The following is a 63,879-nucleotide window of genomic DNA, read 5'->3' as shown; positions in this document are numbered from 1 at the left end:
GTCCCAGAAGACTGGAAGAAGGCTAATGTCACGCCCATCTACAAGAAGCACTTAAAGGAGAATCCAGGAAATTGTAGGCCCATTAGTCTTACTTCAGTCCCTGGGGAAGTTATGGAACGAATCCTCCTGGGTCCTATCACAAGTCAAATGAAGCACCTGATTGGGAAAAGCCAGCATGGATTCACCAAGGGCAAATCGTGCTTGACAAACCTGATCACCTTCTATGACAAAGTAACCTGCTCGGTTGATGTGGGGCAAATGGTGGACATTGTCTACCTGGATTTCTCCAAGGCTTTTGATACGGTTTCTCATAGCCTTCTCCTAGAGAAACTGATGGCTTACAGTCTAGACAAGTGGTCTGTGCAGTGGATGGGGAACTTGCTGACAGGCTCTACCCAGAGGGTGGTGGTAAATAGCTCCTTTCCAAACTGGCAACCTGTCACAAGTGAGGTTCCCCAGGGATCAACATTGGGCCCAACGCTGTTTAATATCTTCATAAGCAATCTGGATGATGGGATCAAGTGTACCCTGATGAAGTTTGCTGATGATTCCAAACTGTGGTGTGGGGAAGTGGACACTTAGGAAGGGAGAGCCACCCTGCAGGAAGACCTGAATAGGCTGGAAGAGTGGGCTAACAAGAACCTTATGAAGGTCAACAAAGACAAATGTAAAGTCTTGCACCTGGGAAAACATAATCCAGCAGTGCAGCACAGGCTGGGATCTACCTGGCTGGGGAGCAGCTCTGTGGAAAGGGACCTGGAGGTCCTGGTGGACACCAAGGTCAATATGAGTGAATAGTGTGCTGCTGCGGCGGCAAAGAAAGCTAACGGGATGCTGGGTTGCATCAACAAGGGCATCACCAGCAGAGATAAAGAAGTCATTATCCCACTCTACTCAGCGCTTGTCAGGCCACACCTGGAATGCTGTGTTGAGTTTTGGTCCCCCCTATACAAAAAAGATGTGGACAGGCTGGAGAGGGTCCAGAGAAGGGCCACAAAGATGATCAAAGGACTGGGAAGCCTGCCATGTGAGGAAAGGCTGAGAGAACTGGGTTTGTTCAGCCTTGAGAAAAGAAGGCTTAGGGGAGACCTTATCACCATGTTCCAGTATTTAAACGGTGGCTACAAAGAAGATGGAGACTTCTTTTTTACAAGGAGTCACATGGAAAAGACAAGGGGTAACGGGTACAAGTTAATCCTGGGGAGGTTCTGATTGGACGTAAAAGGAAAAGTTTTCACAATGAGAACAATCAGCCGTTGGAATAATCTCCCCAGGGAGTGGTGGATTCCCCAACATTGGACACTTTTAAGATGCAGCTGGACAGGGTGCTGGGCCATCTTGTCTAGACTGTGCTTTTGCCAAGAAATTGCCAAGAAAGGTTGGACCAGATGATCCTTGAGGTCCCTTCCAACCTGGTATTTATGATTCTATGACAAACATATATATAATTGATAGAACATGAAGGATTTGTCAGTTTATAAAGCGGTTTTAATCAATCTCTTCATAAAGCGATTGATCTTCTTGTGCATTCAGGTTTCAGTTATGGGTTCCTCAAACAGGTGAGGAGGGAGCAGAGAGAGGAGGAAGAGCGTTCCTTTCACACTTGGTTTGGCCTCCATGGGTTTCCAATGCTCTAGTAGAGCACCCCACCTGGCAAGTATGATGCTATAGTAAAGCCGCTGGATCTGAACCAAGTCCACTCTCTGAATGTAATTCTTGTTCTTGGCAATGTTCGTGGTGGTTAGACTCCTTTATCTTGGGATGCGAGATGCTAATACAGGTGCCATAGGCATGGGTGAACCTCCAGACTGCCCTACTTGTCTCTGTCTACTCCACCTTCATTGGCTTGTAGCAAGAGTGTCTTGAGGGACGTGCAGATTTGGAAGAAATACCAGAAAGTGTTTATTTTGAGCAGAAGAATTATGGATCTAAATAACTCAGCAAACACTTGCATGTAATCTCCCCCTGTGCTTGTCATGTAGGAGTCTGCTTCAAAGTCCACTTGTGTACTGATAAGGTAGACATTTCCTGGGCCACCTTACATCAGTGCAATTTCCACTGCTGTCGGTGGGTGGTTTTTCCCTACCCAGAGACCCCATTTCTTATAAATATAGCCTGGCCTCGCAGGAATCTCTTCCTTGCTCAGGTTGTCTTAACAAACCCGGTACAACTGTTGCTGAGGAAGTGAATTAATTAATGGAGTCACTGGCAAATCATTACTGTTTGGGCAACATCTCTATCACCTTTCATGTTACTGCGAACACTGTTTCCACAGTGTTGCCCACAGCCCCATCTCTTCGTGTTAAATGTCATGAGCAGGACATTTAAACGGTCTTGACAGAAGGTGCTGAATATGGTTCGATAAAAAAATGGGAGCCTGACAACCTATTCCAATCTGAGCCCATAATTTAGAAGTGTGTCAATGTTTGCAATTTTAAGTTGGCTACAGATGATAGTAGGTAAGTAGTACAGCACAGCAAACAGGAGCTAAAACCCCTGAGCTCATCACAAGAGCCAATACTTCTAGTATTTTTGCTACTGGATTTCTGTTCTTAACTTGGAAGAGAAGGTGATATATAAATGGTCCTTGTGCATACCTTTAGCCTGCGTTTTATCGCAGTGCCTGACTCATAGAGGTGGCTAAGAAGCAGCAGTTCCTTAAACCACAACGAAGGCGTCAAAGTTTTATTTGGGACTATGTGAGGTCTATAACTATCATATAAGCTAAGAATTAGCACCACCCCTTCAATCTTGGACTTGGAAATATCTAAAAGCAAGACCAATGCCATGGTAAGAGTCGTTTGCAGAATTTCATACCTTTTTCAGTTGTTACTGGGAGGTTGCACAGAAGAGGTGGCTTCATAGCGTCCAAATCCCTCCTGCTTCCTGAGGTACGTAGGGGTTTGGATACCTAGAAGCTACTTTGTCTACAGTTTTGTGAAGGTCTATGTATGATGATCATTAGAGTAGTTAGGGTTCTGTAATGAGTAAAGCTCTCTCTGTCTCTCAGGGAAATCTTGAAGAGGGCGCTGAGGAAACAGCCATCTCGTATTAGACCAGCTGCGATTTTTTTATGCTTCTAGTTGATACTTAACAATTCACTGGGACTATTGTCTGGAAAGAGACCAACCTCTCACAGACTTCTAGGAGACTTCCCAGCTAGAACGCAATCTGGCCGCTGTCGTTAGAGACAACAAAAAATGTTTTTACAAATATATTAATGGCAAAAAGAGAGCCAAGGAGAATCTCCATCCTTTATTGGATGTGGGGGGGAACATTGTCACTGAGGATGAGGAAAAAGCACAGGTACTTAATGCCTTCTTTGCCTCAGTCTTTAACAGTCAGACCAGTTATCCTCAGGGTATTCAGCCCCCTGAGCTGGAAGACTGGGACGGCGAGCAGGATAAACCACCACGGCAACGAAGCTGGTGAAGGGTCTGGAGAACAAGTCTTATGAGGAGCGGCTGAGGGAACTGGGGTTGTTTAGCCTGGAGAAAAGGAGGCTGAGGGGAGACCTCATCGCTCTCTACAACTACCTGAAAGCATGGTGGTGTTGGGTCGACGGTTGGACTCGATGATCTTAGAGGTCTTTTCCAACCTTAATGATTCTATGATTCTGTGAGTCCCTGGAGTCAATCTTACCTTGCTATGCAACAGCTCTCTATTCCTATACTGCGTGATCTCACTCTGGATTTTCCCTGATAAACTCAGCATATCTATTTAATGCTCTTCACCTGTATGCGAAATAAATATTTTCATTTGGGGTATACTTATGCATATATTTATAGTAATTTGGTTTTCAATATGAATAATTAACTGTTCTGTCTGCAAACCTAAGGAAACTTCAACCTTTGTGGGATATATGTGTGTACGTTTATGCATGATTGTGCATATGTTTACCCAAGATTGCTAAAGGATCTCCAAGAGGTCTGGATGAAGATGGTAGTTGTCACATCTTCTCCTTTGGCATAATGGAGATGAAGCCCCTGTGTGGCATACAGAGGTTTTCTCAGTCCAGGGAAGTGTGAGGTTACACAACAAACAGAAACTAAGGATCTTAAGGAAACCCTACTTCTCCCACTTAAATGTGTGTAGGTTTAAAAAAAAAAATAAAATTCTGTACCCTCCCTCCTCTGCGAAACAGCCTCTGCTGTTCACATTCCCCCCTCACGTTTGAGTATGAGAGAACAAACAGCACAACAAATCTTAGGTATGATGTTTATTACATAGCTAGAAGGTGCTCAGATTACTGTACTGCTGAGAACAGTATAATCATCTGTAGAGGGCAATTCTGCAGATTTCTGCAAGTGCAGTATTTACAGTTCTGTGGATTGAGCAGAGTAGAGAGGTGATGGAAGTATAGTGAAGAGTAAAATTATGAAGCTTGAAGCTTCTGGTTTTAAATATTGCCTGTGCCCTTCAATTGCATTTATGTGTATTTTGTTCACTTTCCTATAGAAATATAAACATTTTATTTAAATGTTGATTATTTCAGGTAACAAAAGAAGAGGAAGAACTTACAGCAGAGGAAAGAAGGAAACTGGAAAGAAAATTAAAAAAAGAGCGCAAGAAGAAAGAAAAACAGCTGATGAGGGAAGCTGGAATCTCTACTAAAAAGGTGGAGGCCAAAAAGCAGTCGGGATCTGAGCTGGCTCTGGCCTATTTAACCAGGTAAGAATACTAAAACCATTGCAGGTGCTCCCTACAGAATTAAGCTGTAAACTGTGCCAGAAATCCAGAACAAGCTGAACCAAGTAATAACACGTTAAAGGAAATTGCTGTAGTTAAGTACTAAGTTAATGTTTCATCTCAGTTGACACCCTATCATACAGTTGATCACCCTATTGTATTTATATCACAGGAACAACTGAAGGATGTTAAATATGGTGGAAACATTTTATAGAAAGACAGCTCCTGTCCTGAAGATCTTATTGTTGATACATAAATATCACTGGGTTAGCTGCACTTACAAAGATGAAAGGCACATTGCAGAAAAGATTGCATGGAGGAAATTAGTTTTATTTCTTAAGTGCACTCTTTTAAGCAGAGGAGTTTCAGTTATTCTCTTTATATAAGCAAACTGCATGAAGAGGTTAAGCATGGAGTCTGAATTTAACTGACTGCATGATATTTGGATTTTTGTAAATTAAGATGGGATTATGCCATTATTTTAAAGTTAATAGTGTACAATGCCTTATTTTTGCATACCAAAGTATATAGCAAGTATAGTGGCTGATTTCAGATTGGAAGCAATTACTTCATCTAGTTAGTGTACTTTTTTAGAATACTTAAAATTCCACCATAAAGCAAAGTCTGTGGTTGAAATAAAGGACTACAACAAAGCATTCATAGTACCCTACAGACAGTAAGAGGTCATGTATAAACAGGACGATAGTGTTTATTTTTTTCCAAACTGCAAAATATACCCTGTCTGTAAGACCTCCAGAAGACTGGTGTGTTACAAATAGCGGGTTACCACATGGAATAATTCCAGGGTTACATCTCTGGCCATGCTCAAAACTGAAGCATCCAGACTGTCTGAACTGTTACTTATCACTCTCAGTGGGGAGGGAGGAAATTAATTGCATTCCAGGCAGAGGGACTTGTGCATTTTTGTTACGTAACCCTCAGCACGCAGCGATAGCAAAATGACAATAATATTTTTGATCTGGAAAACAGCTGGAGTAGTTCAACACTGTTTTGAACTGCAAACGGATTGACAGCTTTGAACCATCTGCTCAGACTATACGCTGGTATGTGTGCTAGTAAGTGGTGGATCTAGAGATAATGGTTTTCAGGTTTGGAAAGCAAAGGAACAAGCCGTGGGTTTTTGTTTGATATTCCACTGTTATCTGTATGGATTTTTGCATTGTTAGGTGCAAGAATATGAAACTATATTTGAACTAATATTTGAACCAATTTTACTCTAGAGTTTCACTCAACCTGTACCAAATTACCTTGAAATAGTAAACCTGCTATGTTATTTGGCCTTGTCATACACAGAGTCCAAGGGCTATACACACAACAATAGGTTGTGTGGAATTACTTAAGCAACAGACAATTTGAATTTTCTAGACTTAACAGGGATAGTCATAAGATGCTGAACTGCCAAGCAAACAACCATAGACAGTGTTCAAGACCCAAATGTCCCAGAACCATCTTGCACCATTGTAAATTACAGAAAAACAGCTTAATCCTTTTACACCTCAGATGTTTTTTCAACCCAGCAAGATTGGAAGAAGAAACAACTGGATTTAAAGTAATCAGAGAAGTAATATATTAGCTGGGGAAGGGAAACTAAAATCTGAGCTCTGGAAGTCCATGGTAAAACCCCCAGCAACTTCAGTGGGTCAAGGATTTCAGTTTATGTGTTTTTGTAGGGCTACAGGTGAGAATAATATGTGGGAGGATAAGTTAATCTTAGAGATGCAAGAGATTAATATAATTGGAAGTAAACAGAAGGGTGCTGTGGATTTATGTTTTGCCCCACCTACAATAAAAAGTCTTACATGACATAAGGGTTGCTAAGTGAAGTGGCATCTTAATTCCCTGATGACGTGAATCTCCTGTAGCACAGGTGGAACTTGAAGTACCATATGATAACTAAAACTGTCATTTTTATTTACTAAGAGACTATTTGCAGCATGAGAGCACGAGCATATGAAGCTTTAGCCTATGGCAGGAAAATACTGAATTTGTTTTAGTGAAATTTTGTTTGATAACTTTAAAAGAAAAATGCTAGAAAGCATTCAGTGAAAGATTTTTGTTACACATCTAGACTCTTGACATGCAAGGGAAAATTCAACTTATTTTGTACGTCATATGTATTTTAAGAGGTAGTAGTTCCCTCAGAACGCAGAATCATCTTTTCTGGTATGTGGGATTCTTCCCAGGAGAATAAATTTCCGTTTCAAGGAGTAAGGTCAGGGAGAAGTAGCAAAATTTTACTTGGAGGAAATAAAACATAGTTAATAACAGTTACTGTTTTGTGGGGGGGTCCTGTGCTTAGAAAGCCCTACTTCTGCGATAGCTTTGTATGTTCCATTTAAAAAATAAAATGGAAGTAGCAGGCAGCCCACAGGCAGCACTCCTCTCTTTGCTGAGGCAGAGGTGACTTTCACAAAGACGTGCCTCATCCTTTTAGTCGAGATGAGTTAATGAAGAGAGCATTGATGAGAGGGAGTAAGGCATGCAGCGTGCGGGGGGCAGGACCGCTAATTGCATACTGCCCTTCCTGATGGCTTTGAGACCAGCACTGCAGCAACGGAGCTAGATTCAGGGCGATGTTTCACACGAAGAGCAATGCTAGACCAAGGCACGTGGCCGTCCGTGACAGCACTGCCGCTGTGTGCGCCCGCTGCTGGGGACTGCTGGGGGTCTTCGTAAACCTCTGTACTGCTGGGTACAGTGTGCTACAAGCTGACCAGTTCTTCCAGTTTTCCAGGTTTGTTAGAGTCTAAAAACAAATAGTCCTTGATGCTTTGCCAGCCTCCAGAGAGGTCAAATTATCATTTTATTGGAGGACCATCCTAGCAATTGAGAGGCTTTTTTCCCCCATGCATATGGGATGGCCTCATGCAACAGCAGCTGATGCCAACTAGCAAACTGCAGTCCCTAGCTAGACCTGAGGGTGAGCTGGGTGACATTGATAGCTCAGGCTTTTCAGCTGCTTTCTCATTTGAATGAGAGCAGGATGGGCATCCACCAGGTTTTGCACTCCTAATAGAGGAGAAGCAGCCAAATGGTTCCTGGTTTTTTCCTCTCTCACTTTGTGTTGGCCTGTGGGAAAAGGAAAGGAGGAGAAAAAAATGTCTTTGCTTCACCATTTTTTATCTCACCTTTCCCCTCAATGAGATAAGCTCATCTGTCTGATGCAGCAATCACAGCATGCCTGTGGAAATGGAAGAAAGTCACCACTGTCAGATTCTCCAGCTTGCTGGGGCAGCAGAGAGGGAGATCTGAAGATATATAGAGGATTAAAAATAGGGAGCTAAAGTGAAAAGGGAAGCAGAAAGGTTATAAAACTATGAGCAGGAAAAAAGAAAATGCGAAATAATGAAAAAAAAACCAGAGTGGTACTGAACAGAAGAGAAAAAAACCTGTAAAACTACTGCAGAGGAATAGGGAAGAGCAGGAGTGAGGGAGTATTAGTGGTTGAATAAACTGCACAAATCTCTTCCTTTTAATGATGATAGGCCTTTTTTCTTTATGATGGTAAGTGATGATGCAGGTTTAAAGCCAAGATTAGAATGTCTCATTACTTTGATTCTTGGAAAATATAAAATAAAAATCCATCCTTTTCTGAGCATTAAGCGCCTTCAAGTGAAAAGATGTTGCAATTCATGAGAATGGTAATTAGACTTAATTATAACCTAACTGACCTTCTGTGGTGTTAAAGTGTTGGCAGAATTTGTTTGTCTTGGCAAGCCACTCTCTCCTAGAAACATTTCTGGTTTTGTGTTTGGCTTAGAAAGTTAATTGCTGTATGGATCTGCCCATATGGTTTTCTCCATCACCCATCAAAGGAATAGACAGAGATCTGAAAAGATGTCACTAGAAGTATGTGGAATTACAAGATTGATATCATCTGAAGTAGAAGTAATAGATACTATCGTTAGCTGGATATTGCTGTGAATTATCTAAGCCTTGCAATATTATTTATCACGTTAAAATTTCAAAAATAAGCTGCTGGAGTACATTTATTTTCTCTCTGTAGTGATTTATGTTATACTAGTAATATGTGTCACCAGAATGTTTCCCAAAGCATTGTCTTTTCAGTTTCCTTTATAGAACTTACTTTTCTCATCCCTAACAAATTTGGGTGAGATTCAGAGAATGTCAGAGACTTCTTCAGGGGGAAAAAAAAAAGATGCTTATAAGAATAATACAAAGCAAGGACACGTTACAGAAACACAAAAGTGAGACACAGAATTTCCCATCGAGTGGGGAAATAATCTGACTCTGCAGAACACAAGGTGGTTTTTGCTGAGTGCAGTGGCAATACTGCTGAAAGCAGTGTACAAACCAGGGCGGTTGTTTATCTGCTGTGTTTGCAGAATGGAAACAGATCCCAGTCCTCAGCCAAACATTATTAGAAACAGTGCCAAGCATGGGAGATTTTAAAGCTGAAATGTTGCTCTTCCTTTCAGAGAACATAGATGTCCTGGTTTCGGCAGGGATAGAGTTAATTTCCTTTCTAGTAGCTGGAACTTACTTTTCTCATCCCTAACAAATTTGGGTGAGATTCAGAGAATGTCAGAGACTTCTTCAGGGGGAAAAAAAAAAGATGCTTATAAGAATAATACAAAGCAAGGACACGTTACAGAAACACAAAAGTGAGACACAGAATTTCCCATCGAGTGGGGAAATAATCTGACTCTGCAGAACACAAGGTGGTTTTTGCTGAGTGCAGTGGCAATACTGCTGAAAGCAGTGTACAAACCAGGGCGGTTGTTTATCTGCTGTGTTTGCAGAATGGAAACAGATCCCAGTCCTCAGCCAAACATTATTAGAAACAGTGCCAAGCATGGGAGATTTTAAAGCTGAAATGTTGCTCTTCCTTTCAGAGAACATAGAAATCTGAGGGGCATTGCTGTAAGCATTTATATATATATATATTTATTTGTTTGTATATATTTTATGTATAAAGTATATAAAGTTGATGCTTACTCCTGCTGGAGCAGAGGCCATCTGGAGAAGGGAATTAATAGGTAGCTTAGTGTTCATTCAGTGTTAGCATCTAGGAAGTTTCTGATTTTTGAAGGAACCAGTGGAAGCTTGTCCTGGGCTGTAAAGAAGGCAGCAACATTTGAGATTTGTGGCCGAACAGCTGAGATGAAGGTGGCCCTTCAGGAAATCACAAAACCATTCATCCTACCACATTTGGGACCAGGTGACTATATTGAGAGAGCTTCTGCACAAATACAACCACATTCATTAATGTTGAAAAATAGTTTTTAAATTTACATCGAGTGGGCTTGTGTCAGGTTTAGTTTGCTTCGTTGATCCATAACATTTTGAAGCTGATTTTCCTCTCACTCTTAAGTACTTTTTTTTAGCTGCGGTCAGTGATGACTTTTGATGTTTGATTCTGAACTTATTTAAGTCATTCTCATTGCTGGTGGCCTTAATCTTTATTAATTTCAAACTTGGCACTGGTGTTGATGTTTCACCATCAATGGCTTAAGCTTTTAGATATTAAGAGTAACCGATACACTAGAAATCTAAACATACAGATTTTTTTTCTTCCTCCAGAGACTGAGGCTTTAGGTTTGATAGCAACTAACATTAGCATTTAGTGTCATTTCTCCTTCCTCCACCCTCCAGGATGGAGAATGAGTTTCCTTCCTGATAGGTAGGTGCAGCATATGTAAAAGCTCATCCATTATCTTGAATTTCATAAACTATTGGAGAACTGCTCAAGTGATGACTCTCAATTAGCCAGTAGCAAAAATAGGATATGAACTTAAGAGAAGCTATTGTAACTAGACACAGCAATGTTGCTGAATTCCCTTCAACAACTGTCTTGAAAGAGCAGCTTTTCTTCAAAGATGAGGGGAATAGTGATGGAGGCTAGTTTTGCTTTAATAATCATAGGGCTATTTTTTAAAGGTTCTGGGGCAAGCATTAACTATGGATGTAATTATTCCATGCATACATGCTTCTAGTCATTTTGTCACATTCATTAGTTCCGTAAGAAGCCTCATGAATCCAGAGAGTCAGATACAGGATAAATTTCCATTTGGTGTTGTTCTGTGGCCGTGTTTTACGTGAACTTGGGCAGGCACTTGCTACTATCTGATTTCAAAGGCTTGCACTTTTCCTAATACTCTAGAGATCAGTGAATTTGTTTTAGCACTTCTCCAACTTTCTATATTGCTTGACTTTTAATTTCTACCAGGGCCTGACCTGCCTCTAAGTGGGATTCCTCTCCTTGACCTAAATCAGCATGTCTGTAAAACTGAGTGTTTTCCAATTGATACTAATAGTTGGACAGATCTTCCTCATTTTAAAGGAAGCCACTGTCTCTGTTCATGGCAGAGAAAAGTAGTCTCATCTTATTAAGAGTGAATTACCTTATCATTATCCTACACTCCCTTGTGTAACTTCAGTACCCCATGGCATCTGATGAAGCCACGTCAGTTTGTTTGCAGTTCCCTAGCAGCCCCGGCATTACTCAGAAACTCTCCAAAGCGCTCTGTTGCAATGCCCACACCTTTCCTATTTTTAGGGTGCTGGTATGCTGGTAGTTATTCTTGTGGGGGTAGGTGGAGAGGGCATATTCACTCTACAGATTTGGTGCTGCTTAGGGCTAGTCTATAAACGTACTCAAGCATGTTATCTTCTGCAGAAGGCAAAGCTTGCTGATAGGGTATATGAAGCAGAAAAATTATTCTGCTATGTTGGACCTGTTATTGAGCAAGGCTTTCTAAATCATTGTCTTGCCCCACATTTTGTAAATAACTTCTCCCCTTCCTGGTGTTTACATCCCTCACGTGGCAGTATTGGTTTTCTCAACCTCACTGCCCCTTCGGTGAAGTGGTACATCCGTAATCCTTCATCTGTTGCTAGTCCTTCTAGACACTGATGTCCTCTATTGCTCTTCTTTGAACTTCTGTGTCTGTGATCGTTCTGGAAACGCGAGACCTGGAACCAAACACGCTGTTTTACTGGAGTCACCTTCCAGCTTCATGCAGAAGGGACGGACAGTCTGCGATTCCTTCCTGCTCCCTGTCACTCTGCTTTGGATTATGGGCAACAATGTTGGATTCATCTTTGAGCCATAGCACATTGAGATTTCACATTTAATTTGGTGCACACTGAAAACCTTTGATTTTTTTCTCTTCCCAAACTATTACTCGGTTTTGTGTTAATGACAGTGTTGGCACAAAGATGCCAGCTATAGCCATAATAGATTTTTCACTGACTGTAAAAGGGACAGTGCTTCTCATCCTATTTCAGCCTGGCTGCAGCAAGTCAGATACCCTACTGTTTCAGAGTTGGCTTTATGATACACATTTCCAGATGTTAGTATTCTCATTATCATCTGATTATTCAAACTACGCATTTAGGATTCTGTGAATGTCACGTTACACTCTCGGTAATAGCACCATACAGCTTTTGCCTGTTTAATCAAGATGTCTGATGGCAGCCCGACTTGATGATTTTCAGTCCCTGTGATACACTCATTGACTTCTGGATTCACTTTTCTGTATCTTGGTGGCAAGTGATACGCAGAACTGTGTTGGAGCCATGCCAGTGTTTTTCTAACCCCCGCATGACATCCACAGGATGTCATATTGTGCAGGAATTGCTTTTAAACTGTTATTAACTTCTTGGTGGGTTAGCTGCTTTTTATGGTTCTAATACAACAATTTGCTGCTTTGCAAGAAGCACATTAACATCTTTTAATTTACTGTTCCTTACGTATATCTCGTCTCTTTTTCCATCTATAAATAGTAGAGCTATCCAGACTGAGCGAGATCCAGGCTTTGCCTGAAGAAAGCTCATCAAAAAAAGGAAGGCAACAATTCTGGTCCACAGCTCTTCCACAAGAGTCCAACTTTGCAATGCAGGTGGTTAAAGAGATGCCTGCGCTGGCGCTGAACAGAGGAAGGTTCCTGCTTGACACGATGCTGTGCAGAAATACTGACTCGGGTCTGGAAGCTGAATAACCAGATTAACACCCAAATGAGCCTGAATTAAGAAGTCGTGGCTCTTGGCAAATGAGCTCAGGCACTGCACGGAGCTGATTTATAAGTTATACTGCTTCCAGTGCCAGAGCGGGCACTGAGGCTTCTTTAGCTGTTACTGAAGATAAACTTGTTGTCAGTTAAAGCTAATGCTGACAAATAATAGTATTATTTACTACATAATTCTAAAAACAGCAACCAAAAGTAAGAATAAAAAACAACTTTAAGTAACTTCAAGCTCAGAGCCAATCTCAGCTATTTTTACCAAGAATTTCTGGAAAGAAAATGAACCATAGGAATACATTCTGGGTATCTGTAATACTATCCTGGAAATGTTCCAGATGGAAATTTCTGGAAAGAAAATGAACCATAGGAATACATTCTGGGTATCTGTAATACTGTCCTGGAAATGTTCCAGATGGACAGAATTACTTTTTTTTTTATAATTTCAGTCATTTCTAGGAAGTCCTCTCCATACTGGTGTATCAAGTTTTGAAGAACCTAGGTACTTACAAATATTTTTGGATGTATTTTGCCATTTCTAGCTTGCTGGGTAAGGAACTCTGGTTTCTAGAGAGAAAACAGGTGATTGCTTTGAAGATTCTGAAATGTCATGTTTTAAGACTTTTAAGCTTAGTTATACGTGGAAGTTCTCAGATGTTGCAGATATTTCTGTGGTATTTTCAACTCATTCAGAACTAGGAAGTTTCAGAAAGATAAACGATTGCATGATTTTCCAGCAAAATTAGTAAATGCTTATGATGCAACTCATTCAATTGAGCTTTGGAAAAGCAACTGGACTAACAGTACTTTCCCTGAACCAAACCTCTTATGGTTTAGCTATTAATATTATTCTGGGTAAACTCCTTTCTATAGGGAATGGTTTTGGAGTAGCTTTCTTACCCCTTTGCTTAGCACTAATGTATGGCTTAAGAAGAGAAGGAAAGGGAAGCTCATGTCCCTGCTAAATTTGTCTTGGTCAGAGTCAGTAGCTGTTCTATCTTCCTAAATCTGCTCATTGTCCTATTTAGTTTATGGCAGAGGAAAGAGATTTCTTCTTGTAATTTCCATAACCATAAATGGTCACTAAATTTAACAAAAAGGGAGAAATAGATTAGGAAACTCTAATCCTGCTTTACGGCTCCAAATCAAATAATTCGTCTTTCTAAATCTTTGAATTAATTTTATGGAAGGTCACAAGTACACATCTCAAAGCATATTTCAGTAAAAGCTGCAAGAGTGATTTACTTTGAAACCTTCTGTCTCTTTGCGCTTCTACCATTTTTTCAGTGTGAAACAAAGCTGTCAAAATATTTACTTGGGCATTTGGTTCAAACATTCTCATAGGGAAATACTGTATTTAATAGCATCTTTAAGATGAATTCACAAATCCTTTCATCTGACATCTGTCATTTACAGGATCAGCTGAAAAATACGTTATCGACTAACCATCCCCATCTTTAAAGGGATTTTTATTTTTGTTTTTAAAAAAATATTTTCTCTATCTTTTCCCCATCATAGTAATGGTAATTTGCTTTTCCATAATACCTTTCCTGATAGCATATCATGACTGTATTTTGACAAAATAAATGAAAAATATTTTGATACTAATTTATTCACTCTTGTTATGACAGCTTTTGTGAAGTTGTTATATAACCCCATTTTTCAGATGGATAAATTAAACAGTGATGAAGTTTGTGACTCACCAAAGTCCTTGTGCTATCGAAAGGTCTCCTTTCAAGCAAGTGACACGAGGGAAACTAGACATAACTTTCTTCTCATCTGAACACAGGCTCTGTTTTCTTTGGCCCTATACCAATGTCTGGTCCCAACAGACCTGTAGGATTTTTCTCAATTCCTTATTTTGGAAGAGGAGTTTGCATGGATTTTTTTCTGTAGTGGCGCCCCAAGACATTCCTAAAGGCCACTAGCATCTATACTAATCTCTGGGTGGGCATGCAATGTATGGATTAATATTCCAAATCCTCCTAGCTACTTTGGGAGAGGTTTCTGTTCTTCCATGGTTGGGGTCTCCTTTGCAGTATTGCTGCAGCTGACCAGAGCAGCTTTATTCCACTTTATTGCTGCTGATAAAACTAGGAACAAAAATTCCCGAATTAGCCGGCTGGAGGTTACAGACAGCATTTTTATCCTCAGTCACATATACAAGATTTTTCTCCTGCATATGATCTTGTATCAGATGAGGTTGGTGGCTCTTAAGATGACTCGTTCTCATGTACCTGAGGAGGCTTCCCATGCATTCTTGGTGAACTGATTTTTTTCAAAGTTTAGTTTGCTTTTATTTATTTATAATTTTTTTCAGTAGGATTTTTAAGATTCCTCATAAATTGTCACATATATATTTTTGCAGCTATAAATTGTATTAGCAGTAATTAACCGTCGTGCTGTAAAGAGCTTCCTCAGATAGGGAAAACTAGATTACGCGTGTTAAATCCATAAATATTGGGGTAAAAATAGTTAAGATTTCTTTGCCTGATTCTGTTTCCTGTAAAACAACGTTTTTATTTCCAAACCTAGTTAAGAAAATTTAATGCATCCTTTCTTAATGACTCATTTCCAGTAAAATAAAATTTAGTATAAATGAATTTTCTTAACAGTTTATTAAATGTAGTCATTAGATATTTGTCGGTGAGATCCAGCTTTCATCTGTCCATAGTATTATACAAAAAAGGTTGCATCTAATTGAATAATTAAGCAGCTTTAATGTATTATTTCATCTGAAATGACTTTTAGAAACCTTGTAAGATATATTAGGAAGATTCAGAAGTAGAAGCCTGTAATAACAGGCCAGTCTGCTTCCAGACCGTATCCTGACAGTAACTAGATGCCTTCGTTGCCCACTGAAGTTGCGAGTGCTCAGCGCTTCACACAATTACTTTGACCTTTTCCATTTGCCTTGAGGAAAACCTGTGCACTATTCAGGTCAAATAAAAGCAGAATAATTAAAATTACCCACTTCACATATAAGTATTACAACAAATTACCTCTTGATATTTTTAAACTAAAAGCAGATTGCAGGGATTATTTACTTTATTTGAATAAAATACCATTTGCAGTGACTGTTTGTTCAAGGAGTATGAAGCATAGCTCTTTCCTCCCAGCCTCTGAAGTCTGCTCTCCCCTGGCTCTCCAAACCCCTTGCCTAGCGCCTGGCTCCGAGCCCAGGCGTCCCATCCTTAGCCCGTCTTCTGGATTCGGGGAAAGGCATTTTCTACTCTCCCATCTTCTTCCATTCAGACTACGTTCTTGACATGGCAGAAACGCAAAAGGAAGGTTTTATGTTTTCTCTGTGTCATAAAATTTAGATCTAGGAGAATTAACACTGCTGCTCACTTCCTCAAACACATTTAAACTATTCATCCAATGCCCAAATACTCAAAATAGTGGAGAGTAGTTTCATAGCTCTAGGGGATCGTTTAGTCTAGTCAGCCAAAGCCAAAATTAAAATTTAAAAGGCAGTTGGCAATGATTATTAATCAATTAGCTCCAGGGAGCTGTCAAGGCTTCCTAGCCAGAGTTAGAATAACAAGCAATATTTTTTAAAGAATAAAACTAGATCCTTAATAAAACTCGTCTCCTGCTCCACACATTTATTAATATGATGATGCCCAAAAAGGTATCAGTAATTACTTTTATACGAATGAAATGTAATTGGAATGAGAGCCATCTGCAGGAAGCAGTAATTGGCAGATTAGTTTATCTAAGTGTAGATTACTTAAAATCTTGTAGTGCAATGCACATCACAGGGTATTAGAAGAGGAGAATCTGATACTGTCCTGAGTACTGTAGTGCAGCGGCAGACTTTATTATGCAGTGAGCGATACCTGAACATACCAGCTAAATCAACAAAATGCGAGTGGGCTGTCAACTGCTGTACACTTTTAGGTTGATCTTGATATTTTCATTGGCTTGTCCCCTTTTAGAACTCTTCTGCAAAAAGAAGAGTAAATCATTCTGTAAGGTTACAACTTAGGAGATTCAAATGGCCAGGGGTCTGCAACACTCTGCCTCTGCCATACTTCCTAATGAATGCTGCCATGGGATGTCCAAATTGGGATGTAAAAAATGACAAAGATGGTTGATGGGTCATTTTTTTTTTTAAAGCGCTTATATATGTTCTTGCTGTTGATCCAGAATAACCCCAAATGTGGTATCCTCTCAGATGCACTGTAAAAGCCATCTGTGTGATGGGTTATTTGAAGAGGGCTTCTTGTAACAAAGATGAGCTATGTCTAATTAGCCAGCAATAAAAATACTTGGATTTCATTTTAAAAAAAAGCCTGCAAATGTAATTTCTGCAACAGTGCATCTAGGCCTGGCATCCAAATGAATAATTTCTGTTCTTTTAATAAAAAAAAGCCTGCAAATGTAATTTCTGCAACAGTGCATCTAGGCCTGGCATCCAAATTAATAATTATCTGTTCTTTAATACTGTCCTAAGAGAACTCCGTTAAGTAAAGGGGCTAGGTAAGAATTTGACAATCCAGGATGTCTTCTATATGCCTACAGAATATCATCACCAGAACGGGCCAGCACTGTAGAAAAGGTAAGGGCCCAGTCCTACAGCAAAGGCTCAAGGTTCAGCTTCCCTTTGAGGGAGGGCTTTCTCCTTTCCTGGAGGCTTCAGCTAGAGCCCCTGCACATCACAATGGATGGGACTGGTTTGAGGCCAGCTATTTGTCAGTGTGAGTATCTCTGCTTGTCAAGCAAGGAGAGGACACAGGAGCTACTTCTTCACAGATACTGCTGGCACCCAGCCTGCCTGGTCATCCTCCAGATTGCAGAGGGTGGGTCGCACCCCTTGCACCCCTCAAGTTCACTGAGGCCACACTCCACGGTCTAAGCAGCTCCTGTTCCTCGAGGATGTGAGGAAGCCCTGGTGGGAAGTCTGCAGGAACAGGATTTGAATCTCGTGGAGAGGAAAGGAGGCCAGTCGGGCTCCCTGCAACTGGGGCTAGATGTCCTGGATGCTGAGAATCAGAAAGGAAGAATGTGCATGGTGCTGGGACGTAGCGCAGGTAGGCATTTGGCACACGGGCATCTCGTTAGCATAACAAGAGAGCATTTCTTTTTCATATTATAGTTGAATGTTAGTCTGGAGTTTGGAACTGCAGAAGAGCACTTCTGATCTTGTTGGCTATGGAAGTCCATTAGGTCTTTGCAAAGGTAGAAACAGCACAGAAACACCCAACCTGAAGTTAAAGACATCTGGTTACAAAAAAGCAATGCATTTTCAGCAATGTTGCTGATCAGAGGCCCAGATGATTAGACACCTTCATAAGGTGCCAGCCTCGCTTTGTAGCTTCAGGGCTTCTTGAAATAGCCCGTGCGTAATAACTAAATAACACAAACTTTCAACTCCATATACTGAGCAATAATTTGGCACTTTGGCATCCTGGCTGCTTCAAAGCAAAATTGATCAGCCAACATCTTCAGTATTCAAATCCTTCTCCAAGTAGTCATTTCTTCATCCCTTCTCAAAAACTTTCACTGATAAATTTTCCCATGAAGTCGGTTTCTCTTCCAGCGTTTTCTTGCAGCATCACTATATGGAAAACCACGACACTTTCATACATTTCTGGTGTTTTCTTATTAAAAGCCCGAAGTACTTTTTTTTATCATTGCTAGCTTTAAGATAGACCTTAAAAATTATACAGACTTCTTTTATTACATTAGTAAATATTTGACTTCTCATAGCAGCTTTTTGTAGCTTGTCTAATTCTTCTTTCATTAACACTGTAATATTCTAAGTATAACTAGTATAGGTATGACCCAGCACTGCTGAAACTATAGAATTTTTTTGTGTTGACACCCAGAGCAAGATTAGGGTATATTAATGCTCCACTAGCTGTATGCCCATGACTAGGTGTTACTGTTGTAGTTTTGTGGCACTGAACAATAGAATTGAATCTTCTAGATCTATCTTGAAAGGACTTGCATTGTTTATCCTGGTGAGCAGTAAAATCCAGTCACTATTTGGTCTAGCTGAGAACCACCCCAGAACCTAGTCTTCTCCCAGCAACGTGGAATTATGAAGTCAGAAGCAGTGATTTCAGCCTGATTTCAATCTACATGCTCTTCACACCCTCCTTTGAAATGCAACAATTAGTTTAAGATTAAGATATTATTTTTTTCATTTGTTCTTAATTGTTTAATCTCTTCTATTATTCTTCTTTGAGATGCTAGGAGGGAGAATTTTTAAAAGTTATAAAAGCTGATTTAAAATAAAAATGCAATGAAAATGAGCTACTGGTTGCAGCTAAGCTTGAATCCGTGCCTTGGCAGGAGTGTTCTGTACCACAGTTGGACGTTATGTGGTGTAATGGTAAGAGAGAAGAGAAGTGACTGTATGTTTTTCCTGGGTCTGGTAGCATATCCCTCATCTGATCATCAGAAAGCATTTATATAAATGGATTGTTGCCAATTTTTGAAAACGATTTTACTTGCAGCTGGTTTCTTACATGATTTTCATACAGACTATGGGGCCCTCTTTATCTCCTTGTACCCCCCAGGATGTTCTTCATGGGAGGGAGGCATAATAGTTGTTTTCATTTTTCCTTTCTCTTATTTCTGGTCTGGGCATCAGTGTGACCAGAATTAAGTGCAAGAAAAGATGACATCTGGAGAGGAGATGGGACTTCAGCACAGCATTGGGATAACACTTAGTTGTATATTCCTTGCAGGAGCAGAACAGATTGGCTGTGAAGGGCTCAGATTCTGTTTTTTATTCTTCTTCTGTGATAATTCAACTCCTGCTTTGTCTTCTTTTTATGAATGTATGTAAAATAAAAAACATTTAGCTTAGTAATATAGTAATATTTTCTGTCGTCTTTCAAGCCTACTGCTGACCTTTTTGTTATTACTGAAAACAACAGAAAGTTCTCAGCATATTATTACTGCTATATATATTTTCAGATCAAAATGCAATTTTGCTGCAGGCAAGCTAATACAGATATGCAACTAAATAACTGTACTAGAAAAAGAATTAAAAAAAAAAAAAAATTTGACAAGGCAACTAAATAACTGTACTAGAAAAAGAATTTAAAAAAAAAAAATTGACAAGTTTTTTTCCCAGAGGAATGCTGGTGGCATTTGCAGGTAGGTTGGTGTATATGAAAAGTTGACAAGTTGAATCACAGTAAGATACCCTACATGTATTGTGCCATATATGAGAGATATGAGCTCTACTGATGACCTGCTGTATGATTTTGAGGCATTGTTACAACTTTCTGGGTCAACTTTCCTTTCCACTTATCATCTGTCTCATCTGTCTCATCTGTTTATACTCGAAGCTCTTCAAGGGAATGTCTTATGTTCCGTTTGAACAGTGCCTATAGTGGGGGAGGAAGGGGATTTCTAGCTTGGCTGAAGTTTCAAGATGCAAACATAATATAAAATGTTACAAACAATGGCAAGTGATAAAAGTGCATATAATAAAAGATATGCTGTGATAAACATTTTATGTAGATTTAATCAAAGTTTTGTTTTAAGGCACAAAGGCCCTTTCCTTTTGCTTTATAAATACTTTCTAAGAAAATTCTGTGACCTGTGTAGTTTTCTGTACAGATACAATCAGATACAATCTGTCCTGATATTGGACATCAGGACAAAAATGGGACACTAAGAAGCACGTTTATTTCTTCCTGCATGTGTGATTCCTAAATTAAAAAAGAAAAAAAGCTTCCTTCTCTCGCCTTTTCACAAGTCCTTAGTCATTATGCTGCGTCTAAACCAGATGGAAGAATATATTAAAAATTGTTTTTAAACCACAGATTGAGAAATGGTGCCAGGATTTCCAACCAAAAATGTGAAATGGGACACTAAGAAGCACGTTTATTTCTTCCTGCATGTGTGATTCCTAAATTAAAAAAGAAAAAAAGCTTCCTTCTCTCGCCTTTTCACAAGTCCTTAGTCATTATGCTGCGTCTAAACCAGATGGAAGAATATATTAAAAATTGTTTTTAAACCACAGATTGAGAAATGGTGCCAGGATTTCCAACCAAAAATGTGGCACTGATTCTAAAATCTGTTTTCAATTTTAGAAAGTTTTCTTCTGGCAAAAGAGGTCCATTAGTGTCTCTTCTTCTCTTCCAGGAAAATAAGGAAAACCTTTATCTGAGTCATAGTTTAATTAGCTTCCAACTGAGTCATAGTTTAATTAGCTTCGAAACTGGATTTGAGAATATCAGTATAAATATATTAACTTTCTCCAGGAATTGGAGTTGGGAGATAAACAGTCTCATCCATAAGTGAGAAAAACACAGTTAAAAATAAAGGCTATGACTCTCTCTTACGTCTATATCTTGAGTTCCTGCCACAGATTAGTGTGTCTAAGATTTTAACTACAGCCATTCCAGTCAAGTCTTTGAAATTCTATTTAGAATTTAAATTTTGGATATTTTTTCCAAATGAGGAAAATCAGCATCACACGCACTTGAAATGAGATTTCCTCTTATCTTGCATTGAGCACTGAAGCACACCGCAAGGCGGCTTTCTGGGCATGCAGGTGTTGACAAAGACAGACATTCAAAAACTATCTTTTTAAAAGTAAATTCGTTTTAAATGCCCCTGAGAGAAATAGAAGAAATTCTGAATGCCCCCAATAAAAATAAACACTTTTACATTTCCCTTTAAATAATTGTATGTGTTACGACTGGACAAAAAATTATTATTCCTACTTCACTATGTACACTATAGGGCATATATAAAACTTCCATCCACATCCATATATTTTTTATATATCCATATAAAACCTCCATCCATAAAATGGCTCTTCTCCCACAAGAATGAGCTTATGCCAAATTTCTGCTCCCTCCTTGCTGCTTCCAGTGGTTCCAGGGAGCCTCTTTGAGGTGCCGGGTTCCCGTGCTCACCTGTTGGCCATATGTAGCGTTACACTCACCATTGAACTTGATAACAGTGTTCAGAGTTTCCAAATTCGGGCCTTATAAGGGCAGCGAGCTTGCCTTAAACATAAGCGCATGGTATTTTAAAGTCGCTGCTATTGTATGTATCGCATTGTGAAATATTACAGCAAATCACTTGAGTGCCAAGTGTTTCAGCAAGGCTTTAAATATCTTTAAGGGAATTTTTTAGAGTATGGTTGTTCTTTATTGAGGAAGCACCTGTTATCCACATTTTACGGATAGGGCAGTGAGTGCCGAAATGACACCTTTTGCACTGTTTGCAGAGCGCTTGGGGAATAAAGTGCTTAACTTGATTCCTGCAAGCCTTAATCATGTGCCGTAACTTCTGTTCAGCCTTCCGTGTGGGGCATGTAGAAGAACATCAGTGATCCTTAAAGACAGGTGCCAGGGTGATTAATAACCGAGTGTATCAAAGCAGGAAAGTGCCCAGATAAATGGGGTGAGAAGAATGTGACAATTTCTGTATAGTGTTGGCAGTACACTACTTTTAATGTTTTCAATAGATCTTTTCAGTGTAGCCTTGAATATGGTGTAATCAACCAGGTCTGTTGATCTGTCCCTCCTTTGAGATTCACTGAAGCCTGAGAGAGTAAGACATAAGGGGCCTCATGGGTAAATCACAGGAGAGCGAGAGGAGACTCCACGTTGACCTGGTCCTCAGGGCTGGAGAAACCTTTCAAATTAATTCCCTGGTGCTAAGCCAGGGCTGTATGCTGGAGAAATCGAAATTTGGTGACAGTCTGCTTTACCGTGGATAGATATCCAGGCTGGAAGGTGTATCACAGGTGGGCTGGGCAGTCAATGACCCAAAATTATGTGCAGATGCCCTTGCATTTCACATGCAGCTATGCTCTCCTGTCTTCTGGAAGGTTATCAGCAGCCACATGTCTTTATTTCTTCCTGGTTTCTGAAGACTTGTCTCCTACCCAATAATCTTTTCAGTTGAACGAGTAAAATGGTTGGTTCTCAGCGTAGTGCTTTTCTACACATACGAGATTATTTAGTCATTGTGACAGCTTCGTAGTGTTTTGTCCTGGCCAGTAGTCTAAGCAGATGCATTGTGTTGCCTTCCTGAATCCAATTTGTAACAATAATGTTTTTCTCTTACTGTGTTTCTGGAAGCAATTTGACTACTTTCCCTTCCCCTTCTCTTTCTGCTAGGACATCCCAGAGAGTGCTCTGCCCTGCATGCTACCGCTTGTCTTCTGTTTGCCTGCTTATGCTGCTCATACTCAGAAAATGTCCTATTTTCTGTCACAGTGTTGAGAAGGGACGTAGTTAAGCATTTTAAAGGCAAATCACATCTGTGATGAGCAGCTGGGAAGGTACAACTCAGCCATGTTTTGGGAACAGATTTGTGTGAGATTACTTGAATGTAGAGACTAAAAGTCATTTATGAGATAGACCAGTGAGAATCTTGGGCAGCTTTTCTACATGAGACTCTCATGCTAAAAACCAAAAGCCCAAATGTAAAACTCCCTAAGCCGCTTGATTAATTTGATTCATTTCCTCTGTATCTTCAATTTCAAAGCCATTTAGGAAGATCATTTGCACAAACATAAAAGTTCTCTTTAACTAAACTCAACCAATGTGTTTTTTCAATGAGCTAGAGCTCATAAGAAAGATTCAAACATTAACTGTGTAAAGAAGGCAATTAGTGTTTGTACAATATATTGAAAATTAGCCCTAGGCATACTGGAAAAATACATGGTTTATACATGTATATTTTTCATCCAATTCCATAGTTTATATTAGATCTGGACATAGATACTCCTAAAGGCTACCAAATTAATTCAAACTGTGAAAGAGGTTGTGATTGTCTATAAAAAGTTTTTTTTAAACTATAATGTAGTTGGTCTTACTCTGTATATTTAATCACTCAAAGGAAAAGCCTTTTCTACTGCTGTAGTACGTCAAGGAAGCTTATCTGCATATAAACAGCAAAATGAGACCTCTTGTGTTACAAAGCTTTAACTTTTGTAGTTTAAAAGTTGAGCATTTCTAAAAATGTACTAATTATGTCATTCTGATAAAAGGAGATACCCCTCTCACTTTGTCATGGAGCGATACTTTCCATAGGTTTTAAAGCTGTCATAGGAGTAGGAAAAAAGCCATCATAGGAATCAGTGGAAAAGTTTTATTTTAATAACTGTTGGGGGGGTCCAATTACAGGGAGCAACTGCCACGTTATCCGTCTTAAAGATTGCGCATCCATTATCATGAGTGTTTTGCCCAGTTTGATAGGAATTAAGGTCAAGAGAAGGACCATTTTCCTGAAGGGGGAGAAACAGGGATTGATGCAACCATGGATAGAGTGCCAGTTAAAAACTTGGGAGCATTTTCTGAAAATATGAGTACACCCATAGTCTATTAAGGAAAATACTACTTTTTTTACCATACTCATTTAGCATTTGATTCTAATAGGACAGAGTGCAAACCAAAAGAAACGGTTTGTGAGGCTCTGGTGCTATAATGGGCACAAACATACTTTCTGCGGTTGATTATGTTAAAGTATTTGTTGTTTATATGAATTATTATGGTGTATATAGAGTGAAACCTTTCAGGAAGACTAGCTGAAACTTTTGTTTGTTTCTACAAGAGAATTCACTAGAGTGAGTCAATGTGGGATCTTAGATGCAGGAGTATAATGGCTTGCCTTAACGTGTAGAAGAGAGCATATGGTTTTGGTAATAGGCTAATAAGAGCAATTAACCTTATAGTTCACTCATTTGTTGGTCTCAGTTGTTTATAAACTAGGTAATAAAGATATTTTAACATCCTATAGCTTTATAGGAGATTAGTGAAATCAGGCTGTATTTTTCACGTTAATGCCTAACAGTACTCAGGTGATAGTGTGAGTGGCAGAAACATAAAATTAGCACAGAATAAAATATTCAGAGTACTATGTGGTGTGTCTAACCAACGAATAAAATTGCAAATGTATAAATACATAGTATAGTTTAAAGAAATAAAAACATGTGTTAAAGGTTTTCATTAGAAGAGGGACTGTTTTCACAGGATGCGGTCACAGATCTGTCATTCAGCTTGTTCTTGTCACCTTGCAAAGATTATAATGTAAACTGTTTCCAGGCTTATTTAATGTAAACAAGATTTTTAAACTTACCTCCTTCTTCATGCTGTGCAAATACACAGCATTTCCTATAACATCTTCTATCTAATTGTTCAGAAGGATGAATATCATAAAAGAATGGGTTTCTTTTAACAGCAAGCACCGTTATTGTCTTCTTTTTTTCAGAGGACTAATAGAAGTTAAGTCACTTCCCACAGAAGTTCCAGTTTCTCAGTTAAGAGCTACTGTGTTTGTCTGGCAAACAGAGAAATTGGGTACAAATGAGCAAGTAGCTTGCCCCACAAACTACACCCACAAGAAAAGCCTTTTTTACTTATTCTCTGTTGGCTCCTTGCATCGCAGGTGTTGTAGTTCTGACAGTCATCGTCCTGTTGAGCACCTTGCTGTGAAGGCAAGTGACATCAAGGGTTGAATGCTCTTTATATGGCAAGTACTTTGGTTTCTAGGTTGGTGATGATGGGAGAAGGATGGTTTCCCCATAATAATATTTTTTAATTTGATTCTATGACTTTTGGCAGTCAGCTTTTGGGCTCCTGCTCTTGTACATTATTTGTTCTGCAAATGTTTGTCTATTTATTGACAGTGTCCCAGAAGAGACCTCTAAATCAGTTCATTTGTGGATTTAATTTTGAGCATGTAAAATATGATTGTGGTTATTAGTGTTATTAGTGTTTTGTCTGTCCTTCCTGGTTTACTGTTATTTGTCTGATTTTTACCTTCTGTGTTGGTTACAGACATTTTCATTGAATTTAGCTAGTGATAACCCTAATGAGTTGTTGCTGCTTTTTCTTTATCCTGAATTTGAAAGTCAAGACAATAATTTTTTTCTTTCGGTTTTTCTGCAGAAGCTTCCATGAAACCCTCCTGTACAAATTTGTGGTCTTGTTTTTTTCTATTGCATTGAATTGACTGAACAATGTATTTGCTGGTGCAGCATTCACCGAATATGAGGACTCTTTTGCTTTATTAGACTTGACAGTGTTTAAACAATACTAATTCTCATACCCAGCTGGCTTTTCAATTGATTTCTGTGCTCTCTGTTGCTGTGTAAAGCAAGCCGGAACATTAAAGACATCTTGCATGCTACCCTCTGGAGACTTGTTTTTCTTTAGAGAAAAATCAAATAAGTGTAAAATTTTCTGTTTTTTCTCCTCATATATTTTCTCCTGGATCTTTAAATGATATTTCAGTGTACTGACAATTTTTGTACATGTTAAGATGCTAATTTTCAAGCACATACTTTTAAAAAGCAGTCTTCATTTTATAGTGAGATTCGCTAGTTTGCTTATTTGTTTATAGAGATAAATGTCTCTTTCTTCATCTAAAACAGAGTATACCAGCTTTAAAATCACGTTCAAGATGTACATAAATGTGCCATTTTAACCCAGCTAAAATTTTGCATATTTAAAATGTGTTTGCTAAACAGTCAAAGAATATTTGCAGATGTTAATAATTTGTTTTACCCACTCACTTTTAACAGTATTGAAGCAGCCTGAAGTTTTGAGCTAAATATTGGAGTCAGAATTCCTGGGGAAAGCAAGACATAAAAAGCGTTTTTCTATCCTGTAAACGTCAATATTTAAGTCACGCCTTTAGACAAATCCAAACCTTAAAACATATGCTCCTGAAAAATGAATTTTCTCAGCTCTCTAACAGTCATCTGTGATGGGCTTCAGCCATTGTTGAGGTGGCCGTTGCAGCATGAGTCTCTCCTTCCAGTCCTGTAGAGACTGCTTAATTTCATATGAATTTCAGTTTATTGTGAAATATGAGCTTTCTGAAACCCAAACTTGATTCCTCATCCGCTCCACCTCCCCAAATACTCAGGTAGCCCTGCAGCTGGGGTAAGGATTTGGGGTGCTCAGTTGTCGTGGGTCAAATGAGGGCAATGACCTTTCATAGAGGACTGGTCAAAACTGAGGAGTGGGACTTGATTTTAAACTTCAAGGAATCAGTGCTTTCTGATGAAAAGTCATAACATTCTTGGCCATAGTGTCTTCCTATAATCTTTTCACTTTTTGCACGGAAGGCAGGTAGCCGTCCCTTGTGTTCTTTTTTGCCACTCGTACAAAATGTGTGCTAGTATGTGTTTCACACAGTGTCATGAAGCTCCCATGTCGTGCATACAAAGTCACTTGGAGGCAGTGTAGGAAATATTTTATGAATAATGAATGTTTTGATTACACAGTATTTCATTTAAGCAATTTTTTTTTTTTTTAATTTACTACAGCTGGTCTGAAAACCCAGAAGAATGGAAGTTTCAAAAGACAAGACAAACCTGGCTTCTCTTGCACATGTATGATAAAGAGAAGGTTTGTATTAATGCTGCTTTTTCTCAGAACAAATATGATATAAAGTTTTATACATTAGTTACAGCTATTCTTTATTAACCAAAAGTTGCTAGTACTAGCCATACACTTTTCTAATAATTTTTTAATAATTTATAAATCAATTACTTTGTTTTTAACCAAAATGCTAAATCATTTTAATTGCTTGTAATTAATCTTTTTATTTTGTTGGTGATCACTCTCCTGTGTGTGCTAGATTTTTATGCTTGATATATGTCAAGCATAAATAGAGCAGATTCATGTTTTATATAAATTTGGAGCTTACTGAGAATTTGAGTCATATCCTTCATTTGAATTTCAGAATGTGGAACCCAATACTGTAAACCACAATTCTCATATTGCTTCAGATATCTCTGGCTCCATATAAGATGTACAGCCATATTGCCAAGATGTTAAAATAGCTTTCTCATTAAAATATAAGTGAAACCTGATGTTGATTGTAAAAAGCATAAAGTATAACCAGAAGCTAGGCTCGCATCATTACTGAAATTCATTCATTTCATAACTTAAGAAACAACAGAGATTGAATTTCCAATCAGCATCTGACCATCGTGGTATTGAATGGAGGGTTTCAGGTCATTCATTTTGTTGCGTAATAGAACAAGCATCTAGCCATTTGCACAGTGCCTTACTTACTGATTCATTTAGTTGACATTCAGTTAGTTTTTGCTGATTTTCTGTGTGCACGTAAACATTGAAGCATACCAATCTTCCTGACCCAAATTACTCAGCAGCTCTTAAGCCAGTCACCTGATGTAGGGTGTTACCTTTATGATTAAAAATACTTTTAGAGAACCAGATAATTAAAAGCAGAGTTTCATGAAGGCAAAAATGTTCACACAGTGTAATACTTTAAAAAGATTAGTCGCAGAATACAAATTTGATTGTAGGTATCTAGGTTGTTTGCACTGTCTTCTATTTTTAAGTTTCTCCTTTGAAAGCCTTTATCAACCTTTCAAAATCAAGGTATGCTCTTTAAAGCTACCTAGAAATTGTTTCACAGGCAGAATGATGTTTTTAGTTTTTTACCTGTTTACTTTGGATTTTGTGTTGAAATATACTGGGAAATAATTAACCGTAAGTAGTGTTTGTTTTATGTCAAAACACAGCTTAACTCCTTATTTCTCAACATTGAAATGAAACTTCCTTTCTATTTTTTTTAAACCTGATGAAAGTGCGATGATTTATTTAAATTCACGTATTTTGTACTGTTTAATAATCAGAGATGCATTGAATATGAGCTTTAGATAATGATTAACATCTGCCTCCAGATTCAGTAAAGTTAGAACTGCTCAAGTGCTTACAATTAAGCATGTGATTAAGTCTTTTTCTTCATCAGGACTGTAGGGAGGGCAGACCAGCTTCTTTCGCATATTTTTTTATACCCAAATCCGGCTTCCTGTCCATTACAGAATAAAGTCTGTTGGATATCCAAGCATGACTACAATACAAAAGGAGACATGAGTTTCTTTCCTTCCTAAGCCACATCTTTGATCTCATGGTGTCGCTTGGATGCCTACTGAAAAGCCATGCAAAGGAGTGAATTGGTTTCCTGTACTGATAGGTCTCTTTCTGTAAGAAATAAGCTGAGGTTTTAAAGTCTTTTGCAACATGAGGTTTCTTCAAGTCCCTTTAAAATCCATCTGGTGGTTGGCTGACAGCTTCCAACCCAAGCCTGTATACCTACGTTGTATATGCTTCTTCAGGATCCAGTATAAAATAAACACTAGATCATTTGTTGATCTTTGTCATCTGGCACAGCATTTTTGGAAAGTAACTGTATCAGCTGTCTTCAGTTTCTGGACTGCAAGGTCCGGAGGGGTTTTTGAAGCTTCCTCAGAAGGTAACTACAAAAAGCAAGCTTGGCGGCAGTAAGCTAAAGTTCACTTTGCAGATACCTGTATTTGCTTTGTAAATTTGTGGGCATCTGCAAGGCTAAAAAGTCTGGAAACTCTTGCGTTACATAGTATAATTTAAAAGTGATAACTGTTCTTTTCCTGCTACTAATTTGTAGTGTTTCCCCCCTTTTCCCGATGACGGTAATTATTTAACTTTGTGATATTTCCATATTAGTCAGCTCCAGTGCATATTAGCTAGTTAGAACAGAGGCAAGGTCAGCATGTGAGAGAGAAAAAGAAACAAGAAAAAGGTCAAAACAGTTTAAGAAAAGAATAATAATAAAATCCCATAAGCATCACTTCCACTTGCCAGAGCCGTGGTGGGAGATCTTGATATCCAATTTCAAGCCTGACCAAAAGCTGGTCTTAGGGAAGGATTGTGTTCCTTCTTGTAAAACCTTGCCAAGAATCTCTGAAATTTCAGCTCTCGTACTACTGTATTTTAAGAATTAAAATTTGGATTTCATTAACTTTTTGCTGGCACTTTCTACGTTCTGTTGTCCAGTCGTTGCTATGGCTCTATTGTATGTGTAAGTTAGGAGGAAAAAATAGGATATTATCTTGCCTACATGGTACTGTATTGTAAGCTCTTGCTGAAATAAACCTAATAGCTGTGTTAAAGAAAAAAATCAGACTTTTTGCACACTCAAGCACTTATCCTTAGGGCCAAATGCTAAATGCTTTCTAGGCTTCAGGCAGCCACATGTCTGTCTGCACACTTAGTATTTCTAAGTTTAGAGCAGGCTTTCAATTGCCCCTTCAAGCACTTTGCTTAAATGATATAATAATAACAGCTGTAATTCCACAGAGTGAGGTATGACTATACCACGAGGTCTGAGAACAAGAGGTGTAAATTATGTAGATAATTTGGCTAAGGTTTGAAACACAGAAACGTTGCTGAGCTTTAAAAACCCAGTACTGAGCATCTGCATTAAGGGAGCGCTATCATGCTGAAATTGTGTCTGAATGTTTTTGTCTGTTACTAGTACCAGTTTACTGTGAGTAAAAAGGTTTCAAGAATTCAGACATTTATTATTATGTTTAAATGTGTTTGATTTGTATATTACAGCAACACTTCATATCTCATCCATTTCAGTGTTAGTCACTGTAAAATTCATATTTTTTTTTGTATCTGTATTGTTTCTTTAACACAAGAGTGTTTGTGTGAAGAATTAGAAGGTTTTCCATAGCGTATAAGTTACGAGGCTGAATGCAGACTTTGGTTTTGATTTATTACTTTGTAATATCCCTGATTGATGAAGGCAGTGTTGGAATATTCTTTCTTCCTCTTCTTTTGGAGTGAGAGAAGTTTTAGTGATCAAAGTTATGCTGCCAAATGGCGATGGAGAAATAAGCTGTAAATTAAGTATCTGTTGAAGCTCTGTCTTCTCTGAAATGTTGATACTTTGCAGAATTGAAACAGCCCTCGAATAATTAGTCTCCAATCCTTTAAATACTTACGTATGTGTTTAACTTGACTCATGTCGAGTATGCCTTTTAAAGTTACATGTGTGAAGTTAAACATGGAGAAAAATATTTGCACGATTAGGTCATTTTAACGTCTCCTGATTCACAGCAAAAATATTCTCTTATTGGCTGAAACCTGTTCCACAGGTACACAACTTAAAGTTAAGATATGCTTCAGCGTAGATCTGTTCACCTAATACTTTTGAAAATACATTGGTTTGAAATACTGAACATTCAAAAGTCTTTGCTAGGATATTGCCAAGATTATTTAAGGTAATGATCATTTAAATTGTATGTTGTACCAGATAAGCTAAAATTTAACCTATGACTAGTTAATTAGAAAGGGCGTGAAATGGGGGTAATGCAACTGTAGATGACTAAACTGCTTTTAATGTTAGACGTGTTAGTAGAGCCTATCAGTTTTAGTCAGCAGGATTTAAAAATTATTTCCATATGTCTGAATTCAATTTGTTTTTCAAATTAAATTCTATTCCTTTGTATAAGCATTCTGTCAAAGTGCTTGATGGTGGGTGGTATCTCATCTTAGCAAACAAATAATTTTGGGTAGGGGCGAGGGTAATTCCAGCAAAATTCTTTCCTCAGACATGTGCATGCGGTTCTCACTGAATTTGGTAAGGTTTGCATACATGTTTATGTCTGAATTCAATTTGTTTTTCAAATTAAATTCTATTCCTTTGTATAAGCATTCTGTCAAAGTGCTTGATGGTGGGTGGTATCTCATCTTAGCAAACAAATAATTTTGGGTAGGGGCGAGGGTAATTCCAGCAAAATTCTTTCCTCAGACATGTGCATGCGGTTCTCACTGAATTTGGTAAGGTTTGCATACATGTTTCCAAAAGTAGGATGGCTAGTGTAAAGGGCGTGAAATGGGGGTAATGCAACTGTAGATGACTAAACTGCTTTTAATGTTAGACGTGTTAGTAGAGCCTATCAGTTTTAGTCAGCAGGATTTAAAAATTATTTCCATATGTCTGAATTCAATTTGTTTTTCAAATTAAATTCTATTCCTTTGTATAAGCATTCTGTCAAAGTGCTTGATGGTGGGTGGTATCTCATCTTAGCAAACAAATAATTTTGGGTAGGGGCGAGGGTAATTCCAGCAAAATTCTTTCCTCAGACATGTGCATGCGGTTCTCACTGAATTTGGTAAGGTTTGCATACATGTTTCCAAAAGTAGGATTTGGCTAGTGTTTTTTGGTTTGTTTTTTTTTTTTTCTTCTTCCAACAACCCTCACAGCCTTGAGTTCACTGTCAGGGAGTGTTTGCATTTGCTGATCAGCATTTCCACATCTGCTTATAATTTCCTCTCGGATGCTTTGCCCATCTGAGCACATGACAGTCCTCTCACCACGGTCCATCCCTCCCGGCAGCTTGAACCTTGGCAAGAAACACTTCCATTCCGAGGTGGGCATTGGTAAACACAAAAGCCCATGCAGTTCTCCTAATTATCTTTCAGGTGATGGTTTGACATGATTGTGAATGAGTATTGAGAGAGAAGAAAATAAAGCAGGGTTTTTTTCTTCCTTGTTTTTTTCTTTAAAGGTTCCAGACAAGTATTTCACCATTCTACTGGATTATCTGGAAGGGCTTCAAGGTGGTGCGCGAGACATAACTGTGCAGAAAGCTGAAGCTTTTATGAAGGAATTTGATGGTTCCGATGCCAAAGACCCAAACCTGCTGGAGAAGTGTGAGCGCATACGACAAGTTCTCCAGCTGCTGTCCTGAGGGTATTTTTGTGTCTTAACGGTTGTCTGGTGACAAGGATAGGATGTTGTATACAGAGACTATAAATTCGTTGTAAAGACATATTTTCTAATAAGAATCCTAATATTAGATTTTGAGATTTTGTACTCATAATTGTTTCCAATTGCAAATATTTATCATGTTTTGAGGTGATGAAATAAAAATACCGTATTTGTTCCATAGACGTGCGGTTTTGATTAAAAGTAATCTTACTGCATATCTTTAGAAAAATAAACCTCTCTTCCTTGTTAGTTTTTCTCCACCTCCCCATGTAATTACTGTTAAGTAAGAGGAGCTTTGCAGTTCTTAATAAGAAGAGCAAAGGAGCCAACAAAAAGCCTGGAGGGTCTTTTACAATGGCAGCTTTTAAAATGAGCATACAGTACAGTGCTTGCTCAGCCAGCTGTAATCTATCACTTTCAGCTTTAGAAGTATGTCATTTGGATTTGGGAAGGATCATTTTCAGTCTGTTGAACACGGGTTGTATAACACAGTTGCTTATTAGTACTTCACGCGGTGATCTGGAGATACCATCAGCTTTGTTAGTTTTCCTTTTATATTTTAAAGTTTTCAAATGCTTTATGGCAATTGTTTAGATATTCAGATAATGCCCAGATGGGAACAGATCAAATCCTTTGACCATATGTAGTGAAATCATCTGATTGTACCTAAACTTACCCTGTGATGAGAAGTGCTGTGCTGCAGCATTTTCTATCTAGCCTGCCAATATTGCATTTTCATCTTTCTCTTGTAATTGGCATTCAAAAGAGTTAATTTGTGTTCATTCGCTTTGACGTGGGACATTTGTCTCCTAGGAACGTGCTGAAAATGAGGCTTTCAAGTAAAAACCAAGGACATTAATTACTCAGAAGTTGGATGATTGGCTTATTTAATAACACTTGTGTTCAGACAGCGTTCTTGACCTGATTCTTTAATGTTTCTGCAAACATTGTTCATACTTTATTAATAACAACTATATGAAATGTGTAGTGTTTTAGAAGAGTGGCTGTCTTTGGGAATTACGGCTTTAATTTGGATGGGTGAAGGAGGGGAGGATCTATGGATATGCAGGCCTAATTTTTCAATAAGAAGCATCTGCGTGGATTTGACAGCCTTCACACTCACGGATTACTACAAATCTTTGAAAGTATGAAATATATTACTAGTAACAAATAACTTACGCTTTCTGACTTCTTGAAGATGATATTTTCAGCCAAGACAGACTAGACACCAGCATGCCCTGCTCTAACACAATAACTGTGATGGAGTTTTAACACAACAGTGAGCAGAATGCAGTAGCAGCCTCTCCGTTGAGCTGCTGATGGTTTGTCAGCAGCTCAGGTGCTGGTCCTATGCTATGGGGCGACAGTTGGATGGGGGCTGCAGGGGATGCATGCAGTGTTGAAGCCTTTCTGAGGCCCAAAGCTGTATAAAACTGAGCTTCCAGTGCAAAAGTTGGTGAAAAGAAGTAATAAAAAGCAGTGATACTGGCATTAAGTGAAGTAGTGAAAGATCTTTGGATCTTACCTTTTACGTCTGAGAATATGCAGCTGAGAAAAACTACTGTCACTCCAAGCAGAAGCTGATACTCTTTTCTTTCCATCAGGAAAAGTAAGAATTTCTCAGGGATGAAGTTTTCAGTGTCTTTTTGTGACTTTATGATTGCATTTTAGGTGTCAGAGAAGACTTTGTGTTCTCCCTTAGATATTTGAAAATCGCCACTTTTGATTTCTCTATCACACAAAAATTTGGGTCCTCAATGTGCACTTAATTACCTTGTAGCTTAAAACTACAAACACATTGCAACCATATTTTGGAAGAGACTTGTAAAAAGGATTGTAAAGGTAAGATCCGGGCAAAAGACATGAATCATAGAATCATAGAATCATTGAGGTTGGAAAAGACCTCTAAGATCATCGAGTCCAACTGTCGACCCAACATCACCATGCCCACTAAACCATGTCCCTAAGTGCCTCATCTACTCGTCTTTTAAATACCTCCAGGGATGGGGACTCCACCACTTCCCTGGGCAGCCTGTTCCAATGTTTAACCACTCTTTCAGTAAAGAAATTTTTCCTCACGTCCAGTCTAAACCTCCCCTGGCACAACTTGAGGCCATTTCCTCTCGTCCTATCACTAGTTACTTGGCAGAAGAGACCGACCCCCACCTCGCTACAACCTCCTTGCAGGTAGTTGTAGAGAGTGATGAGGTCTCCCCTCAGCCTCCTTTTCTCCAGGCTAAACAACCCCAGTTCCCTCAGCTGCTCCTCATCAGACTTGTTCTCCAGACCCCTCACCAGCCTCGTTGCCCTTCTCTGGACACGCTCCAGCACCTCAATGTCTTTCTTGTAGTGAGGGGCCCAAAACTGAACACAGTATTCGAGGTGCGGCCTCACCAGTGCCGAGTACAGGGGCACGATCACCTCCCTACTCCTGCTGGCCACACTATTTCTGATACAGGCCAAGATGCTTCTGGCCTTCTTGGCCACCTGGGCACACTGCTGGCTCATGTTCAGCCGGCTGTCGACCAACACCCCCAGGTCCTTTTCCGACAGGCAGCTTTCCAGCCACTCTTCCCCAAGCCTGTAGCGTTGTGTGGGGTTGTTGTGGCCGAAGTGCGGGACCCGGCACTTGGCCTTGTTGAACCTCATACAGTTGGCCTCGGCCCATCGATCCAGCCTGTCCAGGTCCCTCTGCAGAGCCTTCCTACCCTCGAGCAGATCAACGCTCCCGCCCAACTTGGTGAACCTTTGATGATTTTGACAGATTTGGCAAGATTTGCCTTTGTTGGACCTTGGTTCTGGCCATATGCAAATCTTCACAAATCTGTGAGAAGAGAGGCTTTGTAGATCAAGAATGTCATATTTCTTTTTGTATCAATTAATACTAAAAGCATATAAGGCCTGCCAATCTGAAGTCTATGTGAACAATAACATTTGGAAAAGATCAGCTAGAGTCTCTCACCAGTACAGTAATAGCCCCCTGCGAGTGAGGTCCTGCTCTGCTCTCCTCTTCCTCAGCTGCAGTTCCAACCTTCCCTTCAGTGCTACCAATTACTGGGTGAAGGACATGGTCTTTGGCCTCCGCTTCTTGCAGTTATGGAAAATTCAGAAGCTTAAAAACTAAGGTAATTGTTGCTATGGTTGCGTTTGGTAGAGAAAGTGAAGTATGATGTTTTCTGCCACATGTCTCTTGGTGTACGGTACTGTTCAACGGTCAGTGGTGTCGAAATTGGGTAAAAGGCTTGTAAAACTTCTGCTTTGTATTGTTGCTGTATATGTCTTGGGTTTCAACGCTCAATATGAAATATTTTAAGTGTTGTCTTATACTTGATGTTGTAGTGCAAATAGGAAAGGGCATTTAATTGCATTTCGCTTTTTTACTTTGCCCCTTTTCTTAAAGAATCTTCAGCTGGTTGGCAAACAAGTTCAAAATACCCATGAAACACAAAAACAAACACATTTTTGGGAGATGTGTATTGCTAGGCCCATTTTAAAGACAAGATTGTGAGGACCCAGACAGCTTACCCAACACAGTGTGCAAATGCAGTACACCTCTGGCAATCAAATTCCGTCTTTTCCATATGCTAGCCACTAGGCCAGCTTCTGCTTCCTGCTCAGCTCGGCATTTTAATTTAGGGATTTACATTGCTTGATGAATAAGTATAGCAAATTTCCTCCATCATGTATTTTGAATGATGTATTTTAAATTATTAAGTGTATAATCAATTATTGAATTCCTGTAGCTGGCCAAAGCTGTACAGGAGATGTAATCTGGCACTTCATTCATTCTGTTTTGTCATTTGGTCATGTAGAATTTTCAAATCTCAACATCGCTTGTAGCTTAGGCAATCATACAGATACAGATAGGACAAAATCGTGCCTCTGCTTCCGTTTAAATCACTCTGCTGTGTTAATAAAAATTGCATCCAAGGCTAGAAGTAACAGTGTGTACAGACTGACAAATTACATCTTCATCTGCCTACTCTAATTGTCTTCTAGTTCAGTTAATCTGTATTGTGTAGGTCTGGCTAGAAGAATTTGTATCCTAAGAGAATGCTGAAGTCAGGACTTCCAGGCAAAATAAAAGAACATTAATTACTTAGAATTGCTTAGAGCTGGAACTGTGCCTCTAATGGAAGTACTAATTACTCAAAATTTGACAATGTAAAAAGTTCCCTTTAATTTGGCTGATCCTTGCTATGGATTGTATATCTTCTTGGTTCTCTGCTGTCTGCCCACAATTTTAATTTATCACCACCATTGTAAAATTACTGGGTAAATGAATTCTCTGTTCTTACTTGGAAAGGGTGTATTGTAGTTGTTGAATGTGTAGTTTATTTCCTTATTTCCTCTCACTGGAGAAGAGCTCTGCTGTGTTTCTGTTGATTTTTAAAGCAAGGTGACTCTTGACTCATCTCCCATCATTTCAATTAGCTTAGAAATGCACTTCTTTGGTTTGAGCTTGGGGTTTGTTTGTTTGTTTGTTTGTTTTTTAAACTTTTGCCGCTGAGTAAGGCAAAGTAACAAACGTTAAAATCTACTCACATTTCTGCAAATCAGTGGCAGAAAAAACAATAATAAAAGAGATTCAAGTTGCAGAGTCATGCACTCAGAAAATTAGAAAACATAAGAATGGAAATTGTCTGTGTAATTTTAATTTTACTCCTTCATGCCTATGTAGTATGATGCAACTGTGTCATCAGTTCTGTATTTTCATTGTGTGTAACTGATAAGTCATTTATTCAGTGTTTTCCTTGCAGTTCAGCTGCCATTCTAATCTTCAAAATTTAGGTCTACAAAGTAGTACTAAAGCTAGAGAAATAACTTTGCTGTGTGGATTTGATCCTGCACAGAAGAAATAAGTAGGAACTTTCCTATTCATTTAGTATAGAATCATAGAATCATAGAACTAGTCATAGATGTTTCATCACAAATGTTCCCTTTAAAACATGTTTTAGTGTTCTGATTCATTTACAGTCAAAATACTGAACTGATGTTACTTAATTTAAATCCAGTTTTGTTGACATAAAACTTTCCAGTGGCTTATTCTGGTTTAGTCTTTGGTTTCCTTATATGTCTTCCTTTCTGTACAGCTGAATGAGCTGGTTATTTCTGTCCCTGCAAACAGGAATATTAGTTGTTTACAGTGATTCCAGTCATACAAGGACACAACTAAATGTCCTTGCCTTTGCAGGATAAGCTGATTTTAGCAGTGATTTCTAATTACATTCTATTTTAAATTCTTCATAAGAACATACAGAGTCAACAACTTAATATGGTCAAAAATAATTACTTTTTAAAAATATGTTTTCTTCCTGCAAGGAGCAGGGAATACAAAACTAAATAAAACTAATGAGTAAATGGTGGGGGAAGGGCAGAGCAAAACAGTGGTTTATCTTTCTTTCTGTCAAAACAAAGCTGAATAAGAAGCTTGTGCTACTAAGAAAGTTTGGCTGGTGTTACGGACACAGAGGGAGAGCCCTTGGGTTAAAAACAGAAGAACAGTCACACAGTTGCTCTTATTGATTCCCCCCGCCCCCCCCTGCAAAAAATTTTTGGCATTCCCCAACAAAACCCACGAAAACACCTACGTCAAAAAGTAAATAGGTTTCAAAATCAAATACTTAAAGGTCAAGAAATGCCACATGTATATAAACGGCCAGAAGAATTCAAATTCTACCTCTCTGTGCCTCCAGCCTGGAGACTCAATGAAGGGAGATAGTGTTAGAAGCAAACAAGCAAAAACCCCTAAATTATGTGAGCACGTAGTTAAAGATTACCAGTTAGCCTTCTATTCATAGGAAGGTGGAATTACATTTCCTATTAGCTTTAGTTATTCAGATTTTTTAAAGAAGGTTTGCTGCTAATTGAAGTATCATGTAGCCTTTTGCTGTGAGAACTTAAATCTATTTTCCTCGTGGTCCTACGTGTATTTTATAAAATTGTAAGCCCTGGGACACACGATCTGTCACTCTCATTTGCTTGTAAGTAGCTAGACCTAGCTAGAGCGCTGTGAAAATCATCACTTGCTGTTGAGCTCTTTTGGACCCAAAGAAGAACATTGACACTGTGTTTCCCTGTACTGGTCTAGAGGTACAACAGCCTTTGGCAGCATCCTTTGTACCAGGCTTTCTTAAGCTCCATGAAATTGCCCGAATCTGGTACAGTGTGATGCTGCTTGTGGAATTTGCCAAGCGAGCAGCAGCGTTCATCTGTGAAGCACTTTGAGATGTGAGGCTGCAGGGTCTCAGCTGCTCAGGATGCTCAGCACACAGCTTAATGCCTTCCTTGGCCTTGCTGCCCGTTTTCAGTCTTGGGCTGCTGAGAGTTGCAACCATTTTATTTGTCTACTTTGTGTGGGCTTAATTTGACTAAACTGTTTTAAAGCTATTTTGGCATATTGAAAGCTTAAGCTACAGCCATAGTGTTTCTCTGGTAGCATAGATACGTGTAAATAGACTTTATGGATTTCACAAAGATAGTACCCTTTATTAGAAGCAGAAGCTCTTGCAGGATCCTGGAAATGACTGACCAGCACCCTGATTCACCTTGTTAAACAAGACTGGTGTTTCTGTGAGCTGTCACAAATAGATGCTAGCAGATAGACACGATGACAGACAGCCAAGAAACCACGTATGGGCATCAAACATACCGGAGGGCAAAGATGACACTCAGGAATGTAACCTCCTGAAGTTAACTGGTTAAGGCAAAATGCCACCTGGCTGCCATAAGGTTAAAAATAACAAATAGTATCCCTATTACATAAGGAAATCTTTTGTCCTTGTTTAATGGGGCACCATGATACGCCGGAAAGAATAAATACGGAGCTTCTCTGAACTCTTCCTTGTGGTTACTGCTTGGGGCCAAAACAGCTGAAAATACCAGGGTTGATTGTAAGCAGGGCCCTGTATACAAACTGCTGGCATTAAACAGGCAAAATCTGGGTGAAATTCCAGTGTCTAAGCGTGCTCAGCAGCAGCGTCAAACCAGTTCACTGCACTGGTGACATCTCAGCCCTGAGAAGGACTTCTAATCCCTTTTTGTGATGATCGTGTTACTATAACACAAATACAGAATATCTGTATTCAAAGCAGTCTGTAAACCCTCTGGTTGGCTGCAGTCCGTTGGCCATGATCTGCTGCTTATTATGGAGGAGCTGTTGAAGTTACTGTGGATGAAATTGAAACTCACCCCAGAAGTATGAACTGTTTTCACCCCACCTCGCCTGCCTGCAGGTCACTTCCAGTCCCACGAAGGAAACACCTGCTTTGGTTTCAGTTAAAGAATTAGTCAGAAACGATAGCAATGCTCAAGTTTTCCTTTGAGTCCTACAAGTTACCTTCTCCTCCTTCTGGTCGTGCTCAATGTGAGACGCTGTCTGTGATGAATCTGCAGCCTGTGTCCAAGCCAAATTCTTCCGTTTCAGTGGCAGCTTTGAGGACTGCAGAAGACAACACTTATTTCCAGTTCGACTGCACGCGTCTGCCTGTACCTGTCATCTCTTTGTAAGCTGTGATGCCTTTCAGGTCAGTACAGCTGTTACTTGGTAACCCTTACCAAAATTTTTTGGAAGCTTCCACTGCCTGTTGTAAGCAGGAGCATCAGCAGCAGGTGGTCCTCACACTTCCCTTCTAGGCCCTCGGCTCTACCCACACCATCTCCATGCACCCAATGATCTGCTTCCACTATCCATCCTTTTGTGAAAAAGTGCTTTCTGGTGCTTGTCACGTCAGCTAGGATAGCAGAAGGCATTGGGCATCTAAAGGTCTCGATATATCATGGTCCATAAGAACTGAATTATCCTTAAAATTCACCCCAAATTCCTTCCCATGATGGCTCTGGATTTCAGTCTCCATCAGCTCTTCCCTGCGGAGGTGTCCCATCAAGCAGATTCAGACCTTACATCTGGGTGTGTAGTGTGCTTTTTCTTGGAAGAGATGATGCCAGTCTGAGCCTCATCCCAGACTGCGTGTGACTCGTAGGAATCGGGGGAGATGGCAGAGATTATTCAAGCACTTTTAAAACTGCCTTAGATGACTAAAAAGAAACCTTCAAACAAAAGGTCATCAGTGCTCTCATAACGCTTGTGAGCATCTGCCTTTTGTTTGGGTGGTGAAAGATGTGTCGGTGCTTTCCAGTATTCAGTCCATGCGTTTACCTCCCCTTGCTCCTTGATTCGGGTTTCCAGACAGTATCGTCTTCGGGAGGATTGTTCTCTAGGCTGTCCCTTCATACAAATGAACACTTACTGGCCAAATTACCGAGTTGCTAATGAGACCACTCCACCCCTTGCACAGTTGGCTACAGCGGTTTGAAGGGTAAAGAGGGTGAAGGTGCAGTCGCGGTGAAATGCTGCTCTTAGAAATGATCGCTTCGTACAGTTTGTATAGGGCACACACCTCAATCAGAACTCAGTCTATTGTCAGATATTTTTATTGTCAAGAAGAAGAAAAACCTTTAGATAATTTTAATTTCCAGTGTTTTTAATATGTTGTTTTGTCTCAGGGATGGAAAATCTGCAGTGAGCAGATGCTTGCGTTACGAATATTGCACCAGCATCCTTCTTTCCTTCCTGTACAAGCTCCTGAGCAGATTATAACTCACTTTAGCTGATATGTGGTAAAGTTCAGCTGAGTGAATTAGCAAAGAAGATGAAGAGGAAAACAGCTCATCAAAGTTAAGAAATGCAGAAGTTAACTTTTATTTCAAAATAGACCACGTATAGCTATCTGGATTCTGAGTCTGTGATATTTAAATAAAACTCATTCAAAAATGATCACCTGTGCAGCAATATGGCATGAAATAGCTCTCTGCACTTTATTATATCGTATTACTTTTCTTTTGAACAGCCAAGACTGCCAACTGTAGAACACAGTATGTGGAAGGAAATCTACAGTGAACTTGACAATTATTTCCAGAGGTTGGTTCAGTCCTAGAAAATATTCATTGGCTCTCTAAAAAAAACCCAGGGGTTCGCCCTTTGTTTTCTAAATCCTTTTTTTATTATTTCAGCTGTCTTCGGACAAAGGCAGAAAAAAAAAGTGACCACGGAGAGATCAAGAGTACATCTCTGACGTTGTTTAATGAGAAAATACTGACTCTTGTTGAATTACCCCATTAACACAGAGCAGACGGAGTGTCTCAGTTCATTTTTGTTTGGTTTTTTTTGGAGGGGTCCCAGTAGAAGATGAAAGCGTGGCAGGTGAGTCTAGGTTTATGCTGTTGCCTACAGGAGTGTTACAGATGGTTGCTGCTCCAAGAGAAGAACGAAGGGAATGTGACAAATGCTGTCCTTCTGCAAACAGCACGTCCCGCACGCTTTTCTGCTCTGCTTGTGCCGATGTTCCCTTCCTCGTTAATAGAATGGCGTTTCAGCCAGCAGAATGTATCAGTCAACCTTTATTTGCATCATTGCTGTGGCTGTGGGTCTTGTATACCTCATAAAATTGCTTTAATGGTAAAATTAAACTTCCAACCTGCTGTACAGCTGCAAGCCACTGGTGTTTTGCGTTGTCTGCAGGAAGGTTTCAGAGGATGCTCTGTGGACTCCAGCGTCAGTCCTGGCAAAGGGCAGCTGAATGCAGGTAACGGAGAACACACGCTTCAGACATTTCGAACAGGAAGCTAATTTCACTGTAACATTGAACTGTGTAAACGCTGATTGAAAACGGCAACTACAGCATGCAAGCCTTGGTATCAGGTGCCATATAAGTTGCTGATACTTGTAGTTTTTGGGGGTTTTTTTGAGAGCTGAAAGGTGTTTCCAGTTCAGCCAGTCACAGGAAGATAATTATCGGTCCCACAAAACTTTTCGCTGCAGAGATTTGAAAATGACAAAATACCATGTCCTGCTACGGCAGCCCCACGGATTAAAACGTGCTGTAGCATTTCAGAGTGATTTTTTAATATTTGGAAATGACAAAATAATTGTCTCAGAGGAAGGAAGACAGATGTTTCTGTCTTATCTAGAAAATCCTGCCATTTCTTTCAGACATGACCTTTACCTAGGTCATCTTATCTTTCTTGCAACTCGACTAGATCATTATAATGGGCACCAGCTTGACATACCCTTGAAATTGATTCAAAATCCAGCCCAAGCTGTTTTGTGGGTAGAAGAAAGTAAAATGCTTATAGTCCTGTTCTGATTGTCAGGATGCTAAGGCTATAATTCAAGTCATTAGGCTTAGTATATAAAGCCCTTCATAATCCAAGTCTTAAGAATCTGAAAGGTCACTTGTGGTCCAGTAATCCTGAATAGTAAATGTGACGAGCTAGTAGTGACTGTCTTGATCCTAAAGCACCTCTTAAAATAAACGCTGGTCTCTGCCCCAAAAGCATATGCACATTATTTCAGCATGATCCAAGAGGCTGTGCAAAGAATAAGCAGCTTGACTGTTGCACAACGTCATGCAACACTGATTTTTTTAAAAATTATTTTAATAACTGGACCAAAGGAATAGACAGGAGGATGCTCAAGGTTTTAAAGACACACCCTCCTGTGGCTGCAGTGGTCCAGTGGAGAGATCTCTGCTGCAGACTGCTCATCGCCAAGATCCCCCAAATCCTCCCCAAAATCTGCCAGTGCAGCTGCTCATGTAAATCAAATGAGCAAAGGTGGCTTAGATGATTGGAACAGCAGGGCTTTGCTCATCCCCTGGTCCTGACAGCAGTGTCCGAGATCATTCATACAAGAGAGCGTTCACACAAGTGATGGGGACAGTGGGTGTGAGGGGAGGGTAACATCTGGCCAGAGGTGCAGCAGTTGGCATTAAGCAGGCAGGGGGCTGAGAAGATCTGGCAGGTCCCAGGTAACCATAGCCCAGCTGTGACCAACTTGCAGGGACCCGAAAGGCAGTTTGCATTTGCAGAGCAGCCCAGAAAGGGGGTTTGGTACCTGGCGGTGCAGGATGGCGGTGTGGAAGGAGCCCCAAGGTAGTTTTGTGGGAGGAAAGGACAAGTGACAATGTGGCAGACACGGTGGATGCAGGCGTGGACTGATGGGATAATTTACAGGGTCGATTCCATGTGAGATTGAGCGCATGCTTTGCTGTATCACAATTAGGGAGCTCAGTCCTTTACCCACCTCCTTGACATCTCCTCAGGAAGATGCCAGAGGGGTAAAGAAATGGAGGACTGGGAACACTTAACCATTTATGGGACCACTTGTTGTGTCCCCTCTTGGTACCCGACACTCCTTTTCATCGACGTTTTTGTGCTGAGGGCGGTTAGATGCCAGCTAGGAGGAGGGCTGGATGACTTTGTTTTTCCTCTTTAATATCTCCTTGCCTTTCAATTTGTTCAGTATTTGGAGTGATTTCATCTTTATATTGTATTTATTCAGTGGTGCTCTGGATATGGTTATTTTTGTGCCCTGAAGGGCTTACTTTTCCATTCCATATTAATATATAACTTCTATTAACATCAAGGCATGGTGCATGCATAAAAGAGCACTGAATAGCTAAACTGTACTTAAATACCTGTGACCTCTTGGCTTTTCTATATGGAATGATTATTAATACTTTGTCCTTGCTGTGTTTCATCAGAGGATGCTGCCACACAAGGCATAGCTGGGGAGGTCTGATCATCCCTTTATTACAGAAGGGAAAAACAGAGGGAAAGAGATTAAAAGATTTGCCGGCAACACAGAGCAATCAGTGGCTGTGCTGAAAATAGAAACCAGGCTCCTGGTTTCCGTTCCCCAGATCTGGCCTCTAGACAACATGTCTATATTAAAAATGTAAATGCAAATATAGAAAATGTTTCCTTTTTCAAACCTTCCCCGCTAACATTTTGTGTCCTTTTGACTCTGTGCTTCACAGAATAAGCCGGTAGCACTTGGATCAAAGACTCAGCAACCAGATGGGCTGTGCATAGGAATATAGCAAAGGAAACTGGACTGAACAACCAAAACCTCAGTGACCAAAAAGCTCATGGCAGAAGGTGGGAGGAGGCTTGCGTCTATTTCGAGACAGAAAAGTATTCAGTAGCTGTAGGCTACTGTTCAAAATACTTTGATTACTGTATTTAGGGAAGCCAAAAGTGATACTGTTGTGAGAGTCAGTCCCTCAGCCTTTGTATCTTATGATGTACTGCAGATATGAAGCTGGCAGCTTAAGGACATGCAGGCTTTTTAACTGTTTGGTATTAAGTTTGCAGATGATGGGTAAATCAAACACAACTGAGGTTTGAAATAACATAATCAGAAGGGAGTTGTGAATTGAGTCTGACTGAGGTACTGCACAGCTGCAGGGCCTCTTGCTCTTCAGGCCAGAGATGCTGGCAATACCATTACTGGTCTCGTTCCTTTGGGTTTGTCCCAGCTTTATTTCTGTTCCCATATTGTTCCTCTATGCTGTAAACAGGCTTGATGAGCAAAAAAATAAAAATAGCACGTGGATGCAACCCAACCAAACAGCCAGAGTAAACTTCATGGGAGAAACTGGATTTAGAAATGCAGCCCTGAGTCACGCCAAAGAGAATCCATGTTAAAGGCTTTTTTAGGAAGCAGTTAGAAAGCGGTAGTATCCTTTTAAAGACACTTCCCTGTGCTCATTACAGGGTCATAACACTGCAAATTAGGGCTAAATTCTGCCAGTCTCACTCTTGCGCGTGTCTTCGTATGAGCAGGGTGTGAGATGTAGCTTGTTCAGAAATCCCCCGTGGAGCCAGTGACCGCAGCGCACAGTTCACCATTGTGTCCAGCAAAACTGTGAACACCGCACAGAGGGATCATGGATACACCATCACTGGGACAGCTGAAAGAGAAAGTGAGTGTTATTGGAGCCTGTGTAGGGGATTGAGCCCCCCTGCAGCGTGTCCCCTAGCTGTTGTTAATGGCAAGCTGTAATATAAACTAATGGTAAAACTCAGCTGATGTCAGAGGGACAAGGGTTGGCCTTGCTGAAGTTGATGCATCTTCTCTAAGACATCTCATCCCAGAGCTCAGCTCTTTCTGAATCCCTTTCCACTCGGCAGAAGCCCAAAGTAAGCGAGATGAGATGAAATTTAAACCATGGTGGCAAGCTGAGGACATCCCCTGCTCTCTGGAGTTAGGAAGCTCCTTGATCTAACGAGTTCTGGGCCCAAGTGGTGCTTCCTGCAGGTCACTCACCTGCCCGGAGAGTGGTGACGTGGTGGTGACGTGGGAGTGACACCTCATTGTTCACAGGTCTGGGGTACTAGCCCGGCTAACCTGCACAGATGTGCTCAGCTTTGATTGTGGGGTCAGTCAAGAGCTGAGATAAAGTCCTAGGAATTTCTTCTTGCAATTTTTTTTTTGAGATTACAGTGGGCTCTTCTTTATAAAAGGGCAAATACTTGCAAATACTTCACAGTGACTTAGAAGATTTTATTCCAACAACCAGATTTACGTTATCATAACTATAAAATTGCAATGCATAAGGTGTACTGACTACTTCTGGCTTCGCTTCCCATCATCTCCTGTTTCACTAAGGCTTTGGAGCTCTAAGACTATTTTAATAGCTGAGAAAAGCCTGTTCAGTAAAGATTTTTTGTGTCATCTTCATGCTCATAGTTGATATGATAACAAGAAAAAAGCAGTTTTCATTAGCAAAACTGTTGCCTTTTCCCTTTTTTGCTGGCTTAGGAGAGCAAGTTTCACTGATGAAGACTGAACGTGACGCAGTTTTCAATGCTCAGCCAGCAGCTTCTGAAATACATCCACATTTTGTGAGGTTAACAACATTGTAGTCACCGATGTTAAATTTTTCCTGGTTCAAGACCATATGTCTCTGACCTAATTACACTTTTACTGGGTAATGGTTTATGGAGCAAGCCTGTAAGGATTTTTTGCCTGGTTCCTGAAGAATTGCTAGCAAGAGGGAAATGAAGCTGGCTAGCGCTGTAATCCTTCTTTAAAATAGGCAAGTGCCTCATTCACCTATTGCAGGTTGATAACTGTCCATGCTGTTAACCTGGTCAGATAATACTGCCACATTCTAACTTAAACTTACTGGTTGGATTAAATATTAATCTGTAACCTCAAAAGGAGCACGGTGCCCCTTTGGCTGGTGGTGCAGTGCAGTGATACGTTAGCATTTCCGAACCCCACAATTTGCAAATCCCTAAAATGCTTCCAGGGGAGGTCTGGGTTCGTTTAAAACAGCTCTCGACCAAATGGAGACGGGCTCGTTTCTCCGCATTGCCACTTCTGAGACTACAGGTTGAAAACCACAGGCTGGATTTTACAACTGCAAGTCATGTTTCAAGTGCTCCATGAGTGAGAAAATATCCTAATTGTGATAGATTGAGTTACTTCATGATCTGCTGGGGGCACGTTTACTGTGTCGCCCTTTTTGGTACACCTATTAGCGATGACTGTGATTCTGCTCTTGTTTCTATCAGTCTCATGCGGCCTTTGAACTAGTTCTTTCCCTTTTCCATTTGGATTTTCCTTCTATAAAGCAGGGACAATGGCAATTCTTTTGCTGGAGTGCACTTCACATTCAAGTGAAGGGTAAGGTGCTGCCACTGGAGAACAGCTAGGATCCCTGAAATGAGTGATGGACCCCAGGAACCGAGAGTGCAGCAGAAAAATGACGGGGCTTTTTAAAAGACAAACTACACAGGACTGGAGAAGCTTGTATTCCACTTCACACCATTTAAGCACTTTAACCTTCCTCTGACAAATGCCTGGCCTGCAGCTCTGAACAGAAAAACCCAAACCTCTCCAAACCCAGTAAGAGCTGGTGCTCCCGAGCTCTGTTACGAGTCACAAGTTCACGATAGGCAGCTCCAACCTAGAAGACACAGCTTGTGCATGGATTAATGACTTAAAGGCACTTGCTGGTTTCAGGGTCAACAGCGTTTTGGCTGTGCAAGACGTGGAGGGGTTTGGGCGGTGGGGTTTGGGCCAGAGCTTACTCTGGGCTGTCCCGGCTTCGCTGTACCAGGCTGTCATGGTTGTCGGCACGTGTTAATTAGCTGAAGAGAAAGGTCTGAGGCAGCTCGTGCTGCTTCAAAGGGCCGTTCAGCGTAACATTTAAAACACAGCTTACAAGAAAAATAAATGGAGAAGGGCTTAGTTTTTTCCTGTGGCTGCCTGCAAGCTGCGGCCGCGGAGCAGAGAAAGTGCTGCCGAGGACACCCATGCCGGAGGGCTGCTGGCTCCTTCCCGGCTGATCTGCCCTCTGTGTGGGTCCTGCAGCCTCCTGCTGATACCACCAACATCCCAGGGCATGGCCCCCCGGTATTCTCATGCCTGCTTGAGGGGGGCTGCGTGGAGATGAGGAGGAAAAGCCCACTCGTGGGCAGGGCAGGAAAGAGAGGGAATGGTGTTCTCATGGTTGCAACTTGAAATCCCAACCAGGGCATGGCCCCCCGGTATTCTCATGCCCGCTTGAGGGGGGCTGCGTGGAGATGAGGAAGAAAAGCCCACTTGTGGGCAGGGCAGGAAAGAGAGAGAGGGAATGGTGTTTTCATGGTTGCAACCTGAAATCCCAAGCTGGAGGCCTTGGAGGGCTGCTGGCTCCTTCCCGGCTGATCTGCCCTCTGTGTGGGTCCTGCAGCCTCCTGCTGATACCACCAACATCCCAGGGCATGGCCCCCCGGTATTCTCATGCCTGCTTGAGGGGGGCTGCGTGGAGATGAGGAGGAAAAGCCCACTCGTGGGCAGGGCAGGAAAGAGAGGGAATGGTGTTCTCATGGTTGCAACTTGAAATCCCAACCTGGAGGCCTGACCTTTTTATCTTGGCAAGGTTGGCTTTTGTTTGGTGTGTAGCAACGCGGGACTGCGGAGGCGGGAGGCTTTGCCTACCCGTGATTTCGTGTTTGCTTTGGAAGAACTGCCGGTCTCAGGCTCTGTCGATGCCAGGAAGGCAGCGGTGGCATGAGGATGCGTCCCAGGCTGGTACGGGGCGATGTGGGCAGCAGAGGTGGCTGTTCCCACAGTGCTGGGGACGGCAATGTGGCATTGCCACCCAGGCACAGGCTCGGATGTGCAGAGCTTTCTGTGCAGGTAAACGCCGTGCAGGCAGGGCAGGGCTGCCCATGGGTACCGTCAGGGAGCAGATCAGGGCGGGAAGCAGGTTTTTTCAGAGAGAAAAGGGAGGGGGAGAAGCTGAAATCTTCATGCAGAAAGAGAGGAGCAAAAGAGTGTTTATCTTAAATATGTCGTGTTTGTGCATAATTAAGCACCAGCTAAAGCCTGGGATTGAAGCTTCAAGGATCAGAGACCGGACAGATGGGATGAGAATGCCAGGGAAGGAGAATTCAAAAAGCATGGCATATCCTCCTTTAAAATGTGCTGCAGCTGGGTTTGCCAGTGGTGCTGGGGAAGGAGGAGCCCAGTGTGATGATGAAGAGCAAACCCTGAAGCCTCAGAAAAGAGTAAAAGGTCTGAGAGCAGAGTTTCTGCCAGGCTGGCCCCTGGAGAGACTACATGGCTCGGCCCAGTGCTCGTCGGGTAAAGCAGCTTCAGACTGGAGCTGCCAAGTGTGCTGGGGAGGGGACGGAGCATTCGCCTCTTCTGCGAGGTTATTTCATTGTAATCACCTTGAAAAATATTCTAAAATAAAGGAATTGGGCAACCTGCTTTGGGACTGAGGCCTTTTCTCTAAAGCAGAAATTAAATTCTTTCCTGTTTGTTGCACAAAGCCACCAGATGCCCAGAAGGGACATGAATTCGTTAGTGCTGCCCACCTACGGGAGAGGCTGGGGACGCAGTTGCATGTGACAGGGACTTCGCTGCAGGGTTGGAGAGCACATCCCAATGCGCCCTGTGTGCAACTGCTGTACGTGCTGGTGAGTAACATGATGCTTCTCAGAATTGCCGGATGATGCTCTGGAGGACAGGTTTATCCACCTGATAAATGTAGTCCTGAATACCACAGTGCAAGATTTTGAAGGCGCTCTCTCCTTCTGATTCCTGCAGGAGCAGGGCTCGAGTGGGGTGCTGTTCCCGAGGCCCCTTGCTATGCAAAGTTGCAGGAGGAGACATCCAGAAATGGTGATTATCACAGTCTGAATTTTAACCCCACCTGCCCATTGCTGGCTCCAAGGGCAGATGCAGGGAAGGGGACCTCGGTTTCTGCTTTCTAGTCCTCTCTGCCCAAGAGTGGCTGATTTAGAAGGGCTTGACCTCCAAATAATTATACACAGCCCAAGGAATGACTTCCTTTCCAACTACAAATCCATGGGTGGTTTGGTCCCAGGGCACTCTGTGTAAGGGCTTTTCTTTCTGTGCTTCCCTTTCCGTAATTTCTCCTGTGACTTGTGACATGACCCTGCTCTGACTAGGGAGGTTTGATTTTTTTCAGAGAGATCATTTACTCCTAGATAAAGATTAATTTTCATTTTAATTTTTAACTTAAATCTCTTAGGTGAAAATGTTTTTTGCAGGCCATCTAAGATGCTGTTATCTTTGCCCAGCTTTGCCTCTTTCACGGGTTGCTTCACCCTGCAGGTAATGAGTAACCTTTCCTCCCGCTGGGCAGGCTGGGTGTGTGCGGAGAGGTAGGCTGATTGCTTCCTTGCTCCCTTCTCTTTGGGAATCGTAAAGACATTTTCCGTGTCACAGTGACATCTCTCTGCCTCTTGATTTTGATAATTCTTATGGTGTGAGGAGATGCCGTTCCTACACCGTGTCCTGCTTACCTCCTTTCTGCATGGAGCCCAAAAGACCTCCCAGAATGACTATAGTGAAAGGGTAGGAGCTGAGTCGGCCCCAGGGGAGCAGGGCTCCGGGCACAACGGCTGCATTCACAGCCCAGCCCTGACACACGCTCCGGGGCCGTCCCGGGGCACAGCCCTGCGCTGCGCTCCTCAAAGCCACATAGACAAGTCATTGTCCAAGCAAGGACGCAAACGCATATATCCAGACTCCCGGTCTCCTGCTCTTACCACAAATGCTGTTGTTTGTAACACAAGTGGGTTTGGGATGGATGGACGGTTCCCGGGCGGTGCACGGTTTGAGAGGACTGGGTATGAGCCGAGATCACGTCCTCCCCAGTCCGTCCGTGGCCTGCCTGAGATGGATGGGAGAGTCCACGTTTGAATCCACATTGTGTCCAGTGTAAGTGTGAGCCTTGCTGCACCTTGGAACAGTCCCAAAGCATCCTTGAGGCTGATACCATCTCGTATCACAGTATGGAGCAGTATAAAGTCCCTGTGATCTAAAAGGGCTCAAAAAAAGATATCAAATGCTGTTTTCCTACCTACGGGACCATTGCATCGTTTGTGAGATTGGGCTAATTTTAGAAAAGCGATGTGTGTCTCCACTAATGTCTCTGACAGGTCTCACTCTGTTAGATGCTGCCAGAAACCAGTGGGAACAGCAGATCTTTTACAAAGACTTCCACATTCATGTTGATTCAATAATCCAGCTCTCCAAGACATGATTTTTATATTTCTTTTGTTGGGTATAGAGTGAAAGTAGTACCAGTTAACACTGGATGGGGAGCAGGAAAAAATGCCCCTCACTAAAAGACCCATTCATGAAAGAGGAAGGCATGAGACTGAATTATGACTTTGGAGTTTGCAGCAGTGAATTAGTTTTTCACCAGTCTCTGATGGGGGAAAAAAACAAGAGGAGGTCAGCAATTCTGCATTTTATTGAACTTTCTATAATGTAGCCCGCAGTAAGGAAGAGTAAGAACTGTAAAAGTGCCTTGTTAGGTGTTTTACACGGGGCTGGCGAATCATTCAAGCCAGGCTATAGGGCTACCTGATGTAAGGAGGAGTAGCTTTCTGTCTGCACACTGTATAGGTCTTTAGGACAGCCCAGATTCAAAGTGTCAATAAATAGGAAGAGCACAGAGATAAGCAACAGAGCTCCCAATCTGCAAAGGCAACAAATGGGTCCTGATTTTTTTGCATGCGAAGATTGCCCAGTTTTTGTTTCCCTTCACTGGGAGAAAATGCTTCACTGCAAGAACACAAGAAGGTGGAAGAGGAGGGAAGATGCTGTCCACCCAGCTTCACGCATAGCCTGGAGCAAGTCTTTTCGCCTGCAGGACCTGCTTCTCCTTCACTGTATACTGTGGGATGAACAATGCTTGTCTACCCTGAAGGATTGTTTTGGGATTGGCATTTGTAAGGTAAAGAGCGAGAAGGCAGAAGGTAAAGAGCTGCCTGTGTTCAGAGAAGAGGTTAGATGAAAAGGATGGAAGAGGGGGATGAAGAGGAAATCTAAAGAGAAATTCCATGACTGATGCTTAATGATAAAGCAGAAATGGGACTCCCAGGTGCTGGGAAATTATTGCAGGCAGAAGAATCTGAGGTAGGCCGTGGCAGGGGGGTTGGACTAGATGACCTTTAGAGGTCCCTTCCAACCCAAACTAGTCTATGATTCTATGATTCTATGAAATGAAGCAAACCTGCCCCGCTGCACTCAGCGGGGGGCCTGCACCTCCACGAGTTCTGCTTGGACTTTGCCTTTTGCAGACATAAATTCCAGGTTTTTTGGAGAGCTGGGGGTGGAGGGGAAGATTGTGCAAAGTGCAGCAAAAACCCTGACATCATTTACTCTGAATAAATATAATGCGATAATGTGAGCATTCTAATAAAGGTGTCTCAGTGGCTTTCCAGAAAGGCAAGCTCCATCAAAATATGGCTGCCTTCACACACCTCTTCATCTGTGGGGTGTGCGCATTGCTTTTATCAGCTGCGCTTTATGTTTTAAAAGTTTTTAAGCAATCAGCTTTAAATTTGCCTCCCGGTCCGTTTCCTCTTCCGATCATTGGCAACCTGCATTTGCTGGACATCAGAAGGCAAGACAAGTCACTAATGAAGGTAAGAACAGGTGTCCTTTGTTTCTAGGGTGTTGAATGTCAGCATGTACCTATTCAAGTCTCCTCTGGTGACAGTTCTGAGATGATTTTTGGTGCCAAATGTGTTCTTAAAAAACTGTGATGTTTTAAAGGTTTCAAAATGACCAAGGAAACTGTTAAATCCCCACTCTGCAGAGGGTGATGTTAAATACGAGCAGTGCTTACAAGAGAACTACTCACACGTTGAAAACTATGAGTATCCGCATCAGACAGACTGATGGACCTAAATTTTGGCATCTTCCTTGTGTTGTGAAATACTTTAAAATATTTGAGTGTCCACGTAGCCAAATTGAAAGATGGATGCTTAATTGTGGCTGCCAAATTAGCTTGTATTTCTTATTCATGTTGCCAGCTTTTCATGAGAATGGGAATTAATATAGCACAGTCCGAAGAAGAGATGTAGGAGAAATAATTTGAAACAGTGAATGACTTGGAGTTATGCAAGACAAGGTTCTCTGTAGGAGTCGCAGTTGCCTTGCATCTGTTTTCCAGAAAAAAGGGGAAAATTTCAATGTATTTAGTCTCTCAGAGCCAAAATGCGGCTCAGCGGGCATTCCCCATGTCAGGACATGGGGTGTGAATATCCTGCACCTTACACCAAGCCCTTTAACATCAGGTTGCCAGCAGCCCTCTGACCTGCTTAGCGTTATGTAGGGAAGGGAAGCTGGCTTTCCCTCTCTCGTTCCCATCACCATGCCGTGCGAGGGGCCTCCAAGATGCCTGTGGAGATGCATCTTCATCTTACACCGGCCAGCTCACACTAGGCTCAACACCCAGAGCTTGGGAGGTGGGAAATGGTTTGGACTGTGGTTCCTGTTTCTGGCAAGACCAGAAATCCTCCTGCAGAGGAGGGTAGGGGACAAGGGGTTTTGGGGTGGTGCATGGACGTGCTGGGAAGAATAAGCAAAGCAGAGGCTGGAAAGGAGGTGACTTGAGGACCCAGGAGCAAGGTGATAGGATCTTAGTGAAGCACAGACTCAGGGGAAGGTATTGGGCACATTGGCCACACCGATGCCTTCTTTCCCCCATTGAACTATAGCATCGAGCAGCCAGCCGGGAAAGGGGTCTATGGTTGCAGCCCAGGGGACCCTCTCGCCATCCTCTGCCCTTTGCAGTCTGCTCTGCCCGGACTGCAAAGGGCAGAGGAAGGCGAGAGGGTCCCCTGGGCTGCAGTTACTGGTGGGGTGAGACTTTATATTGGGCTTGTGGAACTGCAGTAATGATCTGAAAGGTGACTTGCCAGAAGACCTTTAAGGTATCAGCAAACAAATGACCTGGAGTAGAAAATCCTCCCTGAAAGGAGGATCCCTAAAGGATTTCCCCACGAAAGTTGCACAGTTGATGATGCAGCAACCGAAACATTATTTTGAACAAATGATTGAAATCAGTGTCCTGTGAACTACTTTTTTGCATAAATTCAACAAGTCTGGCTATATTGCTGAATCACTGATTAGACTGCCTGGGCTACCTGTTTGCTTTGGTACAGCAGGAGGGGTTGCTAAGCTTTGGACCCTCCTCTGGTTTACATTGCCAGAACTGGTCTCCTTTTAAGGGGCACCAGGGTTGATCTCACGATAGCTTTATGGAGTTTCAACTCCGTTGCTCTCAGTCAAGTCTTAATTCCTTGTAAGGCCTGGCAGGACCACGTTTGTGAGCCTCCAGAGAGCTCCTGCTGCCTGGTATCTCAGATCTCATTGTAAAGTCCTGCTGTGCATCGGCTTGAAAACTATGGTGCAGCAGAAATAAAAAGTAGAGTGTGGTATTGGGGTAATTTTCTAAGGCAAGTTGAAAGAGCAATGTCCATATGTCCATCCTTGGTGAATCATGTTACGTACCTCTGCATTAATTGCAAGAAAGCTTTTATTTAACTTTTTATAATAAATAAGGACACCTCTGCTCTTTCCTCCTCTTGTGGTGGACGGTAGCATTACAGCCTGCCCGGTCAGCAGTTGCTCCATAGCGGTCTGGCAGATCTTGGTGATGCTTTTATGCTGCTTTTATGCTGCTGCTGGTGCCCAAAATCTCTTCTTACCTTCTGCCTCTTTTAACCCACTGCACCAAACTGAGCCCAAGCAGCTCAGAAAAACAGTGGGTTTATGGAAGCTGTTGGGTTAAACAGACCAGTGTTTATTTGCTTTGATTCCTCTTTCATTTAACCGTCTCAGGGCTTTATCTCTGGCATCCCTCCAGCCCTTCCCGCCACAGAAGGAGGAGGGAAGGCAACTCTTCCTCCACCCCAGCAGGACACACCACTCCCACTGATGACCTCCACGCTCCGATTTTTCTCTCTTTCTAGATTTCAGAGAAATATGGCCCTGTGTTCACCGTCCATTTGGGGTTTCAGAAGGTGGTGGTGCTGACTGGCTACGAGGCAGTAAAGGATGCCCTTCTGAACACAGCGGATGTGTTTGCAGACAGACCAGCTATACCCATATTCTATCACATCCAACATGGAAACGGTACTGGCAGGTTGAAAAGATAAGGACGTGCTTGCTACGCTCTTTCTCAAATGTGTTGTTTCAATTGCAACCGTATTTAAGAGTCTTGAGCTGCATCCTTATCGTCGAGGGCTACATTTTGTGGGGCTTGGGGGCAGTTATTTGTTTTCTTAAGAAAAACACTTCTGGGGATCTTCTTATTTGCCTTATCAGGTATTTGCTTTTAGTGGCACTTGGGTCACATTTCAGGAGGTTTTTTTTCAGCGCAGAGGGAAGGAAATTATTTTTCACAATGTGGAGGCTGAGGTCCTTATGCAATCTCTTTTCTACAGTTACCGGGAGTTCAGACAAAGCGTGGATCATGCATGACTCATGATAAAGGCTGCAAGAACTGGCAAGAGTGCAATAGCATGGCCTCTTTGTACCTCAGACAGTTACTTCTGTAAACATATTTTTGGCATGTTTCTGAATTGCATGTTAAAAAGTAATACATTGCCCAAGACTAGACATTGAAAAACAATGAAGGGGATAATCCAGGGCTGAAAGGAAAAGATCTGATGACCTAATATGTATATAATGCATACAGCGTGTGGGGTTTTTTTCATCTTGTTTTTAAGAGTGAGGCCCAGTGTGAGGAAGGGTACACTACGCTACTTTCCCAACCACTCTGTGAAGATGTAGACTATGTTCGGCCCTGGACACCCTCCTGGGAAAGGGAGGACTTCTGAATTGTACCCAAAGACCTCTGTGCCCTCTTGGCTGAGCACTTTTCTTGGCCGATGGGTTAGCCAGCTGGGGGGTATTCCCCAGCTGTAAGCAAAGGTGCCTCCCTGCCACCCCTCCTTTTCCCCCTGCACAGTATACAGTTCGTCCTCTAAAATGCAAGTTGTTCAGTGAAATCGTTTGTCCTGGTCATGACAGGGACAGAGTGGTGTCATCTGCTCCTAGCCTTGCTTTCTGAAACAGCTGGGTCATTTTTCTAAGGAAAAACAAGTCAGCCTGAGACAAATACCATGCACAGAGCTTTTTACTGTGCATGGCTGCAAAAAGACAAAGCTATAAACAAGCCAAACCCAGAGCTTTGGTGTGAACAGTACCCGACTGTTTAAAATATTGCCTCCTGCCCTCCTGAACCTACCTGGGGAGGTGCTTTCCCAAGCCAGCCCCCCACAGAGCCCCCCAGTCCTCTCCCAAACAGGTTCCACCAGGTTGCAAAATACCTGCGCTCCCCAGCTGTGCTTTTGGTGTTTCTGAGAAAATACCATACCACCTCGGCAAACAGGGCATGCAATCCCTCCGTAGGTGTGTTCTTTTCTTCTCAAGAACTCTGGAAGACGACACGGCGGTTCACCATAGCCACCATGCGGGATCTCGGCATGGGGAAGCATCTTGGAGAAGAAAGGATGCTTGAGGAGCTTCACTTTCTCATTGAGCTGATCAAATCCTTCAAAGGTGAGCTGGAGATGGCATCGAGTGTTTCATGCTACTTTACAAAGCCACTGTGGAACCTCTGGGTTGCTCCAGAAATGACCAATACAGTTATGATTTTGTTCATTTCTAGGTGGACCTTTCCAATTACGATTTTTGAATATGGCCCCCACCAACATCACCTTTGCTATTCTCTTTGGGAAAAGGTTTGATTATGAAGACCCAACGTTTCTCACTCTGTTAAGACTCATAGATGAAGTTATGCACCTTCTTGGCTCTCCATTCTTGCATGTAAGTTATGCAAGTGCCGAGATGCTCCAGTATCTCATCAGAGTTGGTAGGTCAAGCCGACTTACTATTACTGGATGCTTTTGGAGAATCTTTAGGGTACTGAAACATAAGAATCATAGAATGGTTTGGGTCAGAAGGGACCTTTAAAGATCATCTAGTCCAACCCCCCTGCCGTGGGCAGGGACAAGATTCTTTGTTTTGGGTTTTTCTTCCTTTGTGAAATCCTCTTGGAAGGAGATTCAACATCACGTGGTGGCACTGGGCTGAGATGCTGATGTGACCTTGCCAGCAGAAGGGATGTCCTTGATTCTTCCGCAGCCAGAAGGTGCAATAACTGAGGCTTCCAGCATGGTGGGACTTGGGACAGGCAGTGTCCAGGAGCATCAGTGGAAATCCACAGTAGCACTATAGACTCCGCCCTTTATGTTATTATTTTTAATCACGTTATTTTGCAAACTTTACGGTTTATGACGAATTGTAGTCTCCCATGGGGAAACAGACCCTAATGTAGGACTGGGATCGGGGCAACCTTCTGTCTTCGGTGATTCACAGTAACAGCAGGAAAATGTTCCTGGAGTGTGTCTCAAAAATGTTTGTAGCACTTTTGACAGAGAGTTCAGAAGGACTCTGCTTACCTGTTTTTTGATGTTTCTTGCTTTTTTTGTCAGTATTTGTCCAGCGGTACCCAGAATAAAACACAGAATGACAGCATCTCCTACTCCCTAGTATTTTTGGTCCAAAGAAGGCTCAGGTGGAAGAGACAGGAGGGAATCAGGTGCCTCTTGGAGGGCATGGCCAGAGTTTGTTTCTTTAAAAACACACCGGTGATAAAACTATTGAAATAATTACTTTATTTGTGCATGTACAAAGAAAAATACCCACCTCATTCCAGTTATTTTCCGCTGGACGCTGTGTGAACGTCCCAAAAGTAACCTCTTGTCTTAGGGACAGTTGCACGTGTGTTTGGGGGTTACTAGGTTTTGGTGTCTTGCAACAGTTTAAGAAACTAGTGAAGTTACAGAGTAGTAGTACAAAGTACAGAGCTGCAGACATTATATACGGACCTCTCATACCTCCTATCGTGGCATTAAATCAATACCTGCTCAACGGACCTGCATAAAAAGAGTATTCCAACTAAGAGGCTCTGATCTGGGCCGAGAGCTCTTGTTAAACTTAATCCTCCATCACAAGGAATAGAGTATTAGTTACTTAGGGTAATATGGGAACAGTCATCTAAAAAGCTGTTTAAAAAAAAGATGCTGATGAATTTATTACCTGAATGAGAACTATTTACAATAGCTACAATTTACAGTAGTATAACATCCCTTTTCTTTTAATCTCTACAGCAGGTTTAGTTTTTGCAGAAAACAGCAAAAATTATAACCAGTTAGCAAGAGCAAGAGACTTGTGAATCTTATTCTGCAGCCAGTTTATTTATAACATTGAGAAATGGTGTAAGTAACCCCCCTGCACATCAAATGCAACTCTTTATTGTGCTGTGAAATTTAATGATGCCGAGAACTGAGTGTAATTGATTTATAATTCATGTGAAAGTTAAAAATGATGATCTAACAACTTTAAAACATAAGTATTTTAGCTTGCTAAACATTTGGAGTTTTCTTTGTGTAATGCTTTATCTTTTTGCTTTATTACCTCTTTAAAATGTAATTTCATTGTTTCATGAGTTTACTATCACTTTCCCTTAATTGTATTTTTTTTTAATTCATGTTTATAGGCTCTGTCTAGACAAGTCTGATAGGCTCCATTCATTTCTGTAGAGAATTTTTAATAAGAGGAGGTATTTTTATACATTAAAATTTTTTAGTTACCAAAAAAGAGAGACTCCGATCACATGTCATTTGGTTCCTCACATAAATGATTTCTCCATTATGGTACTTGACTTTTACAAGGTAATGGGTGAATTTAATTTTTTTCTGTGATTTTTTTTCCTTTTTTTCTTTTTAGTTATTTAATTTCTACCCATTCCTTGGATTTCTCCTCAAACCTCACAAGATGATACTGAAAAAAGTAGAAGAGGTGTGTGTGATCTTAAAGAAGTGCATCAAGGAAAGCAAAGAAAGTATTAAGGAAAACAACCTGACGAGCTACATTGATGCATTGGTATTCAAACAAGAGGTATTTTAACAATATGACGATTTCTAGTGCGGTATCTATCTTATACAGAGATGCTCTGTGTTTCTTGTCTAATGAACATGCTCTACTACAGTCTATGTGAAAACATTTAAATTTGGGGTAAACATCCTCCTATTTTAATATATTGAATACTGCACACTGAAGGAAAAGCAAGAAATAATTAACCAGACCGTATCGCATGAATGTCTAAAACTTGTCCTCAGGTGTCAGCTGCAGTCCCTTCCTCGCTGGAGAGAGAGGGAGGTGATGTCATTTTTCCAGCGCACTCCAGGCAGGCGCATCCCTCCCTACAGGCATGGGAAGAGGCAACAGACTCCCAGTTGCAGAGATGCAGAAGTTCCCATTGCGTTTGCGCAAACACATCACCAGCTCCCACGTAGTGGATTTACCAACAGGAATGATGGTGTGGGAGTATAGCAAGGAAGGAGTAGTCTGTATTTGCCCTTTTTCTCCAAGCGTTGGCATCCGCGTACTTGAGACGGGTGGTGGGCAGGATGGGTACTTGGGCTTGACGCCTTGTGCGAGTGCCTCGGCTGTTGCACACAGGAACGGGCAAAGTGTTTCCCATCAGCAGCATGAAGCAGGGACAGCAGAGCTGATGTGCCAGTGGTGTCCTGGGCTTTCCTGCAGCTCCTAGAGGGCCTGACACACACCCGGACAAACCCCAGCTCCTCGGCTCGGGAAGGCACTGTCCTGCACTTCTCATCAATTTTCCACCTTCTCAGGATCCACAGGCAGGGGATGGAAGTCCTGAGTTGATCAGATAACCACTGCCCAAAGCAGATAAATGTCATGTGATGTTGGAAAATCAATGAGTTTGTCCAGTTAGTTCATATTTTGGGGGCAAAATCTCAAGTGTGAAAATATTTCTGCTGAAAACTGAAGCATTTCTGTCATGTATGTCAATGCGGTACAACTTGGCACTTGTAATTCACATGCATCACACTGTAATGTCTCTGAAGACTAGGTTACCTGTCCTAGTGCTCTCTTTCCATGCTAACAGCAGTGGTTTTTTTTCTTTTTATTTCCCTGCAGGAGCAAAATAAAAGCAATACACTTTTTCATGATGCGAATGTATTGGCCTCTGCACTCGACCTGCTTATGGCTGGCACCGAGACCACATCCACGACATTGCAATGGGCCATCCTGCTGCTGATGAAGTACCCTGAGATTCAAAGTAAGACACCTTTATGGTTTTGCTTTTCTTACGTAGGGTACTGAAGTACTTTGCAGTGCTGCTCACCTGTAAAAGCTTTGTAGCCTCTCATGCATCCAAAATCGGAGCATCTGCAACCTGTCCACCTCTGTCCAAGTGCTGTATGCTGCCATTCAGGACCAAAGGATCTGAGGGGTTGTTCTCTCTCTGCTCTCAGGGGCTGGGCAACCTCCTGCCCTGAGGTGGTCCAACCAACAGTCAGCACGAGCTGGGATTTGGAGGTGCTTTACCACTGAGGGAACTCACTTCATGCCTTTCCTTCACCCTGCAGAAAAGGTGCACGCAGAGATTGAGCGAGTTCTTGGCCCTGGCTCCTTGCCTACCTTTGAGGACCGGAAAAACATGCCGTTTACCAACGCAGTGATCCATGAGGTGCAGAGATTTGTCACCCTCCTGCCACATGTTCCACGGTGCACCTCTGTTGACACCCACTTTAAAGGCTACTTCATCCCCAAGGTACTTGCTGCTCTCCAGATGAAGAGGGGCGTGCAGCACACCAGTGACCCACAGGGCAAAATGTCACAAGGAGTGGGGGAGCTTGAAGCACGGGGCTTTTGGTGGGGAATAGCCAGTTCCCTAATCCCCCATCTCCTCCGGGTCCGATGGCAGTGTGACTTCAGGGTTATGCGCACAACTTCCCATTTCCCATAACTCAATCTTTGTAATCCGGAGTCTGTTCCTTATTCTCTTCACTCTCCATTGCCATTCATGCCCTGTAGAGCAGTTCTGCCTCTGGAGTACCACGGCATTGTCTCATTGCCTTGTTTGAGGCAAGCAGAAAGCAGCTGGGCAGGAAGGAAGCCTGGCCCAACGTCTTTCTTCTGCTTCATAACTCAGGAACAGCCAACAACCATTGTTGTTTAATCACGTTAGTCAGTAATTACAGTGAACTGGGTATCCACACTAACTAAGGGTCATATGGTCACATACAAGGCCAGAAATCAGTTCTTCAGAGGTAGAAGTTTGCTTGCAGACAGAGCCCAAAGGGAGGAACGGTTACGTGGCTGAATGGGCAAAGCCAGAAGTTTGCTACACCCACACATGCTAAAGCAGAGCGTGATTGTGCTGCAGGGAACAACAGTGATTCCTCTGCTCACCTCTGTGCTGCTGGATAAAACGCAATGGGAGACGCCAGATGAGTTCAACCCCAACCATTTCCTTGATGCAGATGGGAACTTCGTAAAGAAGAAAGCGTTCCTGCCCTTCTCCACAGGTAACGAAAGCGTTTGATCCTGCATGGGGCACCGAGTTCTCAGTGCCCCTCAGAAGATATTAGCCAAGGCAGGATCCAAGCCTCTGTTGGGAACAGCACAGACATCAGTGGTGGGGATGGCTTAGAAATACCCGCCCTGGGTTTTGATGACTTGCAAACAGTCCCTCAGCCCACACTGGGAGGCACACCGGGTCCTGGTGTTTAAAGACACCACTGGGACCTACAGAAGACTCAACGCCTTCAAGCAAGAGTTCAACCTTCCCTCTGTCTTGGGAAGGCCAGTTTCTAGGGTGTCCCAGATCAATTCCTTGCAGACTCAGAGTGAAACAGCCTTGTTCAAATGCCTGTAGGAGACCAACGGTGATGGCTGCTGAATATCATGCCACACTATTTTGCATTTCTGAGGCCTATGCTGTCCCTCACACTGTTGCTACCAAGTAGTAGGGAAGAAGTGTCGGGCTGAGCCACCACTTACCCAATCACTCCACCAACAGCATTCTTTTGGCATTGCAGGGCGGAGAAACTGCATTGGAGAAAGTCTTGCCACGATGGAGCTCTTCATCTTCTTCACAGGCTTGATCCAGAAATTCACTTTTAAGCCTCCACCTGGGGTCAAAGAATCTGAGCTGGACACGACTGCAGAGGCTGGATTCACCATGAGACCCCATCCACAGTGTGCCTGCGCTGTGCTACGCCAATAAGCCCAAGGCTCTGAACTGAGAAAAATCCACGTAATTGTTTTGTGCAGAGCCTAGCGGATGCACAAAGGAGAAACCAGATCCCTGTGCAGCAGATACAAGTAGTGTCTTCTTACTCAAAGCCTTGCAAGTACTGGCTGTATGCTTAAAATATCTGTTGAACAAATATTTTTCTAAGAAGTAGAGGAGGGCTGGTGGGTAAGGGTACCTGGAAAATTCCAGCCAGATACATGACTGGAAATGACAGGACAGCCACTACTTTACACATCAAATACACAACATAAGAAAGTTATTCTAGTTCTGAGCTTCTGGGAGAGGATGCTTCTCAAGAGTGGATCATTTCTTCACTTGGAGAGCAATATTAGATACAAATCTTGGTCATTGTCTAATCCCTGCTCTTTTCCCATTCCCTACTGCACACGGGATAAATTATTCCCAGATACCTGCTCTTTCTGTGTGTGATGGATGCTCTTCCAACACTTTCCAGACTTCTGGTTCGAATCCCAGATGCCAAACGCTGGACTTCTTAGGTTCCCCTTGCTCTGAGGGTACAGGCTCTGGTACACCTGCACTGATGTGGGACTTAACAGCTCTCCCCAGGCAAGTGAAGACACTCCCCCCCGCTACATTTTTGCAAAGGTAGCTCAAATACATAAGCACAACTTCTCTTCAGAGCACCACGTGTGAACAAGCAAGCATGCAAACATTGCAAAGATGCTTCTAAAATGTTCTTTCCTTAAGCAGCACAGAAGCTGGGCAGATCCAGGCAAAGTGACAGAAAACCTGTCCATCTCCCCTTTCCTTACTTCTCCCAGCTTTCTGTGAGACATTCCCATCTCTTCTCCTCTGAGATGACTAGAGATGGATCCTCATCACATCCCCTCATCAGTGAAAGCAACAGGAGTCTTTTACAGCAGCTGGCTTCTTCCTTGGTCTGAAATGCTGAGTGAAGGAGCTGATAGGACTGCAATGGGAGATGGGTTGAGCCATTGTCCCACAAAGTGTTTGAGCCGGTTAACCCCTGGGAGAGATCCTAGTCTGCTGTAGGATGGGGAGGAGAAGACTCCTCCTGTTCCCTGCATACTACCTGATTCTTCCAGGTTAATGGTAAATATATAGTGCATATGTCTTTGCTCCCAGCCTTGCTCGCAGATGAATGCAGTTGGACTGGGGGCACATAAAGCCTCAAGGCTTAGCTCTGCCCTCCTCATACAGCCCGAATTTGTGGCTGGCAGGGCATTTTACCCCAGTAAGGACTGCAGGGCTGGGCTGTGTGTGACTCAGAGGGATCGTGGTGCCATCTTGTGGGAAAAAGAAAATTGAAATTATATTCTGCACAACGCTTATTGCTCGGGCCAGTGCGCAGAGGGGCTGCAGATACAAGGCAGCCCTCATTTTACAAATCTTTACAGTTGCTGCAATCCTTGCACCTGATCATTGCCCCTCTGAGAGCAGGAACCCCTGGTCCCAGCATCATGCAGCGCTAGGGATGGCAGGCTGGGCTATGGGACATGCTGCCCAGCCAGCTGCGTGTGGCATGAGCCACAGACGCAGTGTGAGTTGGACTTGTTCAGATCTTACTTTCAAAATCAAGCCACCTGTCCTGCCCTGAGATGTTTGCCTTCAATTCAGGTCAGTGTGTTGCAAGGCACAAACATGTTTTGCAGCTAGAGGGAAGACCCTCAGCGCCACTGAGGAATGTGGAAATGGTATTTCCACCCCTAAGAACCAATGTTTTCTGCTAGATAAATCTGTAGCTGAGTCATAATCAGTGTTCTGCCATCATTTGGCTGAACAAATAGATGGGAGGCAGGCACTCTCTTTTGCGGATATATTCAGCTGTCTAATTCAGTGTGCTGGGGAGTGATCACTTCCATCCATCTGCTAACACAAGCACAAGCAGGATGCACTTTTCAAAGGAATCAGAGAAACCTGTTTTCCTTCAATGTTTGCACCTGGTAGCTCATGGCTCTTGTTGAGGCACAGGTATTGCGCAGTCTGCTGGATTTCTGTACATGGCCAGCACTGCTGCAGGCTCTGCTCTGTCTGCCGGAGAGTGCCAGTGCAGAAAGTGGTGTCAAAAAAGAGCAGGCTCTGAAGGCTGCTATGCCATGTAGGAAGGGATCCATCTCTCACTTTCGAAGCCAAGACCGCAAGAGCCCATGGCAAGGGAGCAGGTCTGAGCTTCCACCAGTGAATTCATGCAGATTTGAACCCAGCCCAGTTTTGTCCCCTGGAGCACTAGATTGTTGCTGTATCTGTCTTTTGAGTTCATATTACTTTTGGAGGGGGCTAGAGCAGGAACAGTCCTGGCCTCTCTGAACCCAAAGGCAAAAGTCTTTTATTCCAGCAAGGCCAAGTCTTCCTTCATTGAGTCGATATGTGCTTGCTCCTCAGTTGCTTTACCTGTCCCTGAAGAAGACCCCATCCTGCTGCCACCACTC

At 41.8% G+C, this 63,879-nt stretch overlaps 2 protein-coding genes across 2 annotated transcripts; both read left to right on the top strand.

Annotated features, from left to right (window-relative positions):
* Nucleotides 1–3,971: 3,971 nt before the first annotated feature.
* Nucleotides 3,972–32,392, top strand: CUNH7orf50 (chromosome unknown C7orf50 homolog). Its single transcript, XM_009286550.1, has 4 exons — nucleotides 3,972–4,022; nucleotides 4,496–4,671; nucleotides 26,962–27,043; nucleotides 32,008–32,392. Exons 1-4 carry the CDS (start codon nucleotides 3,972–3,974, stop codon nucleotides 32,188–32,190), a joined length of 492 nt encoding a protein of 163 aa, XP_009284825.1. The 3' UTR covers nucleotides 32,191–32,392.
* A 19,354-nt stretch (nucleotides 32,393–51,746) lies between these two features.
* LOC103904855 (cytochrome P450 2W1) lies at nucleotides 51,747–61,438 on the top strand. The gene is made up of 9 exons (XM_009286382.1): nucleotides 51,747–51,959; nucleotides 54,294–54,456; nucleotides 55,738–55,887; nucleotides 55,997–56,154; nucleotides 58,120–58,290; nucleotides 59,344–59,485; nucleotides 59,796–59,980; nucleotides 60,596–60,737; nucleotides 61,251–61,438. Exons 1-9 carry the CDS (start codon nucleotides 51,777–51,779, stop codon nucleotides 61,436–61,438), a joined length of 1,482 nt encoding a protein of 493 aa, XP_009284657.1. The 5' UTR covers nucleotides 51,747–51,776.
* The last annotated feature ends 2,441 nt before the right edge of the window (nucleotides 61,439–63,879 follow it).

Source organism: Aptenodytes forsteri, unplaced genomic scaffold (assembly GCF_000699145.1).
Source record: "Aptenodytes forsteri isolate BGI_AS27 unplaced genomic scaffold, ASM69914v1 Scaffold55, whole genome shotgun sequence".
Taxonomy (NCBI): domain Eukaryota; kingdom Metazoa; phylum Chordata; class Aves; order Sphenisciformes; family Spheniscidae; genus Aptenodytes; species Aptenodytes forsteri.
The sequence above is the reverse complement of the archived record's forward strand: the minus strand, read 5'-3'. Positions and strand labels throughout refer to the sequence as shown.

What these genes read in the sequence shown, in the direction of transcription:
- CUNH7orf50 (XM_009286550.1), top strand. Translation starts at nt 3,972, where the DNA reads ATGGAGATGAAGCCCCTGTGTGGCATACAGAGGTTTTCTCAGTCCAGG. An exon ending in GCTCTGGCCTATTTAACCAG is followed by an intron (nt 4,672 to 26,961) that starts GTAAGAATACTA and finishes AATTTACTACAG; the next exon opens with CTGGTCTGAAAACCCAGAAG. An exon ending in ACATGTATGATAAAGAGAAG is followed by an intron (nt 27,044 to 32,007) that starts GTTTGTATTAAT and finishes TTTTCTTTAAAG; the next exon opens with GTTCCAGACAAGTATTTCAC.
- LOC103904855 (XM_009286382.1), top strand. Translation starts at nt 51,777, where the DNA reads ATGGCTGCCTTCACACACCTCTTCATCTGTGGGGTGTGCGCATTGCTT. An exon ending in TTGGCTCTCCATTCTTGCAT is followed by an intron (nt 56,155 to 58,119) that starts GTAAGTTATGCA and finishes TTTTCTTTTTAG; the next exon opens with TTATTTAATTTCTACCCATT. An exon ending in AAGGCTACTTCATCCCCAAG is followed by an intron (nt 59,981 to 60,595) that starts GTACTTGCTGCT and finishes ATTGTGCTGCAG; the next exon opens with GGAACAACAGTGATTCCTCT.